This window comes from Aulonocara stuartgranti (assembly GCF_965226115.1).
Source record: "Aulonocara stuartgranti genome assembly, chromosome: 16".
Lineage (NCBI taxonomy): Eukaryota > Metazoa > Chordata > Actinopteri > Cichliformes > Cichlidae > Aulonocara > Aulonocara stuartgranti.
The window spans coordinates 2,112,772-2,184,317 of NC_138952.1; the positions used below are offsets into that span (position 1 = coordinate 2,112,772).

Consider the following 71,546-nt stretch of genomic DNA (forward strand, 5'->3'; position numbering starts at 1 on the left):
TCACCTTTCTCACTCACTATGTATTAACAGACCTCTCTGCACTGAATCATATCTGTTATTAATCTCTGTCTCTCTTCCACAGCATGTCTTTATCCTGTCTTCCTTCTCTCACCCCAACCAATCACAGCAGATGGCCCCGCCCCTCCCTGAGCCTGGTGCTGCTGGAGGTTTCTTCCTGTTAAAAGGGAGTTTTTCCTTCCCACTGTCGCCAAAGTGCTTGCTCATAGGGGGTCATATGATTGTTGGGTTTTTCTCTGTATCTATGAAGCGCCTTGAGGCGACTTTTATTGTGATTTGGCGCTATATAAATAAAATTGAATTGAATTAGACTGGCTTTGTGACTCTTCCCAGACCGACAGGTGTCAGTGACTTTGTTTCTCAGCTGTTTCTTTAGATTGTGGCATGATGTGCTGCTCTTTGAGTTCTTATGGCCTACTTCACTTTGTTAGACAGCTTCTGTTTAAGTGATTTCTTGATTTAATGGGGACTCATTAAGCTAATAACTAATAATTATATTACAAATTATTTGATCTGAAACTTGTAAATGTGACAAATATGCAAAATTAAATTATCAGTGGGGAAAAGAGCAAATACTTTTTCACAGTACTGTTTCTAACTGCTAGCAACATGAGTGAGGGGCTACATGATATACGAACATGCTTTAAATCTTCAGTAAAAAACTAAATTCATCGTGAGGAGCAATAACAGGACTGAGCTACTGAGTAACGTCGTCTTACACAATATGCATTTGTGATACAAATAAAATTCTCCTTCATCTTCTGTGGAGGAAATATGTTAGTGAGGGAGCCGCTGGTGATAAAACCAACAGGTCCAAACTCATGACTGTGGCATTATGTTTATTTCAACTCGTTCCAGCCAGGTGGCCCGGCCTCCACGGTGACTCCTAAACAAATTACCTGCAACTAATGCAGCTGCTGGAGCTGCTTGGAAGGGTGCAGCAGCAGCAGGACCAGTCGGGACAAGGTAACCAGGATACTGAGGAGTGTGAGCTTACCCTTCCTCTGGTTTTAAACAAATATTGACTGGCGATTCGAGCTGAGGCAAATAGGCTCTCAGGTAAAGAATGACATGCAGGACAGGCTTTCTCATGATGTTGCTCACAAGCCATCCTGCAAAAATGAGGTATTTTTGGAGTTTATTAGGAGTGTGTGCTATTTAGCAGGGACAATATAGCAAAAGGAGCACAAAAGAGCTTAATTACAAAATTATACAGTCTTTAACATTTGAGCCACAAGGAAGTCCTAGAAATCCTAGAAAGAATCTACAACTGTATCTGTATAATTAAGGTTCAATGCATTTTTCTCTGATGTTAAACAAAGTTTGTATGTTTTAATTAAGTGTTTGGTAGATTTAGGGGTTTTTTTCGGGGGGGGGGGGGGGGGGGTACTATAGTTGAACTAGATGTGTAAACTTTTTTTTTTAAATATGTAATAAAAATTTGTGTTTTTAGCTCTTTATTCGTCACCCAGGGCACAGCTTATAGCTCTGCCTTCAGGCTAGTGGATCAAAACAGCACTTTATGCTACAAAGGTGTAAATAATGTTCAGTGTAAGACAAAATAACGAAAACATGAATATTAGGATTGGGGTGGCTTAATAATGCATCACAGTTTCTAAATAACAGATGGCTTCTATCAGATGTCTGCCATGTGTGTGTGTGTGTGTGGTTAATGTTTAGTCAATGGCTAACATAACGTCCCATTAAGCCCATCTCTCTGCTCTCTGGTGCTTGCCTGCAGTCTCTCTTTATGACGTAAGAGATGGATGGTGACATACAGACCTCCAGTGGAAAACACGTTCTGTCATCATGAATGTGCCAATAGGAAAATGATTATCAAAAAAAGCACTAAAGGGAATTACGGATCCCTGCCGCTGTAAATGTCAGCCTTCTCCGTGCGTACTCGTGTCACTCTGGGGCAGTTTAGGCAAACACACAAAGACAGGTTCAACCACTGACTGACCCCCCCCCTCCCCCCGCCAAAAAAACAAAAAAAACAGTGAGTGATTATTACTTGGACCCAGTCCCAGTGTCAGTTACCCACGTTTGCAGCAGTGATAGCGTGTGTCACTGACGCTGTTACTGCTGCTGTGAGCAGACAGGTGTGTCTGTTTAAGGCGGCTGCTTTTGACAGAACATGTGGATTGAGTTGAGTCTGGGATACATAGTCTTACTTAGATATCTTTACTTTTTCAGTAAAAAAAAAAGAAAAGACATATACAGTACATGTCAGATTTAAACTGCAACATCTATTATAGCATCAGAGCACCTTTGTTCCTTTCTAAACAAACACAGAGGCAACAAAAGAGTCTTTGCCCGTCAGACTTTGAATGATTGTTACTTGTTCAGTCAGGTAGTGAGCTGCTTCTGCTGCCACTGCTTTCTTTAGAGCGTTGCCTGCTGCCAGCTGTATGCAAATGAGACAATCTACCTGTTCAGTGATATGTACAACACCCTGGAGTTACTAAAACAAAGGCCACACTTTGACTCAGCTACCTGTCCTTACCCCTTTGGGACATTCAATGAAAACACCTTGAACTGGTTGCAGGAAACAACATTATCATTCGTCTCATTTAAAGGCTTCCCAGTGATCTTCCCTAACTAAAAGTCATCCTTGTGCCTTTTCCGGTTGCCAACCCGTACCTGCGTAACGCGAGCCGAACGAACAAAACTTCATCTTCAGGTATTGTACGTGAGGCTCAACGTGAAGCAAATACGGATAAACGGGGAAAGGTCACAGCGTAAGTCGGTCCAGAGAGGGATGTGATGGGCATAAATCAGCTGGCTTCTTCATGTTCAACCTTTAGGAGAAGATTTTAAAAAGTTACAGCACCAAGCAAAAGTTGTCAGAATGGATTGTCTGAAAGGGAACGAGTGAGGAGCTTCAAAGCTTACCTTTAGAAGAAGCAAAGAAATAATAGCAGGCGCAGCCTCAGACCTCACCTTTTATACCTCTACACGCTCTCTCTCTCCACTGGCTCACTCTTTTCCTTTCTCCACCCCTCAAAGTGGATCCTCGGGGCAGGCACAGACACCTGTCGCATGGTGCGTTACTCTGATCCAATATTGACATAAAGGGGGAGGGTTGTCTCTACGTGTGTGTGTGTGTGTGTTGATGGGAGGTCACACCAAACACCCACACAAAATGAATTATTCTTACTAACGCCTTTTCTCCATCCAAAGCCCCCCCTCCCTCCTCTTCTCCGTGCCGGGCAACGACCTTTGTGCCTGCACTGAACTGTAAAAGGGTTCATTGTAACGTAGCTACCTGCCAACCTGCTCGTTTTGTCTCATTCAGCGTCCGTGTGGGAATCATTTTCATATTATCTGCCTTGCAAATAACTTTCTGCTGCAGAGCGACACACCTAGCTCTGTAACTCTGAGGGAAAATCGTCTCAGAGTTAGTGGAGGAAAAGTTTGGTGTTTAAATTTGGTGGGAAATCCACCAGGAAACATATCTTCATACACATTTACCCAAAGAGAACACTGGAAAGGATATTAGTGTTTAGATGTATTCATTCATTCAGATATTTCAGTGAGTCCAGTATATCTAAATCTGAAAACTACAACGTCAGGAAAAAAATAGATACAAATGATTTTGGATTATTGTACTAAAGCTCCCGCTCATCTATATCGCTGAACTGTCCCTACCAGCCCACCCACCTGTTTATTCTCATGTTGTTGTCTCTCAGTGCTCTTCTATTCACACGGCTTTCTTCTCACTCCACTGGAAAGGCAGATGGCTACCCTTCAGAGGCTTCCTGTTCAAAGGGACCTTTTTCTACCCTCTGTAGCCAAGTTCTTCCTCATAGGTAATCATCCAGGTTCTCTGAATAATATTATAGGCTCTCACCTGTACAATACAAAGTGCACTGATATAAATTTATGATATAAAAAGTGAGGAAGTGTGTAGTGAAGTGTGTGTTTGGGTGATGATTTCTTTGCTGTAACTGCTTCTTGGCAGTAAATCTTGTACTGTTGGAAGGTCTGTTTGTTTCCCCTTTAATGGAGCTACATTTGTGGGAAAATGCATTTGTTGGTTGAGCAGCAGAGCTGCGTATGTAGGTTGTGCCCATGAAAACCTCGTTAAATCTTCTCTGCCAATGTCAAACAGCTTATTCTGCTGTGGACTCTAGTTTTAACTTCTTGTTATGATCTTGTGATAAACTTGTTTTCCTATTTTCATGTTTCTATAGGTTAAAAGGAGAGATCCTTGGAAAGACTTTTATCTTTTGTGGCTGTTATAGAGAAAATTTGACACCACAAGGCTTTTCTTTAATAAGGCTGCTTCACACTGATAAGCAATTTGCTTTAGAAAGTATTAAAAATTAAGGTATTTAAAAGGTATTACTAACAAAACACATTAAGTTGTGTTATGGGTTTGTAAGATTCAGTGGTTGATGAGGACTGCTTGTATACTTGCCACTACTCTCAGAAACATTATGGTTCTTAAATGGTTCTTCAGATGTCTTCGTGGTTCTTTAAAGAACCATCCTATGTCAAAGAACCTTTTTATTTTGTAGATGGTTCTTCAGCTATTACAAATGGTTCTTTAAAGAACCAAAGGTTCTTCATCCTTAGCTGTCTAAGTTTGATGGTGTAAAATGGCATAAATATTTATTCACTATAATGAGGCTGTGAATTCTACTGTGTGTGAATTCTACTGTGTTTTGTTTGTGTGCATGTGTGTGCGAAGGGGGAGGGTGGGTTACCTCCCTCAGGTTACCCTTTAAGAGCAGATGGTAGGAAACTGAATATTCAATTAAAAGTTAGAAATACTTGCTTAAAAATATACTGGTGGCAGGTGTGGGGGCCAAAGCCTAAAGACCCCCCCCCCCCACACACACACACACACACACACACACACACCCCTAACCCCGCCAACCCATTGATCACAAATAATGTGGTAATAGAATATGGAATTTGTTATTAAGATGTTTATGAATATTGTCAGTTAACAAACAGTAGACACAATGCACACATTCAAATACTGTACTTTAGTTTGAAATTTTAATAAAATATTACTATTTACTATACTATTTGCATGCGCAAAAGAAGACGTCACACACAACGCGCTCAGTTTAGACCCAGAACAACAGTTTGACTGATGCACCTTAATATAAAGACTTGTTTCGGACTTTACGTTTCCCAATTTTGCTTTAAGTTATAAAGTTATTTTGTTATTTACATTTGGCCTAATAATGACCCTTGTTGCTGTTTTAGAGGAGCGCTGCTTCAAAGGATAGCTGCAGATTATACAGTACAAAGAAAATGTTCACGTTTCTCCAACGTCGTCTTCTCAACAGTTTCACTGGATGGACAGGAAGCGTTCACGTCGTCTTCTCTGGCGCTGATAGTTGGCGTCTGTCTTGTGTCAGTGACGTAAAAGACGGATTTAATGCGACCTGACCATCAAACAGCAGTCGCTTTCTAAAACATCAGATATGTGTCGGATTCAGGACCACATACGAAAGTGACCCATTTCGGATTTAAAACTATCGAACTTGTACAGTTGACACTGTCATAGCATGATCGGATATGGGTCGCATAGGGTCAGAAAAGTCGGATTTGATGCGCTTTCGCCTGCAGTGTGAACGTAGCCTTTGATTAAATTACAGTGGGATGGAAGTCGAGGACAAGGAGAAGGAAGCTTAGGATGAGGAGGAAGAAAAGCAGCAGGAGCATCTTTAGTGATCTCTATGGTGTCATTGGGGTTGGTTTCATTAATATGGTCCTCTCACAGAGAAAGATGACTTGTTTTAGTTCACCTACTTCCTGTATTAGATAGTGATGTGCAAAACGTTGTGGAAAGCGGAGCAGTCAGGTAAAGTGCACCTGCAGGCGAATGAACATCAAATCTCTCAGACTAAAATCCGTATTATACTTTTAGTCTTACGACAATATGTTATATATTTATCACCCCTATGATAAAACCCATGTCAGCCATTGGTTTATGAACTTTGTATTTTGAAGCCTCAACATTTGCTTTATTGCTGTTGCTATGGTGTTTTTTGTGAGCCTTTTGGGACCATGTTAGGACGAGGGATCCGAATCTGGAGTCGTGCACACTATTGTTTCATTTAGTGTGTATCCATAAGATTTGTACAGCAGCTCCAAGTTGTGCCTTGAAAACAGGAAAGTTGTCTGCATAGAGGAGAACTGTAATAGCAGGCTGGTACAAAGTGAGGCTTTGTGCTCACATTTGCTGCAAACACTCGTTTTAATTCTGTTACCCTGTTTTGATGCAGAATTCACTTAAAATCAGGCAAGAACTGGACTTTTTTTAATAATGTGTTCTTGTGAAGTGATTGTGTATCGCATACATTTGATTTGACTTTCTGCAAGACAACAATCTCGCCAGAAAAGTTTTCCAAATACCTCCACGTGATCAAGCCTGGATTTAGAAAAGAATAGCAAAACAAAAAAAAGCTGCACCCCCTGCTTCAGATGCAATTTGTGCTTGTGTGTTCAGAGGCGGCGAGAGGCAGGACCTCGGCTCATCCAGCTGGAGAGCCTGACCAGGAGGAGTCGAACAGGGGCACCCTGCAGACTCGGCTGCTGGCATTGACGAGGGAGTGCGGCCGCCACTGGGATGACGTGAACGCCAAACTGGAGTCCATCAGGTCGACTGCAGGTATGCGAGTCAGACCTTCTGAGGAGGGTTTCACTCTTCTCTCTTCTTTATAACTGATAGTGATGGGTCGTTCGCGAACGAAATGGCTCTTAGAGCCGGCTCTTTGACGTGAACGACGCGAGCCGGCTCCTTATCGCGAGCCGTCATGTGGGTTTTTTTTTCTTTCTCTCACCCTCTCTCTCTCTCTCGCACTTTTTTTCCGCTTCACTTCGCACGTGAGCCTTGTGCTTTACGCTGGGCAGAGGGGGGAGGGGCGGTAGTTACACTCAGTAGCACAGGAACAGAGCCAGAGGGAGAGAGAGAGAAAGAGAAAGAGAGGCAGGGACAACAACGTCACATTAGAAAGGTATAGTAATCATCCACAACTATTTTCGGTTGCAGATGATAAAGGATTCAGAAAATTTATTCATGCAGGTCCATATGACAGAGAATATGCATCTTCTTTTTGTTTTCATATTATAATTTATATTTAATTGTGTTGTGGTTTGCAGTGTTTTGTGTTGTTTTCACTTTAAATTTGTAAAAGGAAAAAGCTGAAAATTTAAATAGTTAAAAGTTGAAATGTGAATAGTTGATTTTTGTATTATATGATTTATTTATTACATTTTATGTGGAGTGAATAAATAAAAGTATATTTACGGTGGCCCCTAGAGACAAAGCACATACAAACTTCAAATCACGTACGAACTCTGAAGCATGTACAAACTCCAAAACACGTAAAAACACGTACAAACTCCAAAACACGTAAAAACTCCAAAACACGTACAAAAGACAACAGAAGTGCTCCAGGATGCTGGGCGCAGTGTTGAGCTTTTGTTACCTAGTGGCTACACAAGCCAGCAAGTACCAACGACCGGATTTGGTGTGTGGTAGTAACAGGTAAATGAACTTTTTTTTTTTAATTATTTGAATATATATGAGTGCCTGTGTATAAATACACAAACAATACACACATGCTTTCAATTGTGTAATTTAAGTGATCTAGTAGCTCTGCTTTGGAAGTTCAGTTCATGCTAGAAATGTGTTTTGGAGTTTGTACATGTTTTGTCTCTAGGGGCCACCGCATATATTTATATATAAACATATACAAATAAAACCACTTTTTTTTTACGTTAGTAATTCCTTTTGTGCATAATTTTATATTATTGTTAATAATAAATTAAAGCAACAAAACAACCTGAAGAGCCGGTTCGGAGCCGAAAGAGCCGGCTCTTTTTAGTGAGCCGAACCGAAAGACCCGGCTCTCTAAAAAGAGCCGGAAATCCCATCACTAATAACTGACCCCGTTTCTCTCTCTCTCAGCTCTTTGTCTCAGTAGGAGCACAGAGGGAGGAGCTTGTCGTTTGGTTGGCTGATATGGATGTCCACCTGAGTGAGGTTGACCAGCTGACAGGAAACACCTGTGAAAAACTGAAACAACTGCAGGTGTTATTAATACATGTAATAATTGTTGCGTTATCTATAGATATAGTATTTATATATATTTATTTATAGTATAGTAAAAATATTGAATTATTACTGTTTAAATAATATGTGACATGTATTAGTAGTGATGTTGTGCTGAGGGTTAAAATGCGTTTTTAGCTTTTGGTAACTACGAAACCATTGATATATGTCTATGCTGTGCTCGTATTTATTTGACTGTACTCAGATCCAATTTATGATACATTTTATTTTGAAAGATTTAAAATTGTTCTTTAAAGAACCACTCAAAAAAGGTTCTTTAAAATGGTTTTTAAAGAACCTTTTGAAAAAAAGGTTCTTTGAAAAACCATTAAAGGCATCCCAAAGAACCTTTTCTTGATGGTTCTTTGGGGTGACTTTAAAGGTTCTTCAAAGAACCATTGTTTGAAAGGTTCTTTGTGGCATCTTCTATGGCATCAGTCTAAAGAACCACTTTTGGGTCCAGTTGGCACCTTTAGTTTTCTGAGTGTAGAGGTCCAAGAAAAGACAACCGGTGAACCGGTGCCAAGGGTCATGGACACCCAGAGCTCATGAGTGTGCATGGACAGTACAATCCCACAGGAGCAGCACCACACAGTGAAACCCTCAGTGCTGGTGTCACAGTGCATATTAGCACACACAGAGTTTTTAATTACATGACCAAACGACCTACACTGGGCATGTGAGAGACCTGACTGTTTGACTGTGTCCATCTAGACATTCTTTGACATCATATGGGTGACGAGGTGACTGCGCATCACAGCAGTTTGCATTATGGGAAGAAGGAAAGCCAGCACAAGAAGCGTGATGTTCCATGGCACGACGTACGCTTCCACATGGGGAAAAAAACATTGTGGTTTCCAAAAAAAGAAAAATTCAAAAAGACTTCAAGGTGTTATTGTGGCCTCCAAATTCCCCACATTTTAATCTAAACGGACATCTGCAGGGTTTTTCCTGCCTCAAAATGGGCCTTTGCATACTGACGGTGAACGTAACCACAACCAGGTCACATATGATTAAGACAAGAGACACTTTATTTAAATGCAAATCTCTGCATTTGCCTGTTTTTTATAACCATATGACACACACTGTTTCCATGCTTTTATTTGATGGCTTAGTAAGAGAAACCCTTTTCTAAATTATTATTATTGGTGAAGTTACACTTGGGGAAGTTTAAAACCAGTGGGCACCATTTCTTTTGTATGCAGGAACCGTCACCTGTGAGAGGAACTGGAAAAACCCGTGAGAGTCACAGAAGCACCACCTTCGACTTTGAGGACAACAAACAGGGATCATCATCAACATCATCTCTGTGCTCTAAACAATGGCATATTCATGAATGATTCCTCTTCCTGAAATGCATTTCTTCGTCCTACTTATTTAGTTACTGTTCTTACAGTTCATTGAAAAAGAATTTGCCTGTGGTGTGAAAACCATCTGCAGAGGTGAAAAGCATCAAAAGAATAAAACTACTGACTCTAATATGAAGCTCCTTTATCTCATGTAGTGCCTGCCCTGCAACCGCCGTGGCTCCAAGGCACAAGCTAGCTAATGTCTTTAGAAAGAAGAGTCATAAATTTATATAAAGATCATTTATTTATGTATGTGAAACGATAAGGACGGCAGACAATAGATCTAATAGAGACAGGTATGAGCTCCATTCAGCTTTCCCTCGTCCAAGTCACAGTAATCTGAGGTTAATAATCAACTAATAACCAAACAAGTGCAGGGGTTAAAACATTGTTGAGCGGGTCCGTAGTACCTAAAATTAAGTATTTCCCAAAATCAAGAGTTAAATCATCATTCAGTTTGTTCAGCGCTGTGACTAACTGCAAAATCCACCAACAGTACACGCAGGTGCAGTTATAAGGCTCCTTCATGGGATTTACGCTGTTTGTGAACACGTGAAGACTAATGAAGAACCTCTGTGAATTAAAAATGCCCTGAACTTGAAGCTTGAAATATTACACAGCGTCCTTCTTCTTCTTCTTCTTCTCCTCCAATTCAGGGTCACGCAGGGATTGGAGGGTATCCCAAGTTTGTGGAGTGCGGGAGGAAGTCGGAGAGAACCCCTGGAAGCCCAGAAAGAAGGAACAAACCCCAAACAGAGCCCCCTGCTGGCTGGTGATTCAAACGCAGGAGACAGAGCTCACAGTCACACCACCCCCACAAAATATTGTAGCATTTTTATCTAGTGTTTTAGCACTGATATAACAGCATGCAAGGGGTGGTGGTTTTGTGACATACACAGAGCTACTTTTTCGTGCTGTAAGAGACATCCTGCACTATTTTAAGTGAATCTCCATTTCGAAATCGTCACTGTAGTACTCAGACCGGAGGAATGACCTCAATCCATTATTTAAAACCAACTACTGAAACCTGATCAGAAAAAACATTGAGATTAGAAATCAGTTCAAGTTGTGCAACAAATTTAAAAGGAATGAATCACAAACATTTAAAGCAGCAGATCAACAGTAAAACGCACACCTGCCAAGAACACGCTCCAAGTGTCAAACACTGTAGTGTTGCACACTGATGTGGCAGTGATACCTGAAGTGAACGGTAGCGTGTGCATAATTACACGCTGCCTTCAAAACACTCTGATCAGCTGCACAGGTCCTCGTCACAGGTGCACTCTGAAACTCGAGTCAGAGAGTTACTTAGATGCTGCTCTGGCCCACTCTCTTTCTGTAAGCATCCCAGCCCGACTTCCTGTACAACTCCGCAGCTTCCACCCTATCAGAGGCTGCCAAAATGCCTCGTCCCACGATGATGACATCAGAGGCTTTGCTGTAGATAACTTCCTCTGGAGTGGTGTACTGCTGGCCCAGCAAATCTCCTGTAAGGGGGGAGGGAGGCCGAGAGAAGGGAAAGTAGGTTTAGAGGAGACTGATACAGACTTTGGGAGATCAGCAATAGCAGGGGCGGCACTAGTTTCATGTACTACAGCACCACCCTGTGTTAGAAATGAGTCATGGCACCATAAAGAGGCAAAAAGCGGAGTGCAAGGCTGCCTGAGGTGCAGTTTGGCCTGAACTTTATAAAAACCTCGAACGAGTTAACACAACTCTCTGAATCTCCTGATGGGACGTGTGTGATTCCTCGGGTTACAACAACAAGGGATGTAGCACTGAGTGCATGCACTGTGTATCCATGTATCTTCAGTAGGGTGGATTTCATATAGACAGTGCATTCACAACTCACTTCGTAGTTCTTTTAGTATGATGAATATAAGTGGAAAAAATGATGATAAACAAAGAAACGTCAGCTCAAAGTTCAGTAAAAGCTGTCAGACTTACCTCCAGCCTGCATCTGCACCCCGGGGGTCATGTGGATGAACTCTGGCCTCTCTGTGAGTTTAGTGCCACAGATAAACCCAATCACAAAGTCCGAGTGCTCCTCTGCCATTTGCACCTATGAAAACACAAAGCAGCTGTAAACTGAAAAGAACACAAAGCACATGTAAACAAACTTAGAAGAAGAGCACACAGAAATGAGCTCACCACAGCCTTCGTGTATTCACCAGCAGCCAGCGATCCCTGGGAGCTCATCTGAGCTATGAGCAAACAGCCTCGGGCCAGAGGCTTCCCTACAGCGCTCAGACCTTTCACCACTCCCGGCCCCGGCACTGCGTGGGCATTCACTATGTGGGACCACGATGAAATCTGGTACAAACCACCTGGAGAAAAGACAAGATCACAGCGTTCGACTACTTTGGAGACATTTTTAAGTCACTTTGAATTTACACGACCAAAAGACGTGAAATCGTCTCACCCTCATACTGATGCTTGACTGTGTTCCCGATGTCAGCGAACTTGCGATCTTCAAAGATAAGAAAGTTGTGCTTTTCTGCCACGGCCTGCATTTTCTGAATAAAGGCTAATGTGTAGTCCTGTTAACACATATGGAAAAAAACCATCAGTTTGTTTGTTGCATGTACAGATTTGAGGTTTTAGTTGATCCCGCTGTACCTGGAGGATGTCTACGTGGGTCTTCAGCATGCAGATCTTTGGACCGAGCGACTCGGCCAGCTGGAGCAGCTCATCGCTGCTGGTTACATCAGCAGACACACAAAGATTGGACTGTTTCTCCTCCATAATCTTCAGCAGCTTTGATGCTAGAGGATGGATGTCTGCAGACAACAGAAGGAAAAGAAAATGAGAAAATAAAAGAGCAAGAGCAGACACAGCACGTGTGTGGAGCTCAGTGAAAACACCACCAGTCTCTGTTTTGACGTGAAATAACTAAATAATTTAAGACTACATACTTGGTAACTTGGCTCTTTCTGAATAACTGAGCTCCAGCTTCTGTTCCACACACAGCTTCTTGCTGGCTGGAGAGTCTGTGCCATTCTTGGGCCTGAGAGTGAGTCAAGGTGACAGTTTCACCAGACAGTTTCTAGATTGTAGCGTAATGCAAGCAGACACACCAGCTACACCGGGGGAAAACGTCTGGAGAGTTGTACCTGAAAGTGTTGTTGTCCCGGATGAACTCGAGGACAATCTGGGCGGTTTGGGCGTCGATGCGTTCGGCTGCCTGCAGCACACGGAGCAGCTGAGATATGGGGATGATGGGATGGAGCTTGATTCCCTTTGATGCCAACATCTCCACGCCACCTTGCTCTCTGTCCATTAGCACAATTGCATCCGTCACCTTGAATAAAAACATGTCAGAGGTCATTCTTGTGTATTGCTGCTCTTGATGACATCAGTACAGCGTAACTATGATATTATTATCTTTACTGTAAGGTTAGATTCTGGACCTTCAGTCCCTCTTTGTAGAGCACTTCGGCAGTCTCCAGGATGCTGGTGCCGCTGGTCACCGTGTCCTCAATGATCAGGCACGTATCCCCCTGACGGAACGACCCCTCCACCAGCCGTTTGGTTCCTGAAGCAGAGATAACAGCAGGCAAATACTGAAGGACAAACTTACAGTAATTCTCAAACTATGAAATATTAACCAACAATACAGCATGCAAGATGAAGCATGCACTTTCTTGCTTTGCATTTTATTTTTTAGGTTTGGTTTACGCAGGTTCTGTACCATTGAACTGGGATTTCAGAGAGTTTAATGTCTGCCTACACTGGACACCTGTGTATTCATGCACACCTCAGCGGGGGTACTGCCTGAGGCTTCAGGTTTTTCAAACATCTGGACAGCAAGTTTAATCAGAGCCTGTAGTGGCAGCATTGTTTTTTATTTTTTTGAAAACCTGATCAGCTGAGAGCGGCTCACCGTAGTCCTTGGCCTCCTTCCGCCTGATGAGCATGGGCAGTTCATGTCGTGAGCAGATAATTGTGGCCAAAGGCAAGGCTGTGTAAGGAACCCCACACACAGAGTCGAACTGCAGACCCTCTTCCTGCACTCGCTCGTAGATGAGATTTGCCACCTGGAAGTAAAAAACAGTAGTTTGGGTCTGTTGTCAGAAAAAAAGACCAGTTTAGAGTGATGTGTTGCAGATGATGAACTTCTAATAAAATGTTAAAAAGCTGATACAGTTAAATGACCGGCTGTTTAAGGCTGAATGGTTTGAAACGCTCATCAAATCAAATCAATTTATTTATATAGCACTTTTCACAGGATAAAAACCACAAAGTGCTTCACAGTAATATAAAACAGAAATACATAAAATACATTAACAATAAAACACACAGCACAAATCTAATTAAAAGCCAATCTAAATAAATGAGTCTTATCCTGAGTGACTTGAAGAGCGGTATTGCTTCAGAAAGCTGCTGATTCCTGTAACGATTATTGAGGCTGGAGTGAGTGATTAGCTGGTGAGAGGTCCAGTCTTATCTGTTTTAACTGTTATTTTCCGTGAAAGGAGGGGATCCCTGAAACTCAGTCATTGTGTCTGCTGCATTACCGTGAAATAAACCACGTGAGTATGAATATTACACAGGAACTGACGAGTGCCTACACAGATACTTTTGCCTTTAAAAAGTGCATCCGGCAGACGTTTCGTGTGTCCGGTATCGCTTTAAGCTGTTCTGTTCTGCAGTCACGAAGACAGCACGTGTTACCTGGTTCATGAGCGCGGGGTGGGACACGAGCACCCTCAGGTCGATATAAATGGGTGTCATCAGGCCGCTCTTCAGCTTGTATTCCCCGAACTTCACTCCGTTCACGTCGTGGAGCTTCAGGATTAAACTATCAATTGAAGCGCCGTCCATTCTCTCCGTATTTACGAGCTTCGGCTGCACTTTCACTCGTCCTCAAAACTTGCTCGTCCAATTCGCGCTACCCCAGTTACGGTAATACAAAAACTTCCGCTAAACCTTTCAGAATAAAAGCGTCAATGTCCGTTTTAAGAGCTTTTAATGTTTACAGATCAAATGTCGCGTAGCTCAGTGAAGAAACGTGAAGAAGCCTGGTAGAAAGAATCGTTGTTTGTGAAAGTTCAAAAATGAAGACTCGAATAAATAACGTTGCGACAGGCTGCTGTCCAGCCTCTCAGCTGTGATAGGCTCCAGCACATCCAGAAGAAGACGTATGGATGAAAAAATACCCGCGTCAGCGTAATAGCCCTTCAAAATAAAAGCACAGACCTCCGCCATGCTCATAAGCCATGTATTCAAAAAATAACGTCAAATCGATTTGGTTGGTGAAAACATATTGTATGTTTTATTATCTTTTAACTTTAAGAGTTTCGGTCATAAAAGGGCTTCCTGCAAGCCCATGATTCCAGGGGCGGATCGAGAAAGGTGGCATGGGGTGGCGTGGGGTGGGTGGTGCCACCCTAAAATGATCTCTTGCCACCCCACGTGCCACCCTAGTTTTGCATATGACAGTTTTATTTATTAAAATAAGATAGAATTAACACTTTGAGCGTAGTTACAGTTAACAGTGAACATAAATTCTTAAACTGAATATATTGCTCTGTGTTACCCCCTTTTGTTTTCAGTAGCAAGCGATGCTTATGATAGTAAGAATACACCAGTTTTTAAAGTCAGCAGTGAGACAGCAAGCGAGTGAGAGAGAGAGAGAGTTTTGAGATGTGGGAGATTTGTGACGTTCAGCGTGGAGTGTGTGGTTAGCGTGTTGTGTAGTCGTTGTTTTGTTTTGTGTGTCAGTGAGGGCACTTACGAATGTCACAAAGGCAGATTGCAATGTAAACACTGTCTCTAGGTGGAAAAGAGAAGTGATACACCTGCTGTTATCGGGCCTACAGGGTTTTGGTCTGTGGTGTTCTTCTCTGTCTTGTGGCGGACAAACATTTTTTTTTACTGGCACAAATAATTTGTGTTATTCTTATTGCGACACCTGATTGTTCTCTCATTTTAGTTATTGTAACATTTTTAAATGGCTGTACAATTAAAAAAAAAACGCTACTAGGATTTTATGTTTTTTGTGTGATTTCAGATCAGTTGCATTAATACAGTATGTCAATGAAAAAACAACTAAATTCAGACCCGTGAGGTTGAGCTATAAAGAATGATACCAAGCAAGGCAGGGGAAACAATAAAATAAAGCAATTTAAAGGTGAAATACAAATGTAAAATCAAAAATGGCCAGTTATATTTTGGACCTCAGAGGGTTAACTCAGCAAATCATGAAAAATTAGGCTTAAGTTTTTGTTCATGACAGTGCAGATTTCTGACATGGTGTATAAATTTAAGCATGTAACAATTTGATTTTTTTCTAACAAAAAAGTATGAAACGCAAGTGAGACTCTTTGTAAACGAACCGCCCCATAGCTTTGTGGATTTTATACTTCTTAGGCTACATATTATATATTTATTATACAGGCTGTACAGTACATAAGATCAAAATCTGCATGTTTTATGTAACTAAAGCGTTTAATTATGTGAGCTGCAGAAAATAATAATAAACTATATTTATATGAAAAACGCGTTTACTTACTGCATTTGAATTATTGTAACAATATGTAACCACCTCCATATGTGTCTGAAAAAAAAGGCTTTGATTTTGCCACACCAGAAAATTTCTCTAGATCCGCCCCGCATGATTCTCTGATTTAGGCTTTTTAAACAAAGTCTTTACCAAGGTTTTAATAGGTAACTGACTAAAACTACAGCGTTTGCTGACCAAACTAAGTAAGTAAAATTTCACTGAAGTAAAAGTGACTTCAGGCACTGTATAAAACAAGAGATAACTAGGAATGAATTCAGTCTCACTAACAGGCATGTGTTTTTATCAGTTTATTAAAAAGATCAGTCCACAGTAGTTCAGAGTCTGGCACCAACAACATAAAAAACAAATGAATCAAAAATAAAGTGTACACCCTAAAATAGCACTGAACAAAATGCCTGAATAACAAGGGATAAATAAAAGAACTGAATTAAAAAATAAAAAAACACTAAAATGTAATCCACGGGGAAATGATGGTGAATTCTCCAACTTATTTTTGAAACAACAGTTACATTTCTAGGTGAGCCAGTTCTGGGTTTACTTTTCAATTTTTTATAGGTTCTATAATTTGTACTCATATTGCTGATGACGACCGTCTGCATGGTGAATTAAAGATTAATAGCAGACACATCAAAAGTAACAGAAAGGCTGTTTCCAATCTTTCTGTCATTTAAAAAGATCAGCTGATCTTCAAACTAGCAGACCACAGATATACACAGGATACTTACAGGAGTGCTTTCCTCGTAACAAAGGGAATTACACTTCACTACAAAGAATGTAGATTCACGCTAATAAAAACTGTCATAGCAGTTTAATCGGATTGTGACGGTCATTTCTGTATATGTCACTAAAACTGACCCACAGGAGCTAAAAGTTATTTTGGGGGTACAATAGCAATACTGCATGGCTTTGAAACTGCCTTTGCAAAACAGCTCTCCCTCTTTCTATTGATATGGAAGGACCCACAAAATGCATTCCACCATTATCTAAATGCATTTGAAAAAAACGGATATGGCAACAAAAGGTGGCTGCAGACATTTAGAGATTTGCATAAATGCATTCTGTGTTTGAAAGAGGAATGTTCTGAAAACAAAAGCACCAATACAACGGTCAAAACACACATAACAATACTGCTTCTGTGTGTGTGTGTGTGTGTGTGTGTGTGTGTGTGTGTGTGTGTGTGTGTGTGTGTGTGTGTGAGAAAGAGAGCGATTTAGGGAATGAACGTTCAAGGGGGTGAAGCAGCAGGATTTGTGCTCTGACAGATTTGTCTAAAATTACTCTGATGGAAGAAATCCCTGGTTCTGTTGAAGAAAAGAGGCTCAAAACCCACAAAGAAAGCTGCTACAGGTCTTTGAAAGGCACAAGGATTGGAGTAGAAAAGTGTTGTTAAGGCACTACAATTTGGTGGGAAATAATTAAGGCACAAATCTGATGGAATATTTCCTTTTCACAAAAGCGAGCGGGGGCTTCCATCTTGAAGCGATGCTGACGCTGTTAGGGATCTCGTCATTTTGTCCTCCTTTACTCGTACTCCTTTCGTCTCTACTCTTGTGGGCTGATAGCGTCTGCAAGCAGCTCCGGCCTCAAACATTCAATCGGACACTGGATGTTCTGGGGAACAGAGAAGGGCACGTCACAGGGAGAAGGGAGAGGAAACATGCATGTTGTATGGGCTACAGCTACATTTTTATCTGATGTAAATCTTCATTGGAACGATTACTATTAGAAAAAGACACTGACCAGTTTGCGAAGAGCATTTTCTCTGTAACGATCAAAGACGTCTGGGCGAACAGGCTGGAGGAGGTCAGCCTCCAGCTCAGGCTGCCCTCCTGGCCTCCTGCAGTTCTCACATCGCCAGCCCTGAAGAGAAGAGAGAGAGATGTTGCTCACACACACAGCCAGCCTGGCCTTGAGTGCACACAAACACCTTTAAAGAGCTTTAAAGCAACACTACAGGTGGCGTTCTCACCTGTAGTCCTCCATAGCAAGTACAGGTGCAGATGGCTCCCTGGTACTCCTTCTGCCACTGCCTCCCGACCTGGTACATTTTCCCATCGTCATAGCAAGTCGACTCATCTGGAGAAGGATAGAAATTAAAGAAGCATGAGAGTAAACTCAACACGTTAAAAAAATCCTGACATAGACCTCGTCACTTTATTCCCACCAAACGTGTTCTCGTATCATTAACCTAACACGACACCCGGCTCTGGTGTGTGTCCGGCAGTCAGCACTCACGAGGTTCACATTTGAATTCTCCTTTGCCGTTGCCCAGACAGGTGCAGCTCATCATGTGACCATCCTCACCGCGGCGATCCCACCTTTCTCCAATAGGGTAGTTATTGCCGCCATCATGGCACCACTCTGAAGAAGGGAGAGGCAGCAAAGAGAGGGACAGACACGGAAAAAGAAAGGGACGAGGAAATGATGCAGAGAGGGAGTGAATGCACAGATGTGCAAAAGATGAAGAAAGCAGTTCATCAGTCGAGCCCATTCACAGATACATATTTATGCAGCGTGTGCAGACACATAATAAATATACAGAAAAATGAAATGCTCTCAGCTTCTCATATCGTCGTGTTAGCTTTGCAGTTATGGACAATACAAATAACTGAGTGCGAGGCTCAGTCGGGCAGATCAGTTTGATGTGAGGTTTTCACAGTTTGCAGAGAAGGATCAGAGGGATCCACATGGGCAGGCTACAGCTGACTCACACACAGTAAAGTCATTTTCTTTATGATTAACTGAAACAGTAAATACATTTAAACCTGAGGCAAAAAATGTTCTATGCAAAGGTCTATTTCTCATTGCCGTGGCTGCCCATGCTGACATTTTATTACTGCATGCTGCTGCACATCCACTGATTCTATGACTCAGGAATTTATAATGTGCATAAAGGCAAATGGCATCATTTTATGTGTTTAACTGAATTTCCATTTGCTTGTTTTATGCCTCCCTATTATAAATTCCTCGTGTTTAAATCACATAGAATTATTACTGGACTTTAATTCCATGGTAGGGTTTTGCAAAGCATGCTGGGATGGGGTTAATAAGCCACTCACTGGATGAATCACACCTAAAATGCCCACTGCCCAGCCCCAGGCAGCGGCACCACAGCTTGAAGCCCGTCTCTGACATGCGCTCCCACTCTGAGCCCACTTCATGGTAGGTGTGTGTGAACGTGTCGTAGCACACGTCCCGTTTGGGGGTGATGGGGATGCCACCTTTGAAGACAAAAAACCAATTTTTTTTATTGCTCATTAAGAAACTCATCGGGTTATTGATTTAATATTTTCCCATTTTTCACTTCAGACTCTTTGAATCTTTTCTACTTTTCAATTTTCTGTGATCAAAGAATAAAATTGCGAGCGTAAACTGCTGTACCAGCATCGCCAGCGATTACGACTTCCTCCAAAACCTTCTCTTTAGCCCCGCCCTTCATGGCCTCCACAATGACATTATAGGAAGCTCCAGACGTCAGTCCAATCAGAGTGGCGCTGGTGGAGTTGCCAGGGAGACGCATCTGTGTGGAGAAAGATAAAGCAGCTGAATGAGGAACGTCCTCTCATATCAAACGAGCTCGCGTGTGGATGTGTGTGCACACGCGTCTGTACCTGGAAGCCTCCTTCCTCCAGGTCTGTGATAGGATTACAGGACACCTCGTACTCTGTCGTGTGAGGGATGGGTTTCCAGGAGATGGTTGTGATTGTCTGAGCTTCTTGGGGAATCTCTGTTTCACTGTCAGAAAAACCAAACGCGAGACCAGGCAGAGGGCCGTCGCTCACCTACAGGAGCCACATGGAACAAAGTGTGAGCACATGAATATTAATTAGGGTCATGTATTTGTACCTGCTCTGAAATCAAAAACCAGCATGCATAAGACATAAGATTTGTTTTTACTTTGATTTCATCAAATAAAGCTGATGTAACGTGTTGGAGATGCTTTCACTGCTTTACTGAAACAAGATTATAGCTACGTCAGGGCCTCACCCACCTTGACCAAAGGTACTCTGTTTCCATCAGGGCCTGCCACAGGAATATAAATTAAGGGCTCTTTGAGAGTGGGTCTCTGGCCTTCCTTGGGTCCACTGTAGGGGCCGAATCCATTATTGGGGCCCAGACCCTGATACTCTGTATAGATATGCTGACCCTGCTGGCCTGGCTGGTTCTGGCCGCTGGTGCCAGCCAGGTGGACGTGGTTGGAGTTAAAACTGGAGAAACAAAAAGAAAGGGATGATAAAACAGCAAAAACCAAGAGGTGCGAAATCAGAAAACACTGTTAAGGTGGTTAAAGAAATGTCCTTCCTTTCCATATGACTGTGGCAATGCTTACATTTTGTCGTCAAAGGACTCGGGAACATCCAGAATGTCAGTGGTGGGGCGATGAGGAACAGGAAGCTGAGGCAGCTCAGGGAACAACAGCTGAGAATCTGGAGCTGGTTCTGATTGGATCAAAGACAAACGTGTGCTGGCTGTTAGATTCTTAGATTCCAGTACTTAGGTTGGATTGGTTTCATTGTATAACGGTTAAAAGAGCTTTGGACGGCTAAACTCAGACCCTCCGGCAAGCATAAATTGCCCAACATATTTACAGCAGTGCTGCATGGCCAGCAGAGGGCAGCACAGCACAGCTCATGTAGCAGTTATTACTGCTGGTTTTGTCTCTCTGAGAGAAGTTACTCTTAACAACAATCGTGAAAAATAATCAAAGTCAAAGTTCTCATTACATCATCTAACTGCTGCAAGTGGGAAACTTTAAAAAAACAACCTTTAAGGCTTTTATTTAATGGTGTAATCTGTAAGTCTTTGTAGAAGTACTCATAAACTGAGTATATTATTCCACAACACCATGTCCCACCTTCAGCATATCACATTTTAAAAAGTTGATGGGAATAGTTTTTCTTTTTTCCCTTTAATGCAAGAGAAATAACTTTGCAATGTTCAGTTTCTCTTAAGTGATACCAGAAGTCAGAATAAAAGCGTTTAATACATTCGACACACAGTGAAACGTAGAAACATCTGTAGCTGAACTGTAACAAAAGAAGTTACAGTCGATAAACGGCTGCAGGTGGACGACGTCTGCACTTACGGGTTCTGGCTTTCCCCACCAGCGGTGTGCTTCTCAAAGCATTCTGCAGGGCTACGATCTTAATGACATACTCCGTTCCTGGTTTCAGACCTATTGTCAAACAAAAAGTCAAAAAGATTCATCTTTTTTTTAAAATAAATGTTTACATGACATGTAGTAACACTCATGCACACTTACCATTGATGGTAACAAAGTCCTGGCCTGCATGGGGTCTAGGAAGGACCTCTCGAGGCACACCACCCGCCTCCTCATAGGTGACGTAGTACCCTGTAATGCCTGGGCTACGTGACGGCTCCCACATGAAAGAAATGCTGTTCGGATTCAGGGAGGTGAAGCGAATATTTGTGGGTGGGATGACCAGAGGCTGAGCTACAAGACAGACAGAAAAGTGATTACTCAGGAAATATGGAGAAAGTCTTTCTTAAGTAAATACATAATACTGTGTGATGTGCACAGTTACCTGTGTTCGCTGTGAGTGTGTAAGGTACGCTGCGCCCATGTCCTTTCAGCGTATAGATGTTGATCTTATAACTGGTGCCAGGCTCCAGACCTAGAGTGTGAATACAGACATGTTAGCGAGAGTCTGTATGTGCAGAAACACATGTTTAACTCTGCTGTCTCGTACCTGTAATAGTGTATAAGCGCAAATCAGGGCTGATGGTGTTTTGGATGGGTGTGTAGCCGGAAGAGGGGTGGGTGGGCGTGGCCTCAACCAGGAAACCAGAGATGGGGTCTGGCTTGGCCCGCCATGTCAGCGTGATGGTGGAATCATTAACATCAGCGATACGCACACGACGAGGCGGGCTGATATCTTGAAGCAAAGCAGCACCAGAGAAAAAGTATTAATAAGATGGAATAAAAGCAGCTCCTCATTTTTATGCGTCAAATTATCCATTTTATAAACTCACTCTCCAGGGTGGTGACCTCTCCCAGGACGGGCCTGCTGGTTAGAGAGTTCTTCAGCGCATAAACGTTGACTTCATAGGTGGTTGCAATCTAACGGGACCCAAAGAGATACGGTTACATTCTCCACAAGGCTGAGAGTCAAAATAGCGACTGAAGCTGCGAGATTATATGTCTGTGCATGTTTGTGCACAGGTATGGGTGTGCCTGGGAAAGCCTCATTAAACAGAGTCGTTATCAGCAAGTGTGCAGACCTCCACGTGTGTGTGCGTGTGTGTTACTGCACATGTAAACGCACTAAAGCTGATCGAGCGGGCTAAATGCTTACAATTACATCATGTACAGAATTATTCCCAACTTATCAGTGAGCACATTTTTCTTTCTCGTCTGGTATCGATGCTTAAGAGAGACTGAAAAAGTGTCAGTATCTGTGATGGCTAAGCTATTGAAGTTTAAGGCACTGGAAATTTATTTAATTTACTCACCATGAGCCCAGAAATGTGTGCCTGAGTGGTGTCTGGGGCCAGGTTGATCTCTTTGGTAGGCCCGCTCTTGTTCTTTGGATTTACCACCACACGGTAGCCCGTGAGGCCCCTGAGCCCTGTTAGCTGATTGTCCTGACCCGGCATGTCCCAGCGCATAATGAAAGAAGTAGGGCTGACCTGGGAGAACTGGAGGTTAGTTGGAGGAGAGATTGCTGGAAGGAGGGAAAAAAGAAAAATAAGTGTTATTAGGAAACAGAAGAGGAAAGCTGGGTTTTTCACTTGAACTGCTGTTTCGCATTAATTAGAAAGCTTTGACGCTGTTCTCAAACATGTAGTTATAAATGTTCCCTTCCCTACCTGTGGCTTGTGTCCCAACCACGGCTGTGCTCTCTGTGTCATCGTACAGAGCAATGACCTTCACGGTGTATTCGGTGCCGGGCTGGAGACCGTATATGTCGGCTGACTCGGCGTCTCCTGTGGGAGCAGGAAGCAGCTCTCTCTCCCCCTCCTCAGAACTTGAATAAAACACTCGGTAAGACGTGACGGTTCCCTCGGGACTGTCCCAGGTGATCCGCAGTGAGGTTGAATCAACGTCTGAGAAGGTCAGGTCTTTGGGGCGGTCTACATCTAAAGGGAATGAGAGAGGATAAGAAAGACAAGTATGAGAAGGTGATGTCGTTTAAGTAAACTTTCAGTTAAAAGTTTCCACAAGGCAAATCCTTACTCGTTGAAGCCGTCACCACCTGTGGAGAGCTCTCCCCGTCTTGTACTTGAGCAACCACACTAAAGGTATACTCCGACGTCGGCATCAGGCCTGAAAAAGTAAACTCTGTCTGATCTGGAAACAACAAAAAAGGGAAAATCAACACGGCTCAAAGTTTACAGCTAAACTTCACAACACGCTGTGAATGTGGGAAACGTACCTGGAGCCACCACCTCGGTAAAAGATGGTCCCAGTCCATTTCTAGGAGCCCCAGTCACCCTGTAACCCTTGATGGGGCCTGCGGCGGGGCTCCACCTTACTGTGATGCTGTTGTCATTCACATCTGTCACCTCCATCTCAGAGGGAGAGTCGACACCTGCAAGAGAAGAAAACAGATGTGAAAAGGAAAGTGTAACGCTGTTATGTCTCAGAGAGATTGTGCACTTTGTGTGTCCGTACTTGTCTTATGAGTGACATAGATTGGGACGCTGGATGCGGGGCTGTCTCCTCTGCCCGTCACAGCGTACACAGTGATAGTGTAGTCAGTTCCAGGCTTCAGGTTAGAGATTGTGGCGGTGGACTGAGAGCCAGGAACCGTGAACTCCTTAGGATTACCATGACCACCTGAGGCAAAAAGACCTTCCGTTTGCAAGTGTAACGATTTACTAATGACTGGCCAAAAAAATTTGCAAAAAGGAATAATATAGTCAGAAAAATATACAGTTCTTGGTACAAATTAAATCTGTAAGTCTACCTGACTCTCCATGGGTGATCCTGTAGTAGCGCACAGTAACTGGGGGAGCAGCCCAGCGGACAGTGATGCTTGTCGGGTTCGAGTCTAGCACTTCCAGGTCAGTGGGAGCATCAGAGACTGGACAAAGACGCCAGAAAGAAAAATAAATACATATCCGACGTGTTGGCGTTAACGTCGTGAGTGGATAAAACATTGAAAGTGGCGTTCATACTTGTTTTCTGTGTCCCGCTGAGCGGCAGGCTCTCCTGTGTCCCGCTCACGGCGAAGATGTTGACCAAGTACTCTGTGTCAGGAGTGAGTCCTGTCAGAGTGAAGTGCTTCCTGGACGGGGGCAGCCTCTCGTCTTTGGACCTCCCACCCGTCACCATCTGGTAACGGATGCGGTAGCCGCTGATCTTACTCTGCGGAGCGAACCAGTGGATGGTGAAGGAGTTGGTCATGATCTCAGAGAACTGCAGGCCGACGGGTGAGTCCAGAGCTGCAGGTCGGGACAAAGAAGGATAAAGATGATTTCACTGGCTCTTATGATGCCAGTGGCTGATTCTAGGCTGATGCACAGTTGCTCCTGACTTAGAATCACCTGTTTTCTGAGAGCCAACCACAGGCGAGCTCTCCCTCTCCTCATAAACACACATCACGCTCACCAGGTACTCGGTGTTGGGCAGCAAATCTGCAGACAGCAACAACACCACAGATGTGAATGCAGCCCTTTCTTCTGTGACTGTACCTGGCTTTGTGTTAATCATGATTACTACAGCTTACTTCTTAGCACCACACTGTTAGCCGTCCCTCCTACGCTGGTCTCTGTGATCTCATCTTCATCATCGATGGGATGATACCTGAATGATACAGAGACCGACATCAGCTATATTCACAAGCTACTGCATGAGGACATTTTTGTGTTTCTTCACCTACCTGATACGGAAACTGTTAATGTCAGCAGTGTTTGGGACTGGGGGAGAGACCCAGGTGACCTCCATGGTGTCTGGCCCAACCTGCCCAAAGGCTAAATCAGTGGGAGCTGGCACAGCTGCGGGAAAGACAGAGCAGACTGTTGGATTTATGAGATTTCTTATTGGTTGTGAAACGGGATTCGGGAAATTTAATAACTCCACGAAAGGATGCAAGAGAAAAGACAAACATAAGGGAACAACTAAAAGAGAAAGTGAAATATTTACACGACCGTCTTTTAAAAGACGAGTCTGTGATGTGTTTGTGTGTCAGTGCAAATCCTCTTCTGAAGTTTTACAACATCTTCAAGCTGGGAGAACAAGCACTGTTTGCACTGGTGGGGGGTGGGAGGGCAAGCCTTAGTATGATAAACCTCTCAACTAATACCAGATGGTCCCCACACACACACACACACACACACTCAGGGCTATTAAACTGACAACAAAACACGCACAGCAGTTACATCAGCAACCTAAAGGTTTCTGTTGTTTAAAGAGCCGTGTCAAAGGTTTAATGAGAGCTTTATTACATTATATAACCTAAACAGTGAATTCACACTGAACGTGTGTGTTTTTTTAGTTCAGCTTGGTAGAAACACGGCTCTTACAGGTCTGCTGAGTGAGCGTGGTGGGCTCGCTCTCGCCATTCTCCGTCAGAGTGGTAACGCTGATGTCGTAGTCGATGCCCGGTTCCAGTCCGTAGACCGTGTACTGACCGGTTGTGGGCAGCACCTGGTCTTCAAAGATCGGCACGCTCTCGCCGGCTGCAACTACAGTGATCCTGTAACCAGTGATGGCTTTGGTGTCGAACGGTGTCCAGCGTAGACTGATAGTGGTGTCGCTCACATCCTCAAAGCTGAGGTCAGTCAGCTGTGGTACTTCTGGATGGATGGGAAGAGATTTGGGGGCAGAGAAAGAAAGAGAGAAAAACCCAGAAACGCCAAACAAAGAAACAAAGAGCCAAACGTGAGGAAAAAGAAAAAGGAGAGAAAGGATACAAACTGGTTAATCTGGGCCACAAACACTGGACTTCCAGCAGGGTGACACTGATGGAAGCCCTAATGTTAAGTTTGCGTCTCCTGATATACAGATATATATATCACCAAATGGTAATATACCTATGTTACCATTTGGTGATATATAAAGTTAACATTAAAAGCATTAGTGTTACCTATGAGTCACTTTAGCATAGGCACTTAGCTGCTGGTGCCTATGCAGAGAGCAACAGTTTCAGAAAAGAGCTGGTAGGTGTTAAAAGTTGAAGGTTGATGTTTTATTTGAAAACATCAACCTTCAACATGTTGCTTCTGCAGCTGATTAGAGAATGACTTTCCATACATGCACATCCTGTCTGCATGGACTGATGGACCGGGAAGAAAACCCATTCAAACCTCTGAGAGGCCTTCTTATGAAATTAAACATCTCACCTGGTGTAATGACAGTCGATACCGGAGTGCTCTCCATCTCATCTTTAACAGCGACAACACTGATGTTGTACTCCACACCAGGGCTCAGGTTTTCCAGGGTGCAGGAGTTCTCACCACCTTCCACAAATTCCTCCACACTGTTTCCTTGTTGTCCGTCAGTGGGAGTGCATGTCACTCTGTACCCGGTGATGTCTTAGAGGGATAAGAGAGGTATTTAGTTGTTAGACTGGCTATTCATGATTTGCTTGTTGGGATTCTTCTTTTTATTGCACATGTGTGTACCTGGAGTACTGGCTCCGTTCCATTCCACTGTGACACCACCGGTGCCTGGGTTAGGCTTCAGATTGAGATCGGTTGGAGGAGACAGAGCTGGAGAGGAAAGAGGATAGAAGATCAGAGGAGGACGTGTGGAAAAAGAATGCAAAACAGAGAAAAAAAGGTTTGGAAAGTGGAATGAAAAGAGTCCACTTACGTGTGACAACGCGGCGTGTGATCGGAGTTCCCTGCTCGTATCCATTAATGACCGGCTGGACGCTGTAGGTGTACTCCACTCCTGGAGTCAGACCGGAAACGTAGATACTTCCTGACTCAGAGGTCACATCTCTCGGGGCTTCCCCACCCTGACTGGGCCGTACTGTCAGCTGAAAGATAAATGCACACAGTCAGACAGACTGAGCAGAGGAGGTAAAGGTCAGAGGTCAGTGCTTTCCCAAGAACACTGAAGCCAGCAGAACATTCTCATCTCTGGTGCGACATCTTCTAACCAATCAGATATATCTCAGAGGGTTCAAGTTCCCATGTTAGTAGCTAACTCTGAGAGGCGCACACTCAAGTAAGAATAACTGGAATGTGCTTTGCACAGCAAACAGGAAAATGCATTTAAACAGTCAGAATTACACACGTAAAGAAGAAAACCTGCACCCAAAAAGGCAAATGATGCAAAAATATACTTTAAGTGAGGGTACCTTGTAGCCAACGCGGGGAACTGGAGTCCAGGTGATTATAATGGAGGAATCAGTCACATCAGTGTTGAAATGAGGAGCATTACCCATCGCTGGGGCTACAAACACAGAAGGTGAAGGTGTGTTCTTATCAATTTTAGTGTCTTGGAGTATAAATACAGCAAAAACTTCAATATTCATGCTTTGGTGTTTGAAGGAGGCCACGCCTCATTGACTCGACTTATCCAGAAAAATCTTTTTTAATAGCAAAACGCACAAAAGTTTGAAGTATAAGCTCGGTGGCCACAAAGCTCAATGCACTGGATACTCACTGGTTGTAAACAAAGCTGTCTCTCCCGCACTCATGGTGTTGGCTTGCTCCGCGTGCAGAGTCACTGTGTATTCGGTATCTGGCTGCAGGTTGAGGAGGGTGTACTGGGTGAGGCGGGCAGGCAGGCGCAGCTGCTTGGGGTTGGAGCCCTCAACAGTGAGGAAGAGACGGTAGCCGGTAATTTTGGCACGGGGTGCAAACCACAGCACCACTGCACTGTCCTCGGTCACATTGGCAAAATGGATGTCTGTGGGGGCATCGGGCTCTGAGAAGACAGATAATGAACACTGTTAGATTCAGAGCAGTTTGATCTAAAAGACTGTCGGGAGCAGTATGAACAGTTTCAGTTCTGGTAAAAAAGCCATTCTTGTTTCACGCTTCATCTCCGTCTGCTTTATCCCATATTCAAACAGCCAGTCGTATCAAACCATCTTCAGAAACAAAGGGTCCTATAACAGATGGAATGGCCCCCGCAGAGCCCCCACAGTCTGGACCAGAGCCCAGGCTGCTTGGAAGAACTAAATCCCCAGACGCCCTGACAAAATGCAAAAAACTCTACCACAGGAAATACGTGCCACTGGAAAAATAAGCACTTGTTTATTATGGTTTCTGATCAGTAATCATGATTTCATGCATTTGTAGGATAACTAAAACATGTGCACATTGTATTGTCTGTTTCACAGTGTGGTTGTGTTAGGGTTAATGCCTCTTTACCCAGATTTTAGTCATGCAAAGAAGAGAGGCTGTGTATATTCACATCCAGTTTTGGCATGTAAATGATTTCCCTGTAGTCTGGAGGCCATCTGTCATACTCACTGGTAGATTGCTCTCCAATAAGTGGCAAACTTTCGTGTCCATTATGAACAGCATAGACACTGAATCGGTACAGTGTTCCTGGCTGTAGATGCGTCACTTCAGTGTAGGCGTTCTGACTGACGGGCAGATTCATCTCTGGCTGAGAAGAACCAGACTCATCGACGGGCATCACGGTGACCCGGTAACCAGAGATTTCACCAGAGGGTCTGGACCAAGTCAGAACGATTTTTTTGTCAGACACCTCAAAGAACTGCAGGTCGGTCGGGGAATCCACTTCATCTGTGGGTACGACACAAACAAATGTCAGTATGTGTTCTTTAAAACTGAAGTTAGACTAAAAACGTTGGGTTAAAATGATTTAAAAATGCTGAGCAGAAAAAAATGCACGTATAATGCAATGGATGGAGTCTGTGATCACTCAGCACATGCAGCTGAATGTGTATGACCATCTTCCCCTTAATAAAGGAAACATGCATTTGAGGGAAGAACCCAGACAGCCTGACTTCTTTACCAGTTATAGGCAGGAGACAAAAGCGCTGGACAAAATTAGTAAGAGAAGAAATAAATCTGACCCGAGCAGAATAAAAGAAGGGAAATAACACAAACCAGATCAAGTTAAGTAGTTGGCGATTTGATTCATAGCAAACTTTGAGTTATTGTACAAAGTTTTTTAGGTTGGGTCTTTGCAGAGCCCCGAATGTCGCTCTGAAGCTAAATGACTACTGCATTTCCAAAAACATCTGACCTTCATTGCTTGTTGCATAAATCCAGTCTAATCCAGCTGATGTGTTTAACATGTGTGTAAATAATTATAAATGATTCCTGTTACAGGACGCTCACTGAGACGAGTACTTCCAACCCTGCACCCAACCCCAATGGCAACCAACAAACAGCCTAAAACTGACTAATATGAGCTGCGGTGTGAGGTGGAGTTTCACTTTTCTGCCTTATATTAAACTCGGTCAGCTAATTTACACATCTTCAGTCCATCACACAAACTGTACACACACTCTTCCAACATCTGTTTGACCTGGCAGACTAACAGGTTTTACATAACTCCATCCCAACAGCTGTGAACTCAGTGACTTGACTTGCCTTGGAAAGTTCGTCTTGCTTCTACTGAGGATTGGAAACAGGCATAAATCTCTAAATACGCCACAGGACAACTTGCAGGTTATGATAGGTGCCCTCATGGCAAGTGTATTAATTCAAAATGTATGGAGGCACAGGCGGAAGATCAAATTATGATATGCAAAGATTAGAGGTGCTGACATGAACCATCGTGGATTATTCCTTACATCTTTTAGACCAATCAGCCAGTAGCACTCATTTACCTGGCAGTGGCTCCCCAGAGGTGCTGACTTGTACAAAGATGGGTTCACTCTCCAGGGTGTCCTCAATGGCGTAGATGCTGATGTTGTACAGGCTCCCTGGTAGAAGGTCACTCAGAGTCACGGACGTTGCTGTATCAGGGAGATTCAGCTCCGTGCTTTCACCTTCTACTGATGGAGTGTAGACCACACGATAACCTGCACAGAGGAAGAGGAAACAGTTACCCGTGTGTAGGCAGATGAGTTCAATAGCCAGCGACTGAAAATGTTAGCGTAGCTTACCAGTGATGGGAGCCAGCGGTTTTTCCCAGCTGATCATGATGGATGTATCTCCCACTTCCCCCACTTCGTGCTCCTTGGGAGCATCAGGTACTATGAAACAAGGTGTAAAAACGACGTTATAACCACTGTGGTGTGCGTGTTGATGCATGACACGAACTGTATCTCAGTGCTGCATTTAGTTGTAAAATCAAGGTGATGATGACGACAAATAATGTGTGTTCGCACCAGTTGTTTGTGAAGTAGTAAGAATGAGGTTGTCCTCTCCTCCCTCAGTGACCTCATAGACGTTAACAGTGTACTTCCTCCCAGGGAGAAGCTCATTAATGTTCACAGAGGTAGCTGTGCGGGGCAGATCTGACAGGAAGGAAATATTTTGGATCAACAAATCTGTGACGAACGAGGGAATTGCTGTGATTCTGAAATCAAGCAAAACGTCAGATTGCTTTGATCTTAAAGTGTAAATATCTGTATCGGCGCCTACCAAGAACGATAGGTTGTCCAGTGCCTTGTCCCTGCTCGATGAGCTCGTACTCCACTCTGAAACCCGAAACTGTGTCCGAGGCAGAAACCCAGGAGATGACGAAGCTGCTGGAGGTAATTTCGGTTACAGACTCTGAGATGTCAACCACAGGCGGAAGAGGGGTGGTCTCGCCTTGTGTTGTAGCCACTACAGGGAACGTCATTGATTGGTTATTCAGGACAGTCCCATACACATTCCTCCAAAACCATCAGTGACTTCGTTAACTTACAGGATCCATAAGTGGTGGTGAAGTCAAAACGTGTGACCTCTTTGCGCCCAAAATGCAGCACGCTGATCAGCTGACCCTCGTAGGTGATGCCGGGTTTCAGACCAGAGATGGTGTACGAGTTTAGATGGCCAGGAATTGCCACCTCCCTCCACGGGCTGTGAGAGTTTTTCTGTAAAATCACATGAGATGTAAGATCTGAGGGACAGTTTACAGGCTGACATTGTTTTAATGGTTAATTAAGTTTAGGCCAAACAGGGAGGAAGAGGAAACATCTCCAAAAAAACCCTTACCACTCTCCATTTAAGGATGTACTGGGTGATGTGTGCAGACGACTGGGCGTTCCACTGAATAGGGTGGGAGTCTGGTTGGTTTCCAGATTCTGCGATGATCACCTGGACGGGACGGTGACCACCTGAGACAGAGACAGAGCTGCTTTACCAGCCGCTGTGCAGTGAGTGACCAGTGTGCAGGAGAGCAGGCACATCTGTGCTCCAGTGTGGGATATCATTTTGTAAAACCAACGGCTTTATATAACCCAGTTTAACAGCGAGTGGGTGTGTGGGAGGATTTTCCTGAACACGGCAGAGAAAAAGCGTGAAAAACTAGCAGGTCTGTGTGAGATTCCAGCGCAGACTCTCAACAGTTTCTGCTTCCACCGTAGTTTAAGATTTTTCCTGTTGTCTCAGAAGCTAAAAAAGTGCAAAAACATGTTAAAAACTGACACCAGTATGAAGCTTGTAATTCTCACACAGTGTAATTTGACATACAGAACTTATTCCTCCCCTATGTAGTCTCTTTTCCATCCAAGAAACATGTTTCGCTGCTTAATTAACCAACAAATTTCCCCATATTCACCCAAACAACAGTTACCACCTGAGCCGTCGCATTAGTGCTCGTCTGTGAGGGGACAACCACGCTGTGGTGAGATCTGGTGGTCATTACACCATCTGAGAGAAAACTGTAAGGGTTTGAGTCTGCACTATAAAAAGCTGCAGACGTGCAGGAGTTCACCGAACGATGCACAAATTATACAAGATGACTTTGCAGGTTAGAAGACACAAAAGAAGAGAAGTGGTATAAGCAGAGGCAGAAATCCAAAGGGGATACATCGAGTCATCCTGAATGTAAACAGAAGTCATGTGGTGCGCAGACTCCTGACATAAGCTGGGCTCATAGAAACTGGTAGCTTCTATAAAGAACTGAGGTTTTCTAACTGCTTTTTCCAAATAGCAGACCTGTAATCACAGTTTCTGAGCAAGTGGCGTGGTTAACCATAAGTTTCTAGCAGATACGCAAACCTCAAAAACAATCTGGGACCTATTACTGCCTATTACAACCCCACAGGCCACTGGCGAGGGTTATACAGAATCAGATGTGGGAGGTGCACGAACGGATGCACACTCACTGCAGAGCGGCTATACAACGAGCCTCACAAATGCGCTCTCCCCAGCTTTACTTATGTCTCTTTAACGTACAAGCATGTGCATGCAGACCTGACCCTTCACTCTTCACACTTAGACACAACATTCATTCTTGATACCGACAGACGCACCGCGAGGTGGTGATAAGGACAGCGGCAAAAGGAAGTCATTCTGGGAGTCATCCTAACAATAAGAAATGCATCAAAAGATTCAATTACACCCCAGACAAGAAGACGTAAACAAAGATGGCAGACAAGAAAACATATTTTCTAGATCTTATCAACGCATGTGCCAAATCAGAAGCTTTAGAAAGTCCTGCAAGACTGTTGCTTTTCCATTTTTACCTTTTATGGTTTTTCCCAGTTCGAGTCTGGATCTGGTTCATGCTGCCCTTAAATCTTTGCACGCTGTATTTTGTATGCCAAAGAGCATGCATGCACATGCGCGCACACGCATACATGCACACACACGCGGAGCTAGTTCACAGCTGGTTGCGATTATGGCCACTTACGGTAGAACGATGCCCTACATTTCGTATCTTCTGTCAACCTGCTTCAGATACAGAGCAAACCAGTAACAGTCCATTTAAACCTGGAACAGTCACCATTTGCACAAAGTTACAGCCTCACTTGGAACTAACCTGATAAATTTATCCAAGCTGCAGGAGATGGAAATGTTTCTGCTCCTCGAAACACTAAAGCCACCACACAAGCTCACACGTGTGCATGACTCTTTTCTTTTATAGAGTTGGAGAAAAGTTTGGAAAAGCACCTGAAAAACATTAAACGTGCACGACAGACACACCGGAGTCTGTTATGAAGGTAATAGTGATAGATTATAAAAGGGAACACAAAGTGTACTAAGAGGGAACTTAAATCCAGCTAAAATCTGTGATTTTGAAAGGTGTGTGCTGAGATTACGGTCCAGGTAACTGAATGTGAAGTAGTGTCTTGCTCTGAGTGACGCTGGTTTAAACTTTACGAGATGAGATTTGAATTAACGTGACACCAAAATCCACAAACTGAAACCTGCTGTTCAGGGAGCTCGGTGTGCAGTAGGTGTGTCTGGGCTGGATACTCGCTCTGCACTGTGGCGTTTGGTACAGCTGTAGCAACAACACAGGGGCTGTACCACATGCTGGCAAGAACAAAGGCTCAGAGTGGGGGTGCACTCGTAAAAGAGGAAATCACACCCACTCCCGGCTCTGTCTACTTCACATCAAAGTCAACAGCCTCTTTCCCAAAGGGACTTGAACAAACATTTTTCAAGAGTTGGAGCACAAAGTGATGCTGGAAAAGGTGCCCAGGTGAGGAAAAAGCGAGCATGCTCGGGACAGGCGAGCGTGTGATAGTCCTTTACGGCTTCCTGTTATTCTTTGGACTTTTAATAAACTGAAAATGTTTTTTAAGCTGAAGTAAATTAAATCGCACTCAAAAATATTTGTATCACAGTCCTGGGAATTTTCCTTTGCTCCTGCTGTTACAGCCGCACGTCAGCCCAAAATATACGAACAAAAGCACATTTAAAACCTCACCAGGGTACGTCTGCTGGGGCTCGCAGCTCAGCTCTCCAACACCATTGCCATAGCAGTAGCACTTGTACATGATTCCATGGATGACTTTATCCCAGGAGTCTCCAATCTGATAAAAGGCTCTCGTCTCTGGCTCCTGGCACTGGTCTGAGGGCACAAAGCAGAAGTGTAACAGTATGCAAAAAACAAGGGCACTGAAACTCATGAAAGTCATATATATTTACAGTTCAGAGCCTGCACTCGCTGTGAGTTATTATATTTTAACTACTAATAAAAATTCAGAGGATTCTCCGTCCATTTAACAAATACGCAGCATAAGCTTAGTCGATAAGTCGTGTCTGTTCTTCGACCCTACACTGAAGCAAGGATTAGGATGATTGGAAAAATGCAAAGTGTGCAATGACAAACCCACCAATGGCGTCACACTTCCAGCGGCCACGGCCTTGGCCAAAGCAGGTGCAGTTCATCATGTATCCCTCATCGTGCCGCTTGGTGAAGGTCTGGTTAACCTCGTATGTCAAGCCATCCACGCTACACTGGTCTGAAACAGACATTCAACAAAATGCTGAGCACCGTTTGTGTGCAGTGCAGGGTTTGTGTGTGTCTGTGTGCAGTGCAGGGTTTGTGTGTGTCTGTGAGCAGTGCAGGGTTTGTGTGTGTCTGTGAGCAGTGCAGGGTTTGTGTGTGTCTGTGTGCAGTGCAGGGTTTGTGTGTCTGTGTGCAGTGCAGGGTTTGTGTATCTGTGTGCAGTGCAGGTGCAGCTAAGGGCCCATAAAGTGCAGCTGTGCAGGTGAGGGATTTTTATCTAGCACGACCTTTCACCTTTACACTCAGGGAGATCTAATACCAGTCTGTAGCCCCTTGCTTGTTGCCACGGTGTATCCTGCAGCTACACGTGTGGACACCTACCGTTTAGCTGAGAGTAAGCAATGCAGCTCCATTCTCCTCTGCCATTGCCAACACAGGTACACCGCATCATGTGACCCAGAACCTCGTGACGCTTGTCCCACTGGTCGCCTACACGGTACATCGCCCCTTCATTCGATGTGCACACCTCTTCATGAGCTGGGACACACAAAAGTAACTGAATGTTACACCTGCTGGTCTTAATGGGGAGGAAATACTAAAAAAAATTAGATGCACGGATCCACACACACACACACAGCATACTTTTATCATGATCAAAACAAACACATTAACATGACCGATGCCCTTTGGACATCACTGACTCAACCCTGCTATTACTGCACAGGGTGGGAGAGGATGCAGACCCCACAGAATACCTGTCTTTGTCTCCATAGCAAAGAAAATTTGATTAAAAGCTAGAAACAGCTGTCGTGTGCTCTCGTATGTATGAAATCTGCCATAATTAAAGAGAGTGAGTGGTTTGGGTTTTTTCCAGAGAGATATACATTTGAAAAAGTGTCTGATGCAAGTAAAGACCTGCTTCCATGTGTGAGCGTGCATGTGTGGAAAGAAAGCGTGTGGCCTTTTTTACTTTACTGCATTCTGATTGGTCGATTCTGACCAATCACTGCACATGAAGGCTGTAGCTAGGACATAAGTACAGGAATGATTAGAACGTGGCTTAGGAAGGCTTTGCTGTGGGTTTAAATAAATTAAAATATTTGCATGTTGTATGTCACTAACACTAAACCTTTATGTATGCTTTTGTTAAAAACATGCAAAAACTTTCATACGAATTCTGTTCAAAATAAATATGCATGAAAGCCTGAGTGAGTAAATGACGAGAAGCTATTTTTAGTTTCTCCCTGATTCACAACAAATGGGTCAGCGCAGCGAGCAGCTCTGCATGTTTGATTTGGGAGATTTTTCATGTATTTATTTATTTGACTAAACTCCGGATATCCTTTCTGACACAAAGGGATCTGTGTCTCTTCCTGGGACTGAACCACAGATCTTTCATTTCTTAAGTGGAAAGTTCAAAATTGAGCCAAAAAAAAAAAAGACACTCATTTTTTTGTCCATATATATGTGTTTTTGTTTCTGGGTTCAGTGGTCCTGACCAGTTGAAATAATTAATTATATTGTTGGATTTTTGTTTGAATTCATGCTGGACGCGTTTCTACCCTCACAGTTAAAATGAGCCTTTCCTTCAGACCGTGTAAAATGTGGATCTGTTCCAGTTACAAACCCATTAACAGCTGCCTAAATGTCAGTCTGCATTCCATCAGCAGTCATCTATTTAAAATTAATAAAACTAATAGTTTTTAGTGTAATTTAAACCCTGGTTTGATGACTTCAAAGTGGCTATTTAAAAAGCTTCTGGCTGATTTGTGGGAACTAAATTAAATTCCTGCCAAAGAGATTTATCAGCAGCTGAGAGGCTGATTGCAGTTTAACCAGGCACGGGGGCTGAATTTGAGAAAGGGATTACTTTGTTTTGTTTGGTTTTTAGATTGTGGATCTAACCAAGTAAATGATGACATTTGCATAATGGAGGTTAAATTCTGACTGTGGGTCACAGCTGGAGGCTGTCCCGCGGGCACACGGCAGACGGTGCAGAAAGCTTTGAAGAAGATTGCCACAGGTGGAGGCGAGGGGGCTCCGGACCTGATTAAACGTCACCATTAACACCTCAACGACCGTGTTTGTTTTGACGATGCCTGTGAAGTCATTACTGTCAATATAAAGGAGCCCTGCGCTCTGAATGTATTCACTGCGATGCCAAAAACACACATTTGTTGTGACAGCTCAGCTGCTTTGTATAAAGTGACTTTTACGTCTCCAAAGTTTAAATTGATCAGATTTTTCTCTTTTTACAGCACGATGGCACCAACGCCATCGCTGTCATTACTGCTTCAGACATTAGTGTGGTTTTAACGACCCCTCCCACAGTTTCACTGGCTTCAGTCTCCTTTGTTACCCACAGAGACTAAATGGCACCAAGCTGTAAACAAAAGGTGTAAGAAGTGTAAACAGATTTTGCCTGTGATATCAGCGCAGGCTGCTTTCTAGCATCACGCTGATAATCGCCTCCATGCTAACTCAATCAGCTTTAAAGGTCAGGTAAGCATTCAGACTGGGGTGGAGGTTAGACTTTGCAATTAGCAATTAGCTGCCATCATTGTTAGGAAACTGCTGAGCCACGAGCTAACAGCCCTCTCTCACTCTGCACACACTTACCCGCCATGGGACAGAACCCGAAACGCCGCTCGTCATCATAGTTTGTTGTGGTGCCGCACCACTTCATGCCATCCCTTCGTCCATCTGCGGTACAGTCGGTATAGTTTCTGCCATTGTAGAGGAAAGGGAACTGGCAGAGAGCGCCGTTAGAATTACCGCCACGTGTTGCCACAATTGCTAAAGAAGAAGAAAAAAAGCAATAATAAGTAATAAGTTTAATAAATATCTCCTTGACAGACTGTGCATCTTGCTTTGGACGCAAGCTTGTGACAACTGGGCAAATGTAAACGTAGCAGCTCATTGTTAACACGTTTCAGGGTCTTTGTTTAACACATTAGGAGAACAGCAGGTCTGGGTGCTACAATGAAAACCATCTCACAGCTGGCCAGCTGCCTGTCATTACACAGGAGGAGGCACATGGTCAGCTGCCTCCTTCTCACTGCAGCCTCGCTGTTATTGCACATCAGAAAACCTGTATGAGGTCTTAAAGTTAAGAGATGGGAAAAGCTTCACATTCAAAGGAAACATGTCATGTTCACGCCCTTTTGTTTGATTACCTGCACTGACCAGGAGATGCCCTACTGTCGATAAAACGCAACTCCTGTCTTTTTCAACAGCGCACACTCATTTTCTTCAAATATCAAAGACATGATATTTCTATCTGAAGCACACAATCACCACCACAGAAGAAAAAACATGTCAACACGTCAGCGCTCCAGCGTTTAGCTCACCGTTCTTCTCTGTGCAGAAAGAAAATTTCTGCTCTGTCTCGAAGTCAGACGAGGTGGAGCACCACAGCTGCCCGTCAGCACGTCCATCGGAGGTACAAGAGTGGTAGGTCTTTCCCTTGTAAACAAAAGGGAACACACAGGGCAGACCACCGGAGTTGCCACCGTATACTGGAGCAGGTCCATCTGAAGGAGGACGGGAAAACAAACAGAGGCATAAACACCACTTGAGAGTCGTTTTTGTATGTCTGACTGTGCCGTCAGCCTAATTATGCTTAACTCTGCAGGTGAACTTTGTAATTTGCAAATTTGTAAAGAAATAATTCATTACCCCATGGGTTGCAGCTGGACCCGGTGCCAAGGCAGGTACAGATCATCTGCGTAGTTCCCTGTTTCTTAATCCAGCGCTGGCCAACAGAATACATCAGCCCTGTCTCCGTCTGACAGGCTCCATTCTGGGCATGCTCGGGCACAGCGTCGGGCTGGTAGACCACGGGGTGGATGTTGGTGACAACACGGGAGCCAGTGCCTAAAACACAACACGTTACACCAGTCAGATATCAGAGCAACAGCTCAAGTTAGATAAAAAGCACGAATAAAGAACAACTGAAATTATTAGTAGTTCTAAAGACTTACTTCATGTGCATACATGAGTCAACTTAAGTATATGAGTAACGCCTACACTACAACAAAAAGACTGTCTTACTGTCTCTAAGTCACAATGAGCATGTTTCTGTCTCACACCCTGTCATCACTTTCCCCCTACATTTGCACATCTACTTTCCATTTCTGCCTCTGCTTCTCATGAGGTCACGATCACGAGTTCCAAGCTGCGTTTTTCTCACTTCATCACTTGGACACTTGGCACCTCTTATCTCTCTCGCCTCACAACATGTGTCTCTGGTACGCATTCCTCTCCTCGCACAGAGCCGGGGAGAATAGACACAGGGATATTGTCAGTTCTCACCCAGGCCCGTGGTGTGAAGTGAGGCATGTCGTTCGCACTTCCACTCTCCTCGGCCGTTCCCCGTGCACAGACACTTGAGCAGGTGACCCCGGGCGTCGGTCTTGGTCCAGGTATCTCCAATACGGTAGGAGGACAGAGTATCCTGGTCATTACAGCGATCTAGGAGAGAAGGAAATGAGAAGTAGAATATAAAATAAAAGGAAACTCTAAGCAGTCTGGTGACTTGGGGGAAACTCTCTGCAGCGACTGAGTGGGGCCTGAATCACTGGCTAGCAGCTGGTTGCATGTTTGTGCACACATGGGGAAATTTATTGATGAACTCTACGAAGTGTCCAAGGCCACCCTGAGCACTTGGATAAAACAACAAACTAATTGAGAAAAGCATTCATTATTACCTGATGCACCAGCCAACATAATAAAGGACTGGAGTGATGGTTTAAACTGTCGACACAGCTGGAAAACATTTCCTCCCCAGCCTCTTAAAATTCTCCAAGAAATAACAAGCTCACTTTACCATTAGTCCTTCTTAGAAGACTCCATGCTACGTGGATGGCATTCACTGAGGGTTTAAAGGATGTGCAGACATGTGTGATTCAAAACAGCAGCAATAAATTCAGATTTTCTGCTCGTGTGACTTTCTGAGAGTCGGCAGACAAGCTTACGTATCCATGGAGATCATGCAAAACAAGAAAAATCTCGAAAACAAATGAATAAAAGTAGGACGGCAGGAAATTAGATGGCTGCCCCTTCCTGGGGATGGTCCTTACAGAGGTTCTTCCTTTTGAAAGGGAGTTTTTCCTTCCCACTGTCTCCAACTGCTTAGTCATAGTTGCTTGTCTGATTGCTGGGTTTTCCCTGTATTACTGTGGGGTCCTTCACTTACAGTATAAAGCACCTAGAGGCGACTGTTGCTGTAATTTGGTGCTGAATTTCATTTTTCTTAGCTAAAGCTGAAAGCAAAGCAGAAGTGTAGATGGGGCAGACAAAGCAAAGCAAATAAGTTGTCTCACTCCTGGAGGTGCATGTGATGCGTCCATTTCCCTCCCCGACGCAGGTGCAGTCTATGACCATCCATCCCTGATACGGCTTCTCCCACGTCTCCCCAACAACATACGATGCTCCCGCCGAATTGTCGTAACAGCGCTCAGCTGCAGGGTACAAACTCATTAATTACTTGTTCAGCACTGTCTATGAAACACACATATGGCTGATGCAGAAGAATGCATCTGTTAGTCACTGCCTGTCTGAATGACTCACCAACAGGTTTGCAGGCCCACTCTCCTTTGCCGTTACCCAGACAGACACACTCCAGCATGTAGCCTCCTGTGTCGTGGGGTCTCCTCCAGGTGTCACCGATCTTATATGAAGCCCCGCCCTCATGACAGCGATCTAGGTGCAGAGAAGGAGAAGACATGATTTTAGAGATGATTTCAGGCTCATCAGCATAAGCAAACAAAGGGAACTGAAAAAATGTGATGCTTCATTATTTAACCACTAACTGCAAATAGCTGCATGGCACCAGGTTCTAATCAACTGTGGAGAGCGTGGGGGGTTAACCAGTTTACTGTTTGGCAGTCCTAGACGTGTGGTCTGAGGTTAGAGCAGTTAAAACAGGCACACAGTATCACACACTTACTGGCAATGGTGCAGCTGATTTTGCCCCTCCCAGATCCAATACAGGTACAGTCCCAGATCATGCCGTCCTTGGGTCTCTCATAAGTTTCTCCCACAGTGTAGTACCGCTCGTTGACTTTATCGTGGCACCTTTCCTCTTTAAGAGCAACAGCAGAAAAGATGTTTTTGGTACATGTTTTGTTCTTTTCTCAGACAGAAGTGAAGAATAGATGTGATTTTTGTGGACGCAGCTAACAGCCCACAAACTAACCTTGGGGTTTGCTTTTACACTTGATTCCTGCAACTCCGTGGCAGGTACAGACCAGAGTGCTGTCCAAAAACTGCCGCTCCCACTGTTCATTGATTCCATAGAACTGACCATTCTCCATACAACCCTCTGACACGTGAAAATGGAAACAAGACAGAGAGAAAAAACAATTGAGTGATACAGATCAAAGCTGCTTGGTAAAGATTAAAGCAAGAGATCTTTTTAAAATTTGAAAGACAAATGCAGCCACTGGAAACTTGTCCAGCCCCAACCACAGCTAAAAACAGACACGGGACTTCTCTCCCACACAACGATAAGCAAACCCTAAATTGGAATCACCACTCTGCTGGAGGACAAGGCTTCTCCCCTGCCTGTGAAAGTGCCTGGATGTGTTAACTTGACTTCAAAGGAGCCTAATGCCGAGTGATAAATCACTTGCACAGCGAATAATAACCTTCCACTTTTACTCTCTATCTCCATCTTCTTTGTTCACATCTGATTCCCTTTCGACTTTTTCCAGCTTTTAAACAGATGGCGTGCTTTGTATTTTCATTCCCTTCTCATTCTTAGACCCAGTCTGGGGAGGACAGGAGGTTTTCTGGTGACTGAGGTTAATCCAGAGTTTTATGACTGCACAATCCATCTGTGGACCCCCAAGGACCCCCCTCCCCCCCAAAAAAGTGCGCAAACTTTGCAGTTTAATTAAAATGTCCTCACCCCCACCCCCCACTCCGGCCTCAGATTGGAAGCTCACAGGCTGCTACACTCACTCACTCACAAACGGCTTACCTTGAGAGACTGAGGGGACGTGATGCTGATGCGCCTGACGCCGATCCCTGTGCGTCCCTCTGGGCATACAGTTCACTGCGCTCCCGATACACAGGGCAACCAGCACCCTGGCGATGGTGCTGCCAGTCATACTGTCGAAGAGTGACTCAATGAAAGCAGAATGAAGCTGCAGGTGTCCCGCTGTTATTATATGCGTATATGAAAGTGTTATTTCAAATACACCCAGAGAACTCGGCTCCAATCAGACTGTGCGCTTTCTGCCGCGTCCCAGCCTGCTCCCTCTGTCCTCCTCTGCAGTCTGCGGCCCCAGTGTGCAGGTTACCACTCTGTGCTGGGAGTGATTTATCTGGGCATGGCTTACTTTCAGGCGGAGGAGGGAGGTGCAACAATGAGAGGGACTACCCACGCAGGCTTTTGCGAAACAAAGATCATTCATATGTAATGTTGCTTTGTCTTGCTTTTGCTTCGTTTATTTGTTTGTTTGCTTGTTTGTTTTTATGTTTGAAGAAGAATTGCTCTAAAATAACCTTTCATCACGCAGATTACCAAACTTAACAAACTGTGTGTGGGGGTGGGAGTGGGAGAGGTGGGGACTGGTGGTTACAGGGGAGCAGCACTGCCTCTAGGTTCAAGACCAAACTTCGCCTCTTTTCTCCAGAGATAAAAAGCATCTCATGTGAAGCTTCTTCCTCTGCTTCATTTGCACCAACCAGACTTCGCTTTCCTGCAGGGCACTGATGCAATGCAGTGTTTTGGCATATAGGTTTTATACAGTCTGAGCAGCGAATTAGGTCACATGGCGTCAGTGTCTGGAAAGTCTCCAGTAGCCTACAGTTTCAGTGTCTGGAAAGTGTTTGTGTCCAGGTGTTTTACTGAAACGAGTCCACTGTGATACAGGCTAACTCCTGTAATGTGCAAATCCAGAGGTTTGCCATTCTGTCTCACCCACCGTCCATCCTCTTGATTCGTAGCTTCCACATTTCATTGGTTTTTGATTGGATTTAATTTCGGTCGAACTCATAAAAAGCAAGGATTACATCTGACCAGGAGTTTCTTTTGGGGATTGCTAACGGGGAGCGGCGGCACTGCAAACGGATACCTATCTTTAGAAGAAAAAAACTCCAAGTGAATCAGACTTTTGTGTTTTTTACAGTGAAATTAGAATCTGGAAACTTATTCAACGTCAAAACTTAATGGTTTAATAAAAGGAAAGCCCTCATAGTTAACTGCACCCAAGTCTCCAGCTTAGGATATTAACCGCATTAACAGCTTTGATTCGACAGCAGTTCTGCTGCGCACTTAGCTTTTATGTGGACATGTCCTGAAATGTAAATGCAGACATCTTTATGGTACAAAGACTGGAGTTACATGGGTTACCGCTTGATGTGTACTTCACGCTCCAGGCCCTGCTAGAAATGAAAAACAGCTCACAGGGTGTCATTATTTCCTCTGCGATGTCATGAGCTCAACAGTTACAGCAGTAAAGCAGATTAATCGGCAGCCAGCTGGTAATTTAAGCCAATCAAGCCACGGTGAAATGTGAGCGAAGGCGCTCTGACTGCGATGTTATGTGCGTCAGGAAATCTGGGCACATTTTTGAGGCGTTAGAGAGATTTTATGTTGGCATCATTTGGCTCTGTGACATCTGTCGTAACACTTCATTTTATTGAGCATTTGCTTCACACCGGGAGACAGTGATTAGTTACAGGGGAACTGATTATGATGCACCACAGTGTGCCCGTTACGTTTTGGCTCATGCATGGGAAGTTTGTCGGCGTGTGCTGCATGACCGTAAACGTATTTTCTTTTCAAAAATTTAGAAATATGAAACAGATTCAACAGCTGTCAGCATAAAAGTCCGAGTCATTGTATGTCGACATACACGGACTCGGCTGCTGATCAACAGACACACAGGTCATCCTATCCCATGAGCTGAATCCAGTGTTTCCGCAGAACTGAGGAAAGATCGCTCCTGAGCGCAGAAAGCCTCACATGTGTTTTTGGTTACGGACCGACAACATGATGCGCTGTGCTTCTTCGTCTCTCCGTATGGCTTTGGGACAGCGAGCTGTTCGTTCTTTCTTCTTTAACGTACAACTCGTGACAACAGAAAACCATAAAAATGTTTAAAGCAGAGGAACAAACAACTTCAGGCGTGTAGCAAAGGACAGGAAAACAACATGCGTCATCTAATCATGCCAGCGTCATGAGCTAATCATTTTTAAACCAACCTTATGCAGTGAGATAATTATGTGACATTAAAATGCTGTTACACACAAACTGAGGCTAACCATAGGAAACTGCCAACAATAAATGGGATGCTTCCGCTCTGTGGTTACTTTTCCCCTCACTGATGCTTTCATCTCAAACAAAACTTTTAACTTTAATAATCCACTTTTGTTTTTTGGTTTTCATAAAACTCCCCCCCAAAAAAATCAACTTGTGTACTGCAGTGATTCAACCTGTGGGCCCCCATCTCTGGTTAACTTAATCTCTCCCTGCTACTGCTCTGCTGTGATGAGTGACAATGATGAAGCTGGAAATCCAACCTAACATCATTATCTTGTTATTGTGCAAACCAAATGCCCGATGTGGCTTTGCATTTCAATGCAAGAACATCATTACGGTTAAAGTGACTGGTTTCAAAGGGTAATTTGCTATTAAAAGAAAATTAAGCAGGATGACCAGAATTTCAGGAAATGTTTCCATTATGTGACCTGTGGAATAAAGGAAAGCATGGATACAGACACCACACCTCCTTTTATTTGTAAAAGTATACAATTTGTATTATAAAACATATGAAACACTGTATGCTGTTTAATCTTTTCATCCCAGATTTAGCTGAAAGGATGAAGAAACCAGAGCAGAGCTGAAGAAGGAAAGTGGAAGGTCTGTGAGAGCGCATAAAAAGTCAAGAAAAAGGTGAACGAAAGTTGGAAAGTGTAAAAGCGAAAGAAGGAAGGTTGGAAATTTTTTCCAGAAGATTTCAGTCTTCTGCAGACGATATGAGTAAGCTCCAGGCAGCGGGGGCGTCGTGAGAGCTGATAATAAAAGTGAATATAGAGTTGAGAAATTTGGGATGTGCAAATACAGGGTTAATGCTGAGGTGTGGAAAGCATACTGTAACTCTATGAATGCATTACACAACACATGCACAATGATCATTTTGAGAAGGAGGACAAGTGTGAGGAAAGAGGTCACAGCTGCAAAGTCTCTGCAAAGCAACTGCACATTCCCATCCAGCTTTTCCTGTTTCCTTCTCCTTCGTCCTCTCGGCACGCTCGTCCGAAAGCCTTTTGGTGCCGTCTGCTTGTGCAGGCAATCGTTCATTCTTCTCTGCCTCCTTCTTTCTTATAATCATTAAGTGTGTTAGTGTGTCTTGAGCAACGGTCATTCCTTGCATACTACTGTAATGTCTCAGAGGAGTCTCCTTTGGCTCTTAACAACGATTCTTGAGAGTTCGGAGCTCCTTTCTGTCCTCTTGCCTGGAGTTTTGTGTGTGTGATTATTTTTAAATGATTTGATTTTGTCCAGACTTTTTGGAGATCACCTTTCACAATAAAATGAGCTCAAGCAATGAAGTATGAATGTCTGTAACAATTTTTGTGCTCATCCATCAACAGCAATGACACATCAGAAAAGAACGTGGCACGATGGCACGATGACACAGAAACCTGTAATTGTCTACATGTATTCACCTTTTTCTCTCAGTAGGTCTTAAAGCGTTGTGTGCACTAAATGTACAATACTGTATGATTTTATGTAATTCATAAATAACCTTGGACCTCGACGACATGCTTTATTGAATATAAGCTTTGTGAATTGTTGCTGCTGCTCCCTGCCACACATTGTGTAATATTGTACATGTATTAAGATCAGTTATTATATTTTACTACTTGGTTTTCATATTTAATTTACTCGTTCTAGTTTTTAGTGCCATTTTACATATTGTTTAGTAGCATGCTGTATGTACACAGACCCAAATTTCATATAAAAAATGTGAATTATACAAAAAAAAAAATCACTTAAAGTCTCTCTTAACTTTTTTTCTTTGTTTCCAGCTTCTTGCCTTCATCTTTCTCCTCCGGGGAGATGACTTCACAGTCTAAGGAAAGATGGAGTGATTAGACGCTCAGGCCCAACACGATTCTCACTTCTGTTAGTTTTGGATATCTTCAGATCTCACAGTTTGTACCTGTTCAGATCTGGGTTGAAATATACCATGAATATCTGCAGCTGAGTTGTTATTGTACCGGGATCCTTCACAGCCACCAGCAAAGGTTTTACATTTGGATCTTACTTTCACAATCTCAGTATTTTAGTAGTAAACTGTCACAAATGTAAATCAAACAACATTTTATTTTTCCCACAGTGTGTTTGCTCATTTATTTGACTGTTCTTGAGTTTTAGACACATATAAGATGCTTGGTTCAAAAAAGCAAATGAAAATGGTTGTAAAAATGTGGATTATATGCGGGTGGCACCCCCCCAGGAGAGGCTGATATCTACCCTTTCTGTGTAAACCCAACCACAGCCATTTGCTGTGGAGACGTGCAGGAAAACTGCATGACAACCCGAGAGAGCGTGAGAGCAGAATGGCCTCGGCCATCTCCACCACCACGAGCTTCAGCGCACCGTAGATATGAATGATTCAGATCCACAACCACCGGATTAGAACAAGCGGCAGGAAACATGCTAATGTGTCATATACACCTCACGTACCACATCCACTGTTACAGTCATGGGGATACATGTGTTTTTGTCGTCTTACCCACTTGGAAAGTGTGACACACAGGGTCTGGTGAAAGTAGCAGACACAGATGGTCAAACATGAACAAAAACAAACATATTTATTTGAACTGATGCTCCTCATATAGGAGGACTACGAGGTGTAGTCCATGGTGATCACTAAGGAGAAGCTAACAGGGCTCATCTATGGCAGCTTAAAGTATAGAAGCTTCAACACTTCATCACAAAGACTGAAGTGATTCTGAGTGTATATGTCAGACTGTATGTGCTTTTGAAATACTGTTTAAAGTACATACATGCAGATTTTCTCTGATTCTGTGTGAATGACATAAATTCGAAATAAATTCAAACGTGCATCCATTTCTTGGTTTTTAAAGTCATTAATGATGTGTGCTGTACAATCATAGTTCAGTTGGTTAAACAGAATGAAAAAGTCGAAATGAAACTGTAAGTGCTGAACGAAAAACAGATGTTACTGTGCATGATGTAGCTAAAGATCATTTTAAATGTTTCAAGGTAAATACGTTAGACAGGAAACCATGTAGCCACGTTGTTTTAGTGCTTAGGGCAGTTTGTCCTCGACCTGTAACACGCTGAGAAGGGATTAAAGGGAAATCTCAGAAGTGCCATCACATGAAAAACCTGGAACACTTTCGAAGTGTAAAAGTAAAAGGGCACTAGCAGGTGAGCATAACCACCAGATGTTTTTGGACTTTCCAGATGAGGTGGCTTTCCGCACATGATACGTGATATTTCCTAGATTTTCTTCCTTTTCCTCTTCCATGTGTTGGGCATCTTTCTTCATATGTTTTTAGGGTAATTCCATGAAAAATCATTCACTGCTTCCCATCTGACCTCCCAGAAAAGACTGTTTGATTTGTTTTTGTGTATTTTTGTGCAATAACTTAGTAAATAAAGTTTTATTACATATTAAGAAACATGTAGTTCAAGTACATAAGGAGATTTTATGCCTTTGAATTTATTTTTCCAGCATATTCGACCCCTCATGACTGACGATACTCTAAAGCCAAAATCTTGTTTTTATTCAGCGTGATTTTCTATAACCAACATTGAGCATTGATATCATGGGCTGTATGAACAATGTTTCCCAGTTTAATTCATAATCTGTAGTTCTGTATGTTTACAAATATAAATGATGGCTTTAGTGAAAACAGTGTTAAAACTCTGGTTGGTTAATTGCAAACAGAATGACCTCCTGTTACCTTTAAAGCTGACAGATAACACAGTAATGTGATGCTTTCAAGTTCTCACTTTGATGTTTTGTTTCAGTGAAATTTCTGTGTTATTTACAGTACTGTTTCTGAAGTTAAGTTATGCATTAACTATAACATGACACGTAATAATATTTATCTGATTACCTGATTAGAAATACTTTTTTCTGTACATCTGATTTTTCTTTTTCTTTTCTTTGGATAAAACCACAAAAGATTAGAGGATGCATTTGGATACATTTTTACTTTGTGAAATCCTGAGCACAGCAGCTTTCAGAGGTTTAAGAGTCCAAATAATCCTGCTGGTAAGGACGTTACTGTTAACTTCTAAGAATAATACACAGATGAGCTGCAGTTAATTGAAAAGTCCATCCAGACTAAGCAGCTGTCCTCTGAAAGCAAACGACGAGGAAGTGCAAACTGCGAGTGTTTGATTATTCAGCGCACTTACTGAGGGCTGAACAAACTCAGAAGACAACGTGGGTTAAAGCTGCTTATTCTGGAATTTTTTAATGTCTGCTGTTTTATTAAACTTCCTCTTTCTCCATGTTTCTCCTTCTTTTTTTAAAACTCCACTTTTCTCTTTGGCTTCCAATCCCTCCTCCTTCCTTTATCCCATCTCTTCAATTCCCCAGTGACAACCCAACAAACAAACAGACAGATGATGTCACCACTGCAGCATTCAGTTTATCTCTTGGTGACAGCCCATAATCCAGTGGGCCGTGGACCCCCACAGGGAACTGATGCTGGATGGGAGGAAGTTACAAGAGTCACAAGGGGGTCTGGTGTGTGTGTGTGTGTGTGTGTGTGTGTGTGTGTGTGTGTGTGTGTGTGTGTGTGTGTGTTGCAGCTGGAAAACCTCACAGATAGATGTGATTTGTGTCCTAACACCACCATAAAAGCTTGTTCTTTACAGCGTCGGTTTTCAAACTTAAACTCGAGATTGAAATATTTTTGCAGATCTTTCTCAGTGAGGAGGGAATTATGCTGTTTTCCAGTATCTCTTTATATTTAGTCACTATAAATATTCATGAATAATGTGTTATTGACCTCAGCAGTCATAAATGTGCATTAAGCACGTACATTGAAAATGTTTAACGTTTCCAGATAAATACATTTAACCATAAAAAGCTACCTGTACAAAGCTAACCATGTAGTTTTGGCGTTTTTGGTCACCCCTGCAAAACAGCAGCTTTATCCAACAACTGAGAAGGACTTAAAGGGATTTCTCAGAAGGACTGTTTCCCTGTAAAAAGGAACATTTATTTTCAGGAGCCTGAAAGTTGGACAGCAGCCAGTGAACGTAAAAATAAAACCTTTCTGGACTTTCCGGATCAAGTTTTCCACATAACGCATGATATTTCCTAGATGACGGTTCTTTTCTTTCTACCTCTCCTTGTGGTCACTGGGGTGGAAAGGGAAAGTTTAATCTGAGTTGTTAACTTCTTGGTAACTTGATAAATATTAGCATTTATCAGAGGCTGAATGGACAATGTGCTCTTTGGATAACTTAACCGAGATGTATTACCCCACAGAGTGACCCGTCTCACCCTGCTGTCCCCTCTCCGACCTGCTCCTATTTAATCTGCACATTTACATGTGTATGTACGAGTTTCTGAACAATGCTTTAATGACCTTTCCCTCACATAAAAATTTATTTATCTTTTTAGTTTCTTTTCTAAAATAAAACCTGAAAAAAAAGAACAGATCACGGGAGGCTGTTTGCCAAATTTAACGTTTAAAGGGAATAAAAATAACTAATATTGTGAGACTTATATGAAGCATCAGTCTAGTTACCATGGGATATTCAGACTGGGGTTGCCATGGTTACACCATAACACTGGTGAGGAATTCCTAAGTCATAACTCGAATGCAGAACAGGGCACCCGAAAGAGGAACCAGAGAAATGAAGAAACGAGGGACAAGAAAAAGTAAAAAAACAAAACAAAACAAAAAAAAGACAAAGCAATGAAATTAAAGAAGGCAAAGTCTCCAACAGCCTCGCTTCCAGATTATGTTTTGTTGAGTCACTGCAATGCTGTAGAGAAACAGTTACTAAGCACAGAGGGCATGGAAACAGGAGAGCTGGGAAATGATGACTTCTCTCTGATGTGAGTCACACACAGTCATGTTCTAATTAGAGGCACATAACTACAGATGGAGATGTTTTTGGAAGGTCCCTACGTGTGTGTGTGTGTGTGTGTGTGTGTGTGTGTGTGTGTGTGTGTGTGTGTGTGTGTGTGTGCAAAGTATCACGACAACAATGTAGTCTACAAGGGACCCTCAAGGTTTGGGCCGGAGGCTAAAGACACCTCATCATTTTTCCATCTGTCATCCACAGCTGAGCAGAAACATTCACTGCAACTTGTTGCATTACAAATTGCTGCTGGAAAGGCAGCAACTACGCAGGGATTACCCCATGCAGTCACTTTGCTTTGTACTTGAGATTAACATTAGTATGGATTACTGCAGACATGCTTGTCTCACAGGTGTGTGTGATCCTTCCATTCATGCTGAATTTCTATCAAATGTCCTCTTTCAGAGCTGTCAATGGCACAATTTAAAAAGTTCATTCGCTCTGTTTCACTCACATCAAACAGAAATCTCACAGACTGATGGATTTCACTGGAAGCAGGAAGTGTTTTTAATGACTGGGTGCCAGTTTACAGACCCAGCACACACATCAAACTCTGCTTCTTCATCTTTGTAGTGTGTCTGTTCAGAGGATGGTGGGCTTTCCTCATTTCATTCATTCTTTCATTTTTTTCCCCTAGTTTATAGCCGCTCGGCTTCATTTAGCATTTAGTGATGTGGCTGTTAGATTAGTTTCGGTCCAGTGTTAGTGCTGCATGTTTGAGACACAGTGGCAGCTACCTGTAATAGTTAAAGTTAAAGGGTTAATAAAAAAGGAAAGGAAACACCCGACACCAGCTCTTGATCCCACACCCATGAGTTCCACTAGCTTCTCAGTAAGCTGCTTAAAAACATTAAGCGTGCTCTGGAGGTTTGCTGCCCACACTGAGGAAAAGTGTAGTGGATTATGAGGGACTGGACTCGTACTCAGAGCTCTTTCTACTACAAGCTTCATTCGCTTTGAATGGAAGAGAGGCTCTGTAAGATGTTATCAAGGCTTGCCACAGTCTGAGAACCCTGGATTTAAATCATCTGTGTGGAAAACCCCTCTAGAAGCGAGTATCACAGGGTATGTCGTGTAATATGAGTGAGCTGGTCTTTTAATGATCTTAGAGTTGAGTTTTGGTCCTGCAGTCAGGCATTGTGGCGCTGTTTCAGTACTCTCTGTCATACGTTTGGTTTTTGAGAGAAAGAAGTATAAAACGATACTGCAGCTCTGTTTCCTTTCCTCCTCTCTCTGAGTCGGCGTGTTATGTCATAACCTGCATGAGTCAGTTTGGCCTGACTGGAAACCAGTGAATGGAAACACACTGGGAGATGCATATTCTCTATGCAACTTCTCCAGTAGTATTGGAAAGACATCAGTTGTTTTGGGTGGAGCGAGCGAGGGATGGGATGCAAAGAGAGATAGGTAGTGTGTGTTTCTGCTGACATTAGATCGGTGTGTTTGTTCTCATTTTACTTCTTAAGGAAACATCTGGAGACATCTGGATATGCCATAAACAGAACATAAAATCCTTGTTTGGTGAGAAAAAAGGAACGAATGACAACACATCATGAAAATAAGAGAGCTGATTCATGAACGGATGAATTATGTAATAACTTGGCAAACATTTGTGCAAATAAATATGAAAGTCTCCTTCTGAATTGTGTTCGGACTCCAGATGATCATGTCTTACCCCAGGAGGGGGATTTAAATCTACTGCTCCATGAAAACAGAGCGATATGTGTGTGTGCAGGAGGTAGACGAGCCTGAGAGGAGGACTACGTTCCTTTTATGTCTCTAGACGGGCGGCGTTATTGGGACACACTACCTGTCCACTGAACCGGGGCAGATATACCAGGTCAGGTCTTTGATGTTGTGCAGTGACCTGCCCCAAATATCTAATCTCATATCAGAACAGAAGAGTGACTGTTAGCCTATGCAGCCCACTCTCCTTTGGGTCTTTATTAATCTGCCTAATAATGTGGCGTGTAGAGAGACGTGGAAATTAGAAGGGAAAAATACCACATGACAGAAAACTCAGCTGAGAGGTATTACAGCTCGCTAAGGTGCAGCTGCAGTACTGTTTGAGCTAGAAGTTAAAAGGAAAAAACAAAGAACGCTTTTTCTCACCAGGCACCAGCTCCTGGTCCAGCTGGCAGCTCCTGGTCCAGCTGGCATCCATCCATCCATTTTCCAAACTGCTTACCCATCTCAGGGTTGTCAAGTGGGCGGCTGTGGACAGGTCGCTAGTCACAGACGTTGGTTTTACACTGTATATACGACTCCTTTCCTTTTGTGATCGTAGCATTATAGAGTTTTTTTCAACTCCCTCATAGAAGGATTAGCCATTCTGCTTTTATATTTCCGTTCACTGCTAACTCTGTTTGCCTGTGACAGTAAACCTTTGTGTACTTTAATCCAGGTACTTATTCCTTTGTATTATTGTGGGGTCTTTACCTTGCAATCCGGTCGTAAAGTCTGACGTCAATAGCCGTGTCTGGGCCTAAACTGCAGGTCCATATATCAAACGATCACTATGGCATTACTGAGAGTTGAAAAACTGTCTAAAGTCTTTCATCTTTAATAAAATGATCAGCGTTCTGCTCTACCAGGTGTAAGAATTGAGTTTAACATCCAGGCATCCATGAAAACGGAATTTAGAAGTTAGCAGGAAGTTAGCTCGCTAGCTTCTATCTAAATACAATATAGCATGTCCTGACTGCGGGGTTTTGGAAACAAATTAAAACGTGCAGCTCTGCTATCACTTCCAACATAAATGAAGACAGAAAACTAAACAGCAGTGACGTTTGTAGGGTTACTGAAGTTGGGCTAGCTGGTATATAATGATGTGCTACGTGACCGCTAGCGACACAGCTATGTTAGCATAATATAAACAAGCTAACTTTTTTTCCACTCGATAAAAGTTAACGTGAGTGTTCTCGGTGGTCAGGAACAAATGTAATCGCATGGCAGGATGCTGTAAAAGGACCAAACTTCAGCCAGGAGAACAACTGAGATAATCCATCCACAACACGAGGTTAGTCATTCATATACTGCTGCATGGGCTGGGCTGTAGTTACATCCTAAGGTTTTAAAAACTGAGCTTAAATAAATGATTAGTGGTAATAAAAGCCGAGGGAGGTCAACAGGGATCACTGACTGTTTTAGGAGCTTTTTGAGATCAAATAGAAGAAAATACAAAACATTAAACATGTTAACAACACAAAAGCCATATTAAACGCAGACTACTTTATGCCTCATCACGCCTCCCCTGCATTAAAGTCTGCGCTGGATCCTGACTGTCTGTTGTTGTTGATGTGCGCGGCTGGCGGCTGAAAAGCTGCAGCCGAAAGTGTAAAAGTACGACAACTGGACATAAAAGTGTGCGCTGAAAGCGTTGGAATGTGGTCTGGTCCGCCATTCGTCTTTTACAGGTACTACTTAATAAAGTTGAATTAAACTGAAGTGCGTTTTCTGCAGTCTTCAACTTTCTGCAGCATTTGAAACTCATTACAGACAAGTGAGTTTCAAGCCCCTCATTTAATTGTCATATTCGTCTAGACACACAAAGGAAACCACAAAGCAAGAATGATGAGCCCAGAAGTCGTTCTTTCACTCTGACTTTCAATAGCTGTTTAAAATTCAATTTACTTTGTGCCCCATTTGACATTTGGCTCTAAGATCTGGTCATATTTCATTGAACAGAGTTTTTAAAGTGGGGAAAAGGCTCCAAGTTGTACAGTCTACAAACTCAGAACCAGTCTTGTTTAGTCAGGGACTTTTAATTTGGATAAATGAGGTTTAAAGTAGGGTACAACAGCACAGCACTAATTAACTACTTCCCCCATTCTAGACTCTGGCTCTTTTAAAATGTTTACAGAATTAACCAGAAAAGCAACAGCGCTGTTTTTTATAATGTTTACAGCTGTGTGCATAAGTTCATGCAGCATCTCTGAGCTTTTCAAAAAGAGGTTGATCTTTTTCCAGTGAGGAGACTCGTACCTGTGAACACCAGGAAAATAAAGGAGAAGCTTCTTCTTCTGCTTGTTGTTCAGGAAGAACTGCACCCTTTAGTTACACTGTAATGGGTGTAGGCAGGGTGTTTCTTCTTCACCCACTATGTGTTTATACACCTCTCTGCATTTAATCATTAGTTATTATTAATTCCTGTCTTCTTCATCCAACCTCAGCTCAATGAGAGAAAGAGCAGAAGCACCAGAAACCTTACATGTTGTTTTGGGTCTTACTGCACATGCACATATGCTGTGTGCACTGTATAAGTGCATACAAGTTCTAAATGTATTAATGAAAATACAGATAAAACCATCTCCTGTTTCAAATTGTTTGCAGGGTCTTTAAATCACAGCTTTCAAACTTTGATGCTGTCATGAATATTTTGCACTTTCCAAAAGTCCCGTCTTGAGAAACAAGAACTGATTCATTCAAACTGTCGCGCCACCTTTCCTGAATTTTGATGATTTCACTGGGTTTTAGTTTAGGTTAGCATTTTGAAATCCATATGTGACGCAGATCTGCAACGTGTATGTGGCCCGAGTGCTAACAAACAGAGGAAACAACAAAACTGATGACTTGGGTTTGATTGTCTGGCTCGGCTAAAGGGAAAATCACAGAGGAAAGAATTCAAAGGAGAGTCTTTGCACTGATTTCAGTTCACTTCTTTGTAACTGTGTGTACTGTTGTCATCAGCTGAGCAGTTTGACAACCAACACAAGACAGGATACAACAAAAAGAAGAAAAAAGAACTTGCTGCTTGTATGTCTGTGGAAAAAAACAATGATTCACCACTTCATGTTCTCAAGACTCTGAGACCCTTTCACCACCATAGAAGGACATGGTCTGGTGTGTGTGTGTGTGTGTGTGTGTGTGTGTGTGTGTGTGTGTGTGTGTGTGTGTGTGTGTGTGTGTGCGCATGCCTCAGACGTTGCAACATTAACGTTCTGTTGTTTGAAACAACATATGTCCACCGTAAAATGACACCCATTGAAAACAAACCCTTTGCTTTGCCCACCAACTCGTGTTTATCCAAATGATCCCACCAATGAAAAAGAAAGCCACAAACACCAGACATCGGTGTACTCACAAAGTCTTAAATAATATGGGATTAGCAAAGCATTGTGTCCCTTAATATGTAATTGTACAGACTTGAAATAGAGTGCAGAAACACAACAGTGGCTGTGTAAACACTTCCAGAGATCCCCTCCATAGTTTCCTTTAGAGACATATTTCCATAATGGTGCATGAAGGAAAACACTGAAGGCAATAAAAAGCAACTATTAGAAATTCAAGCTACTGACTTACTGCTCAGATTTACTACAAATGACTCTAAAATCACTGTTTTAGCATATCTTATATCACAGGCTAAGGTTATACTGTGTGCAAACAAACAAAGAGCAGGCGCAGACACATGTAAAAGCTATTCATTATATAAGACTGGCTGGTATTTTCACACATGCCCTCTTCTGTCTTTTCCAGGCCAGGTTCCCACTCTGGCTCACTTGGTTTCTCACATCCATTTTCTCACACTAAACTCTTTCCTCGTTCTTCAGTATAATGTTTTTTTAACCAACAACCTCGTCTGTTTGAGTCAACCCTAATTTCTTCTTGATTTCTGCTGATCAGATTTGATAGCGACCACCACATCTGCCAAACACATTTATCCAAACAGCCACGGGGGGGATTACAGGGACTTTTGGGAGTTGCAGAGGAGGGAGTTGGTCTCACACAAAACTTGACCCACTCTTCTTTTCAGTTTTTCCCTCTTTGCTTTTTGCTCCTTATGGTCTCTCTTATATTTTCTACAACTGCTGTCCCTTTCTTTTCCTGCCCATTGTCTCTTCTTCTTCTCCTCTGTAATCATTCTCATACTCCTCCCAGTCTGGATGACCCGAGTTGATCTGAGAGCTTTTATGTTTTTATTCATCCTTCAGCTAAAACCTTTAATCAGTCAATCTGCCTCGCAGTAACTATAAAAAGAAATGATTTGTGTAAATGTGTGCGCATTGATCTTTGTGAATCAGTGCGTGCTTTTGTGTGCGTCTACCATATTTCCATCGCCCTGTAAGTCACTACAATTAGTACAGCATGATAACATAACAGCAGGATGGGCTCTGGCCTTGGAGTTAAAGGAAGTCTGTGTGCGTGTGTGTGTGTGTGCGCGCACGTACATACACACAAATTTCAGCCAGTAAAACCATCTCTTCTCAAGCTAGCCATTACCAGTCGAGATAAACTCTTAATTAGCCTTCTTCTGGGGTTGCTAGGCAGAAAACAAATTTCTCCTTTGAGAATTTTTGAAGATCAAAGACAAACAGATGAGGCCCTAATTTGTCATGTTTTATCTTCTGTCCCTTTTAATCTTTTTGTATCCTCCCCTCAGCTTTCTCTCTCCTTCTCTCTGTCCCCCCTTTCTCCGGTTTCAATCAGTGGCTTCATCCTCTCCTTTATAAACAAACAAAGAGAAGCTGTTTCCGCACCCCGGACTTTATGCTATTTGAAACTGAATCTGTAAATCATATCCACTGTAATCCGTTCTGCAAATACGCCAGAGCAACTGCAATAACTTCAAGGATTTGCTTAACATTTGACAGAGTGACACAGTGACATCTCCTCAGGGCTCCAACTGAACTGAAAATGTTACCTCTAAGCAGAAAAGAGTCGTCTAATACAGTCGTCTGAAAACGTTCTTCTTTACATGACTGTATATAGATTTATTATATTTTCCAATGGCCATTTATGGCTGGATTTATGTATCCTCACAGTCCCAGGGGGCCTGTGACCATGTTTTGTTTTTGGGAGCCAGAAGTTACCTTATTTGGACAAAAGGCTGGAGCACCAAATTATCAGCTAGCTACTGAGCTTACTTAGCAAAGTGTACCCTGGGCACTACTCCAGCACGGTTTCCTGAAAATGAGTGAAAATTGACATAAATCATCAGTTTTTCATCACAAACCTGAAGTGAAAACTTCTGGACAATCTCTAAAATAAACTGCAGACCAAGCCTTATAATTTCCCGTATAACATCATCAAAAAATATCAATTACCAACCAATGAAAGCACAGATAAGAGGTCGAGTGAGGTTTCTCAGTTAGCTGGAGAAACAGGTAGAAGCATAATAACTGCAACAGTTGCCACCAACAACACTGTTAAGAACCGCAATCATTTTTTGTCCCGTGCTGTAAACACGTTTCTTTCTTCGGGAACAGTTGAATCTTTTGCCATGGGAGCCAACAAGAGCTGACTCACTTCTGAAGCCGGCCTCGGCCATTTAAGGAACTGTTGTCTTTGGCACAATCTTTGCTGTTTGGGTGCAATTTAAGAATCAACAACATAAATTACTGAACTCTCGCTAAGGCAGTTTGATTTTACTTACTGATACAGAAGTATTAAAGCTACTTTCAGCTTATTCGCCAGGGGCTGCTCCACATGTTTGATTTGGCACATTTTTAATGCCAGATGCTTTTCCTGAGAGAGCCCAAAGCGATTTGTGCTTCATCCTGGGATCAAACCAGGGCTCTTTCACATGTTATGTACATGAGAGAGCGTAATCCACAACACTTTGTGTAAGAATACAGACCTTTCACATTTCCAAAAAGGATGCATGAAATACATTTTGATTTTCTGATTTTACAGCACAGAAATCCACAAAAACCTCCCGAAAGCATTTTTTTCTCATTTTCTGTAATTCCAGAACTACTGAACCACATTGTAAAGAAAGACTGAACTAGACTTTTACCCAGGAGCATACATATGTACGCCCATGCACAAAGGGGTGTGCAAAATGAGCATGTTAATTGCACTGACCTAAAAACATCACGAAGCCCTCCTCCCCACAGGACTTGTTTTCTGATGATGCCTGTACCAAAGATAATAAGGAGGCCCAGTTTTAGAAAGTAAAGATTCAGAGGTGTAGCACGGCTCAGCTTGGCAGCTTCTCTGAGCAAACAGAGGCTTTACGAAAAGAGAAGAGAATGACCCCAAGCATGGTTTTCCCCCTTTGTCACAGGGTTGGAAGTTTTCCAGACTAAACTTGAGTCCACAATCAGTATATCAGACTCCCTCCTCCTCCTCCACTCTGTTTCTCTTTTTCAGACATCTCTCTTATCCACGCTCACTTCCTCTACTCTCACCTCCTCCCCCTCCTCCAGCCCTTCTCTAATCTCTATCTTTTGCCTGCCCCCATCTCATCGTGCTTCTCCTTCGCATCAGCGATTTAGACAAAGATGAGTCAGTTAAGTTTGGCCTGTAAGCGTTCCTTAAATCCAGGAATATTCCATTTCACATTCAAGGCTGTGTGTACAAAGGCTAACACCGACATCACCCATGAGCACTATTATGTTCTTAAGAGATACTGAAAGAATAAATCAGCATCATGCTTTTCAAATCTGTTGGTAAATGGAGGGTTCAAACTGTAGGAGAACCTCTTATCAGCCTCTCCCAGCACATCGTCAAGATAATTACTGTCAAAGTCAAACAACGTGCAGGCAACAGACAAAAACACACAAAGTAGTATCACCTGTCAAACTGGCTGTAAAGCTTAAATGACTTGTTGAGGATCAAACCGATTCAGCGCAGCGCTGTGATATCTCAGTGATGTCATGAATGTGACAGAGTTATAACTTCCAGTTACACATGAAAACCTAATCTCACCGAACTCTCAGCCCAACATGATGTCAGTGAGAATGTGAGACCCTTTCGAGGGACCTGGAGTCAGTCACGGTTCATTTATGCTAAAGGGTTTATGAATCATAGCCAGAAATAACAAACCAAAGATCCCTCGCTGTGTTGTCTTAAACACTGCGATCCCCACTGTGGGTCATTAGAGGAGGGGGTTCATATATGTAGCTCTTGTATCAACACTAAGCAGAGTTCAAACACAGAGGAGAGAAGGAGGTGAGCATAGGGAGGAGGAGGAGGAGGAGGAGGGACAGAGTGTGCTCACACAGAAAAGATCATATAAAGAAGAAAGAAAAGCAGCAACTTATGAACATTTCTTCAGTGGTGTCAAAATCTTTCTACTTCCTGTCAATAGCATAGCACACACATGCAAGCACTTCCTCTGCTGGATGAGAACTTTAGCAGTAATCATGCAAATGGCCTCAAAACGTCAGTCTACACAAAATCCACAATATGAGCTTTCAGCGGTGGATTTGGAGTCTAACCCTCAGTCATGAGGTTGTGGCATGATAGAAACACGTGTGTGGATAAAATAAACTCAAATCTGAACTGCATAGCAGTGCCTTCTTTCCTCTCTGCATCTATCCATCCCTTGTTCTCCTCTTTCTCTGTGTAGATTCATCACTCCCTCTTTGCCTTCATATCCAAGCAGCTGACTGTTTTTCCTCTTTGCCCTCCAGTCCTCTGCCTAACCGCCGCTGAGCTCATGCTCTATCATTTAACCATACCACACTGGGAAAAGCCTGCCGTTTGATGGGCCCACCTCTGTGTGTGTGTGTGTGTGTGATGTGTTTCTCCCAGAGGGAAGGGAGGAGAAAAGTTTTTGAGTTAGATAGGATGCTGAGCCAAATGAAATGCATGCAAAGAAACATGCAGAAACACACACATTTACAGGAGCAAACATGCACATGTTTTTTTTGTGATTAAATTCATTTACATAATGCATTCCCAACCTCTTAAGGCCAATTTAACGTCCCCTCTTGATAGATTATAGGTTTTAGCATCAAGTGTGTACACGCCAACGTTACTGTAGAGCTGACAGAAAGAGTTAAATAACCGCACTGGTTTTAAACACAATGCAGCCTCTGCCTTACCAACATCCAAACTAGCTTACAAACTAGAGTCCTGGTTCAGTTTTCATCCACCATGTGTTCACAAGTTTCCAAATTCAGTGAGTAAATATTATCAACATTTCAAAACTGTGTGGTTTGATTACAGTTAACTTGCTGCTCCACTGGTTTTGTCGTTAACACCCCAGCTACTAAACGAAGATGTAGGTTCAGCTAAACCAGACTCGTTCTTTGACTAACAGAAAGAAAAAGTAAATGCAGCTGGGAGGACAAAGCAGAATACTGATGCATATTTAGGAATATATTCCGATAAGGAGACAGACAGGCAGTATGGTTTCTCCCTAATTTGACCTCAGTGAGCAAATGGCAGCTGTTTTTCAGTGAGCTCATGACGGTGGAAGCCCAGGATTTGTCATGTCTGTATATGTGTGCGAATGTGTGTGCGAAGACCTACCAGAGTGGATTTCTGGGCGGTGAGTCACAGAAAACGGAGAATGCAGAGTCAGGCAGATGCATATCTCCAATGTCCCAGAGCAAGAATACACCTCCTACCTACAGACACACTGAGGGACACGCGGGGCGCAAATCTCCTCGAAGGTATAAATCTGACATGATGTGTAAACGAGAGCGTTGGTCTGTGGGGAAATGTGCCCACTCTGTTAGAGCCAGAAATGAGTCTTTCAGCCCTCTGGAAGCACCTCTCAGCCACAGGACGTTTGACACTTATTTCAGTCACTGATGAAACCTTTATGTTACTTCCTGCAAAAATATACACTCTTATGATGCTGAAATCCACTGTAGTTGTCGCGAGAAACTATAAACCTTTTATATAATTTCTTCTGTCCCATTCACTAAAGCAGTTTCAGCATTTAGAGAAATGATCATGAGCTTAATCATAGCGACAAAGAAGCTTGAAGGGGTTTTCTAGCTGTAGCATGCTGAGTGGAGCTGAGGGAAAGACAGTAGAAAGGTTGAAGCCTTGATCAGCTATCACAATAGATGAATCATCCTGATGCTTGGCAGCTCTGAGCAGACATTAATGAGCATCATGGTACACCAAAGACGACGTAGCGTGATTGAGCGTCGACAGTCTAACAGTCGAATCTACTGCCAACAGCCAGGTATGAACATGACGAACGTTACATGACTTTATTCTTACTACACTGCAGTTTGAGTTAAAGATGGCAATGTTTGTCATGAGAATTAGATCTTAGCAAAAAGAGAAGAACAGTGACAGAACAGTAACTGTAGAGAGACGCTAACAACGACTCTTCATTTGAGACGACCTGGCATTGTAATTTTGACATTAATACTCTGCGTCTGAGCAGCTAGCAAGCCTTCCTCAAGCACTTGCTAGGTAAGCTAGCTGTTTCTTGCTAGTTATTTTTTTCAGACACCACCACAATCCCACCTGTTTAAGTAAACATGCTGCAAAGCTTCCTTCATGTGAGTATATCCTTTAGCTTCTTTAGCTTGCTTGTTTTACTCAGTTTAAAAGGTGGGGGGAAACGTTTCTTTGGTCGACTGATGGTGGCCACTTGGACATGTAAATATTAGAGACTTAAACCACCCTTCAGTTCTGTGTTGAAGCCTGGAGTTGAGCAACTTGGCTCTTGTCAGTGTTGCCAACTTAGCAACTTTGTTGCTATATTTAGCAAGTTTTCAGACCCCCTTAGCGACTTTCTAAAAAAGTGACCAGTGATAAATCTGGCGACTTTTGCTGGTGTTATTAGGGAGATTTATGACCACTTTTTGACGTGAAAGCACGTATCGCCCTTACTCTCAACAAGCTGTGGGTGATGCCGTGGGCACCTCGCCCGTGCCAAAGCGCTGACAGGCGGCGGATCGTCCTCACGCAGCATTCGTCCCCAGCTGCTGTCAAAGCAGGAGATTCTGACCCCTACGCATCCAGACTGGAAATGAATCATGAGCGAAGCCGCTGCTCCCGCCCTGACTGTAACACAGTCAGTTCTTCTTTTACTCTTACTTTTTGTGAATCACAAGGTTTGAAACTACTCAAAAACACACACACACAAAAACTCCACCAGAGTGCCTATTTTGGGTCACTTTTGCCAGTACCAAGTCGGGATAAAGGATCAGGGTTGGAATTGTGACATAAAAAAAAAATTGCTAAAAGAAATTTAATTTGTAGTTCTAAATATATTCTTTATATTCTTACATATATTCTGCATTTATGGTGTTTTTTACTCACTTTATGTCTCTTCCACGATGTTATTTCTCTCTCCTACAACTTAGGTTACAATTAAATAAACATGACCAATTATGCAAATTAGGCGATGGCGCCATTTAGCGACTTCTAGCAACTTTTAGGACAGACATTTACGATTTTCCTTACTGAGGAGTTGGCAACACTGGCGCTTGTTAAGAAACTGCTGACTATTAGGAAGGATGGAAGTATAAAGCACGTCTGCATTAGCTTCACTCTTCAGGCCCAAAAACTGCCTCCGTATCTTTCACGGTCTATGGTAGTGTAATCATTAGCTGAAGCTGATTTTGCACGTTTGTGTGTACTAATTCCATCCATCCATTTTCTGACGCATATCCAGGTTCAGGTCACAGAGGCAGCAGTTTAAGCAGATAAGCCCAGACTTCCCCTCCCTGCCCACGTCTTCCAGCGCATCCGAGGGGACACTGATTGATTCCCAAACCAGCCGAGACATTATCTCTCCTGCAAGTCCTGGGTTTAACCCTGAGCCTCCTTCCTGTAGGACATGGGGGAAACACCTTGCCTAGGAGACATCCAGGAGGCATCCTAATCAGATGCCTTACTTCCTCATCTGCCTCCTTTTGATGTGGATGAGCAGCGGCTCTAATCCGAGTCCCTCTTGAATGACCAAGCTCCTCACCCTTGGAAGAGCCCAACCAAACTTAGAAGGAAACACATTTCTACCTCATTTTTTCTCTTACTACCAGATGGTAAATGGCCTGTATTTATATAGCGCTTTTACTAGTCCCTAAGGACCCCAAAGCGCTTTACATATCCAGTCATCCACCCATTCACACACTGGTGATGGCAAGCTACATTGTAACCACAGCCACCCTGGGGCGCACTGACAGAGGCGAGGCTGCCGGACACTGGCGCCACCGGGCCCTCTGACCACCACCAGTAGGCAACGGGTGAAGTGTCTTGCCCAAGGACACAACGACCGAGACTGTCCAAGCCGGGGCTCGAACCGGCAACCTTCCGATTACAAGGCAAACTCCCAACTCTTGAGCCACGATCGCCCCCTGTAGGTGAGGGTGGGAAGACAGGCACCTTCACTTTTGTGCTCAGCTTTCTCTTTACCACAAGAGATCAGTACAGCATCTGCATCACTGTGGATGCTGTACTGGTCCATCTCTTAAACTTATGCTCTGCTCTTCCCTCACTCGTTACCAAGATGTTAACTTGGGGTAGTCCAACACCCTCCAAACAACAATAACACAAACCAAGGTCTCTCTGCAGTTGTACAAGGACTAAATGCCAGTAACAACAGGCCAGAGATTCCTGAAAAAGCTTTCTGCAGCATGCCATCATGGGGAAGTTTGCTTTGAATCCATGTGCTGTCAATACACACTGGAGGAGTAAATCTGTACGTCTGCTGAGAGCTGGCCCAAAGAAAAGCACATTTTACAGACGGACGCAGGACTTTGTTTATACTCTGCTGTACTTTACTCCTTCTTTCAGCTTCACTCAACTATTCTGAGTCACTGCATCATAATTATGAAACAGTGCTTGGGTGGAAACTCAGCTAAAGGTACAGACATAGAATATGAAGTCACTGTGGTAGACAGGACCATGGAAGCTGAATTAGTACTCTATTAGTATTCCAGAAATGTTCCTGTAACCTCCCAGCTGTGGTGCATGCATGAAACACACACACATACGAACTTGCACATCTTGCTAGTGGTGACGTCTTAAACGCTTGACTGTACGGTTTATTTTAAAACATGAAAACCTTTTTATGCTTTTCAGTAAGTATACCTTTACTGTATTCTCTGTGTTCTGCCTCTTGTATTTAAGTATTTCTGAAGGCAGAGCTTCTCTTCCATCCACACCGTCATTACATGACATCACTCACAGTCAAGATGTCTTTTATGTCATACAGAGGCTCTTCTCTGTCAGCCAGTCTGGATGCTGTCGATATACCATCAGTACAACCTCTGATCCAGCCTCTGATTCATGTCAGAGAAATGGTGAACGTGAGTGGGTGCTTTTTGGTTGCGTCTGCAGGTCAGGTAGTTTGAGTGATGACAGAAAACCCAGCCAGGTGATCATGAAGGGGATGAATCACTGTCTGACTGGAAAGATGACAAAGGGGGAGATGAAGACGACGACAAGAATCTGTGTAAGAGCTTCTTAGACACTGTTATCTCTGTGTGTGTGTGTGTGTCTGTGTGTGTGTGTCGTTAACAGCTTGACTCTGACATTGTACCGAGCCCATATATAAAGTTCAGTGTTTGCCATACGCAACTGGTTTTGTGTAGGATAGATCTAAGGTAGTGATATCATTTAATAAACGCACCAGCCTGAGCGAGGGAAAACATATCAAAAGGATGAACATGACTCCACATGTTGAAGACAGCGGTCGGCAGGTTGGGGGAGGGAATTGCTCGCCAGCTGTGTGAGATTATCTAAAACACCAAAGCCACTTCAGTGAATGCTCTAATACACATATACACTCCATATACACAGCTGCATTTGTATCCCCTGTTTCCTTTTTAATGGTGCCCACCAAGCACCAGTTATTCATGGATGTTAGTTTTGGTCTAAATCTGGATGTCCAGTCATGATGGTCTTTAAAAATGTACGAATATGGTTAAAGGCAAAATGTGGAAAAGTTGTCTTTTTTTAATTCAACCTAATTTTAACCGCTCTCTAACATCAAACTGAACAAATGCTGTTGATATGAACCCTCGCGGACCCTGAGGTCCTCTGGTGCTGGCCTTTTGATTGCTCCTAAAGTCAGGACACATACTCATGGAGAGGCAGCTTTTCAGTGGTATGGTCCTCGTCTGTGGAACAGCCTGCCGGAGGAGCTCAGGGCCGCAGAGAACGTACATGTTTTTAAGAACAGGCTCAAGACCCACCTTTTTAATTTAGCTTTTACTTAGCGTTTATTTATTTTATGCTTATTTATTCTATCCGGTTATTCTATTATTAATTTAGGCTTTACCTAATATTTACTGATTTTATTCTTATTAATTTTTTAATCTTCTTACTCTATTTATATTTATATTGTATCCCGTTCTTATTTATTTTATCGTTTTACCCTGTATATATCCTATTGTGTCATATCTCCAGTGTTTCCTCGGAGGGGGCTCTCTGCACCGGGGTTGTGATCGACCGTGGCTGCTGGGTCTCTGGGGGTCCTCTCAGCCTGGCTGGGGAGCTCCTTTGCCTCCCTCCTGCTGTGTGCCCAGCCTGGAGGCTGCGGTCTGTGACCGGCTCCCGGTGCAGACGGCTCCCTGTTATAGTGTTTCCTCACTTGGCTCATGTGAACCCAGCCCAATTTTTACTCTTTAAGTGTGTGTGTGTGTGTGTGTGTGTGTGTGTGTGGGGGGGGGGGGGGGGGGGGGGGGGATATGTGTGTATTCACATTGTTTATGTTAATGAGAGTGTGGGGAGTGAGTTGGAGGGTGGGGTGGGCTGCTTTTAACCATGTAAAGAACTTTGTGCTACATTTTTTTTTGTATGAAAAGTGCTTTATAAATAAAGATTGATTGATTGATTGATTAGACGGCTGAAAGCTGTGAAGGTTCATGTCAGGTCGAAGTGATTCCACACATTTATTTATATTTTGCTTTCAGGGAGTTTCTTAATTTTAGTATTATTGCTCAAAAATAGCCAGTTAGTTTGTATCCGACCATTTTCAGAGGGACGTAGTATTTTCTTTTGTTTATTAAACTACTTAACACTGACCTAGTGGCCCATCCCTAATTCAAGATATGGGCCACTCTTGTGTCTAGAATAAACAACTTAGCAAAGAATAGTGTATTTAGACAGCTTTTCACAAAATCACTTTACTTGTTCCCGTTTCTTTGGAAGAATGAATAAAAATTCATTGCACCAAAAAGGTGATTTCCAGACAGCTGTTAGCTGGAAACTCAGTAAGTGGAGGACAAAAGAAGAAGTGTCAGGCTTAAAAAAATATCTGTCCTGCTCTCGAGAAATAGGAAAAAATACAGCAAGGACCTCATCAGAAGTGGACTTAGTGGAAATGTGGCTGCTAAGGATCCAGGAGAGGTCAGGAGAGAGGTACAACACAGCTGAACAGGGGCTGCACTACAGTCAGTGTGATGGTGATGTTTAAAAATGGATGGAATTATGAACACAGAGAGGTGCCTTTAGATCCACCATGCAGCAGCATCTGTAGAGCCTCTAATTGATCATGGCTTCACTTTTCAGCATGACAGTTGTCCCAGACACAGTGTGAGTGCAGTAAAAGCATAGCTGGATAGAAAAACACACAGTGGAGCACAATCGGCGTCGCCAGAGGCCGAACCTCAGCATTACAGAGACACTTTGGGCTTTAAGAAGCCGGGAGAGAGTTCCTCCTTCACTTTTTAATCAAATTTGGATTTAAAGGAACATTTTTTCTGAACATTTTTGCAATGAGATGAAGGGTTTTCACCTTTCTCCCCTTCAGTCAGGAGAGATGAAATTCTTTTCAGTCCCCTTTCAACATGTTTCTGCAAGGTTGGTGATTATTCGTCCAAACAAGGACACGGCGAGCACTTGTGAATATGATCGGTCCTGGAAAGCAAGCGTTTAACAACGAGTTGATGTAGTCTTAGATTCAGGAGACACCATTTATCTTCTTTAATCGTGTTCAATTTAAGGAACACAAATCAGGATATTTCAAGAGCACCAGTGGACTTGTGTAATTACCGATCCACCAGCGATGACCACAGACATGCTGTACACACCCTGCCCTGCCCAAAGACTTGCTCAACTCGTGCAGCATGTCTGTGTTTTGCATTATTTTCTGCCTGAACTAAGAAACTAAGAATGAGAGTAATATCCACAACATCAGGCTGCGATTGCACAAACAATGCTAACTCTGTTTTATGATGTATTTGGCCTCCTGGTAATGCCAGAACGCAAAATAATTAATGTTGTCTTACAGACGATATTAAATTTGGAGTTGATGGATGAGACTTTAAAGCGGCGTAATAACGCTGCCTTTCCTGCAAAGACTCGACTTCTGACCTTCTGCCTGGAGTCAGCGAGGTCAGCGCGTATTGGCCTGGTTAGTTTACGCTCTTCTTCAAACATCCGTTACAAATTACTGCGCGTGTGTGCGCATGGATGTGTATGTCTGTCGATGCTTGCATGAATGGGTGTAACTCTGCTGTCAGCACTGTCTTATCATAAATTACTGTCAGAGATAAACAATGGAAGTTTGGAGAAGGTTTCAAATGGGGCATCAGGAAATGCAGGCTGCCTGGTCCCGTAAAGACGAGTCTAAACAAACTCGTATTTATATTTATTTAATAAATGTATCATATGTAGTTTGATGCGTTTAAATCAAAGTGGCATGATGGCTAACAAGAAGAAATGAAAAACATGTTTTGTTTCGACATTCAAAGCTTAGTCATACCGACAGTCATGAACAGTGTTGGTCAAGTTACTTGAAAAAAGTAATCAGTAACTAATTACTGATTACTTCCCCAAAAAAGTAATCCCATTACTTTACTGATTACTTATTTTCAAAAGTAATTAATTACTTAGTTACTTAGTTACTTCAGTTTCACGATTTACAACCTGAGTAGGTGATAAAGTGATAGATCTTTCAGCCCAATTCTACTTTTTCTGCATAATCCATCATACAAAATGTAATCAAATGGAAAAGTCTCCTTTTAAAACTTGTTTTATTAGTTTTAATCTTTTAACTTTATGCATCAAGCAAAAATGTAATTATCTGCAACATTCTCTGACTTGAATAAATTAGTTTAACATTTAAACCTATTTTCTGCACATTCCAGCACATAAAATATTTTTTGTGTTTACACTCAGTCTTTCAAATAGATGCAAGTAAAACACAGCAGAAAATAAATAAAGTCAAAGACTCAGCGGTCCTGTTGCTCTATTTTCACCTGTAAAGCAGGAGTGGGGCAGGCGGAGGTTTACCCTGGTGCAGGTGTGCCGCGGTCAGTGGAAGAATCCGCGAGTTTCTCTGTGAGTTTCCCATTACGTCGTAGCTACTCGGTGCTTGTTGGAAGTTTAGGGGTTTTTTTGCTGTAAAAAGAAGTTTTCTTCCCACGCACAGCGGACACTAATGTTTTTGTCACTTTTTATGGAATCAAACTCAAAGTAAGGTCAGTACTTCCACGCTTTAAACGCTGCACGCTCATACTCTCTCTGCACTCGATATATGATCCATTGTTGATCTGCACACAGCTGTTGTCACGAACGTCGCACTCGCTTACGTCACTGTCATGAGACACTCTGGCAAAAAAAATCACGGTTTTAGTAACGCAGTAACGCAGCGTTCCTACGGGAAAGTAACGGTAATCTAATTACCGTTTTTGCAATAGTAATCCCTTACTTTACTCGTTACTTGAAAAAAGTAATCAAATTACAGTAACGCGTTACTGCCCATCTCTGGTCATGAATATTCTTACCTGAAACCAAACGTTCTGTTACAGCTTTGGTCCAAACACCGTAAAACATCATATTTAGGTCTGTAAGCATGCATTTTTTCATCGACACTAAAATCTAAGTGCAGCTGAGTAAAACCTTTGACCACAACAGCAACAGAGGTCTAAGAAATGTTTGCATTACTTCAGTTAGCTGTGGTTCAGTGAATCAGATGATGATGTGAACATGAGCGCATCACCCGTGAAACAGCTGCAAACATGACTGATCTTAAACGTGTTTAGTCTCCAGTAACGCACGTGTAAATAAATACGTAATAATTATTCACTTAATGATCTGTGTATATTTGGTTTTAAGTAAACGCTTGGTGGACTCGTGCTTTTGCGTCAGCTGCATAACCTCCAAACACATATGACAGTTTATTAGTACACCCTTAGTCACCACAGCACACTGCTCTTTATCTGCACATCAACATGAAGGTCCTGACCCTGTGGGGGTCAGCAAAGCAAGCTTTGTTCAATGTCACGTCTTAATGAAGCAAAGCGTGCACTCAGAAAAGCAGGATTAGGGGTTTAGTGAGATAACGTCAGGTTTAGCCTCGGGTTATGAAGGGTTACTCCTCGCTCAGCTCACCATGATAACTTGTGCTCTAATCTTTCTGAAGACCAGGCATGCAAAACGATATACTGACCAGAAAATCTCTGGAAAATAGTTTAACTAGTCCCAGAAAATCTCGAGGACCTGGAAGGATAAACAGCGAAAGGCCTTTACGAGACCATATGAAGTTTCTCTTGTTCCCTGACAAACATCAGTAGCACTTTTAAAAAAGCTACAAGGCTTAAAATATGAATATAATCCTTAAACAGGGAACCTAAAAATTTATCCTGCATTGAGCGTTTAACGTCTTTGGACTATCTTCATACTGTAGGTTGTAAAATTAGCAGTTTCACTCACTCACTCACTCACTCTTAGCTTGATGTGAAACATATTGAGCTGATTTGCAAGACTGTCAATATTTCCATAAGTGAAGTCATCGACGACAAAGACATCCTGTTAGCATTGAGCTTATTTCATCGTGCAGACTCCAGGTCTGTGTTTATTGGTCCTCTGCTTTGAGGCAAAGACAGGAGAGTCATCAGATAACATAGCTAACCCTAACCCTTCCAGCCTTTAAAGGGTGGCACATGTGCAGTGTGCTACATATTTCATGCAAAGTGCATGAATTTTGAACAGGTAAATGACAAAATTACATGCAAAATGCTGCATTTTGTAAATATGACTTACAGAGCCTCTCATCACAGCTTAAACCAAAGACTTTTATACTGAAGACAAGACATATGAGCACAAAACTAAAAGCCAGCGCCTGATAAAAATCTGCTGCTGTTAGCTGGGTCTGCTTACCTCACACTCCATGCTGGCAGTGGGCTCTCTTTTTAAACTACTGTGAGCAGTTGTCGTGTCTCTTCGTGTTTATTCTTGTGCACATCTCTGCTACATGTTGGCTTATTCGTATGAACTCTCTGTTGTAACTTTGTTTTTGGCTGTTTTGCGTTCTTTTTGTTGTCTTTTGTAGCTGTCTGTTCCGCCCTCATCGGTTTCACCTGCACCCAATCAGCTCGTCCGTCGTCCTGTTTACCCTCCAGCTCTCTGTGTGTCCCTCATATTTACCTTCCTGGATTCCCGTTTCATTTGTACCAGATTTTTGTTCTTTCCAGGACTTTTTGTAAGTTTTGTTTTTTAATCAGCCTAGTATTAAAGCTTACTGTGTCTGCATGTGGGTCCTCACTTTATTATCTCATAACAAATGCAGCTACTGAAAGACATGAAACGCACCATCTGTCGCTCTGCTTCACCTAACAGGTACCGACCTTTGTGTTGGTTTATCTTTAATAAACGGGAACAGTAAGGGGAAAATGCACAGACAGAAGACAAAAAGAGAAACACAATGGTGTTTTTCTCTTATTTGCTTTTGCGGTAATTTAACAGTTTAGTAGTTGCTGCAGGAAGGAGAAGAAAAAAGAGAAAAAATCTGTTAATAAGATTCAAAAACTGGGACAAAGGAATCAGGGCATGCCGGTCAGACGGTTCAGGCGTGACTTTGTGATGAATACCCCGAGAAACCAAACCGTTTAACATTACGCATCTGTGTTTGTGCGTCTGGGGACAACAATCCACTTCAGCATCTCGTAAAATGACCATCAGCTGGAGTCACTGTCTGAATGACCGCTGTGTCTGTGATCGTGACTGACCACAGCGAGCTGTTCGCTGACTGGCCTTTGGTTGCTTTTGTCTCACTCACACACACACACACACACACCCAGCAGATGAGAAGTGTGTTTTCCAAAGGTTATATAGTGAGCTTTTAACCCTGTAATCAGAACACGTCTTTTTGTCTAAATATTCTAGTCTGACATCATACAAAAGCACCCTCTCAATCAATGACTCTCTCTCTTCTGTCATATTTCAGTCCAATAAATACAAACTGATCACTCTGTGTGTGTGTGTGTGTGTGTGTGAAGAATGATGCAAGCAGTGCTCGATGTAAAAATGCACACACACAGACACACAGCGGTTTAATGAGAAAAAGGTGCAAGCAGCACAATGGCGTTCAATGCTGCCAGACCACTGGTCCGTATCTCATACTCTCCCCTCCCCCAGCGTCTCCCCTCTTTTAGTTCCACATCTGTTTCCCAAACTTTGGAAGGGGCCTTGAAGAGCACAATATCTGGGTCAGAGTAAACTGCTTCTTTGTGCATATGCATGTGTGCAAGTGTGCAATAAGGAGTGCACCACACACAAAACGTTGTCACACACCCTTTGAACCTGAACATGTGGAGAGTCTCAGGTGTGTGTGTGTGTGTGTGTGTGTGTGTGTGTGTGTGTGTGTGTGTGTGTGTGTGTGTGTGCAGGTTAACAGTTATTCTAAAATGGCTTGGATAAAAAGCAAAGATGTCATCGGCATCCTGTACAAATCTTAGAGAAAGGGGGGTTAAAAGCGGGAAGAAAGTTTAATTTCCGGTAGACAGCCTGCATAACTCACTGTGTGCATAGTTTTCCATTTTTCTCCATTTTATTCTTATAGAAGAATAAAGAATAAGTGTTTCGAGCACTTCTCCTTTGAACTGAAAGCTAAATCCAGATTTGGGACGTCTTAAATTTAACCTGATAACTTAATCCTCATTCTCCACGATCACAGTTTGAGCAGCAAATCATGAGGATTCATCCTTTTCTCACTTCTGTGAAGCGATAACTTTAAGGAGTGAGCAGAGTCTCAGTGTGGGATGGTCAGCACTGTCACGTCACATCAACACGGTTTCCAGTTCAGACCTCCTGGTTGGTCTGACAGCAGTTTGTAGGTCTGAAGCCATGTTTATTAGGTTAACTGGTGATTGTGGCGATTATGGTTAAAGTGTGTGTGTCTCTTCCACAATGTGTATATATGCTGCCACCTTATGGACAAAACTACTATTACAGTAAAAAAAAGATTGAACCCGTAATGAGTGAATATATTTTAATGGTCACAACGTGGACGGGAAACAACCCAATATGACAGAAAATAAACAGTTTACTCCTACAAGTGTTAACAAACGAGTGTTAAAGAGGATTTTTAAATAGTTTGTGTAAAATACTGTACATATAGAGATAAATAATATAGTTTCAAAGGTTATTTTAGTTTTTACTGAATAATTTTTATTATCTTTGAAAAATATGGATTTAGTTAAAAATGATGTGACGATGTAGACATAAAAAATAAATATTAAAAATAGTATTTACTTTTGTATTTTACAAATTGTATAAGCCAAACAACACAAGCACAAGTTAACAGACTGAGCTGGGACAAAAAGGGGTTTTCGGTTAGAATTAAAATTCAGGATTTAAATTAA

General features: G+C 42.9%; 3 protein-coding genes across 3 annotated transcripts in view; all 3 read right to left on the reverse strand.

The window, feature by feature from the left end:
• Window positions 1-9,672: 9,672 nt before the first annotated feature.
• umps (uridine monophosphate synthetase) lies at window positions 9,673-14,585 on the reverse strand. The gene is made up of 10 exons (XM_082508229.1): window positions 14,122-14,585; window positions 13,331-13,484; window positions 12,858-12,982; window positions 12,561-12,748; window positions 12,363-12,454; window positions 12,067-12,227; window positions 11,870-11,987; window positions 11,599-11,774; window positions 11,395-11,509; window positions 9,673-10,934 (listed from the first exon to the last, which is right to left on the reverse strand). The coding sequence occupies exons 1-10, from the start codon at window positions 14,269-14,271 to the stop codon at window positions 10,756-10,758; spliced, it is 1,458 nt and encodes a 485-aa protein (XP_082364355.1). The 5' UTR covers window positions 14,272-14,585; the 3' UTR covers window positions 9,673-10,755.
• Window positions 14,586-16,245: 1,660 nt separating this feature from the next.
• Window positions 16,246-41,543, reverse strand: fn1a (fibronectin 1a). Its single transcript, XM_082508828.1, has 49 exons — window positions 41,197-41,543; window positions 40,411-40,536; window positions 40,162-40,296; window positions 39,783-39,914; window positions 39,536-39,673; window positions 38,526-38,684; window positions 37,890-38,087; window positions 37,562-37,744; window positions 36,831-37,007; window positions 34,593-34,748; window positions 34,096-34,224; window positions 33,687-33,830; window positions 31,022-31,143; window positions 30,732-30,900; window positions 30,464-30,649; window positions 30,208-30,336; window positions 29,983-30,072; window positions 29,704-29,898; window positions 28,370-28,648; window positions 27,555-27,818; window positions 27,247-27,341; window positions 26,754-26,922; window positions 26,564-26,650; window positions 26,282-26,473; window positions 25,463-25,735; window positions 24,820-24,934; window positions 24,667-24,743; window positions 24,485-24,574; window positions 24,116-24,382; window positions 23,905-24,021; window positions 23,610-23,774; window positions 23,371-23,526; window positions 23,172-23,285; window positions 22,805-23,074; window positions 22,448-22,659; window positions 21,968-22,055; window positions 21,685-21,870; window positions 21,520-21,609; window positions 21,237-21,428; window positions 21,060-21,149; window positions 20,304-20,412; window positions 19,965-20,181; window positions 19,585-19,755; window positions 19,355-19,493; window positions 19,033-19,194; window positions 18,209-18,334; window positions 17,943-18,049; window positions 17,714-17,833; window positions 16,246-17,584 (listed from the first exon to the last, which is right to left on the reverse strand). Exons 1-49 carry the CDS (start codon window positions 41,324-41,326, stop codon window positions 17,516-17,518), a joined length of 7,506 nt encoding a protein of 2,501 aa, XP_082364954.1. The 5' UTR covers window positions 41,327-41,543; the 3' UTR covers window positions 16,246-17,515.
• Window positions 41,544-71,185: 29,642 nt separating this feature from the next.
• LOC309691145 (melanoregulin) overlaps window positions 71,186-71,546 on the reverse strand; it is a 6,487-nt gene continuing 6,126 nt past the window's right edge. The window contains exon 5 of the mRNA XM_082508726.1: window positions 71,186-71,546. This exon is cut by the window's right edge and continues 158 nt beyond it. The gene's annotated coding sequence lies outside the window, so the exon portion shown is untranslated.

Excerpts from the sequence above, each read along its gene's own strand:
- umps (XM_082508229.1), bottom strand. The coding sequence starts at position 14,271 with ATGGACGGCGCTTCAATTGATAGTTTAATCCTGAAGCTCCACGACGTG. Across the intron at positions 13,485-14,121 it reads ACCCCGCGCTCATGAACCAG|GTGGCAAATCTCATCTACGA; the intron begins GTAACACGTGCT and ends TTTTACTTCCAG. Across the intron at positions 12,749-12,857 it reads TCTACAAAGAGGGACTGAAG|GTGACGGATGCAATTGTGCT; the intron begins GTCCAGAATCTA and ends TTTTTATTCAAG.
- fn1a (XM_082508828.1), bottom strand. The coding sequence starts at position 41,326 with ATGACTGGCAGCACCATCGCCAGGGTGCTGGTTGCCCTGTGTATCGGG. Across the intron at positions 25,736-26,281 it reads ATCGACTGTCATTACACCAG|AAGTACCACAGCTGACTGAC; the intron begins GTGAGATGTTTA and ends CCATCCATCCAG. Across the intron at positions 24,935-25,462 it reads CACGCTCACTCAGCAGACCT|CTGTGCCAGCTCCCACTGAT; the intron begins GTAAGAGCCGTG and ends TCTTTCCCGCAG.